The sequence below is a fragment of the Arachis stenosperma genome, chromosome 7 (assembly GCF_014773155.1).
Source record: "Arachis stenosperma cultivar V10309 chromosome 7, arast.V10309.gnm1.PFL2, whole genome shotgun sequence".
Taxonomy (NCBI): domain Eukaryota; kingdom Viridiplantae; phylum Streptophyta; class Magnoliopsida; order Fabales; family Fabaceae; genus Arachis; species Arachis stenosperma.
This window is the reverse complement of record NC_080383.1, coordinates 60,719,183-60,791,271: the sequence shown is the minus strand read 5'-3', so window position 1 is coordinate 60,791,271 and position 72,089 is coordinate 60,719,183. Positions and strand designations below refer to the sequence as shown.

The 72,089-nt window shown below is 32.6% G+C and overlaps 3 protein-coding genes across 4 annotated transcripts; 1 reads left to right on the top strand and 2 right to left on the bottom strand.

The window, feature by feature from the left end:
* Nucleotides 1-6,158: 6,158 nt before the first annotated feature.
* Nucleotides 6,159-7,400, bottom strand: LOC130939836 (NADPH-dependent codeinone reductase 1-4-like). Its single transcript, XM_057867902.1, has 4 exons — nt 7,132-7,400; nt 6,921-6,991; nt 6,453-6,562; nt 6,159-6,311 (listed from the first exon to the last, which is right to left on the bottom strand). The coding sequence occupies exons 1-4, from the start codon at nt 7,398-7,400 to the stop codon at nt 6,159-6,161; spliced, it is 603 nt and encodes a 200-aa protein (XP_057723885.1).
* Nucleotides 7,401-15,938: 8,538 nt separating this feature from the next.
* Nucleotides 15,939-19,588, top strand: LOC130939835 (uncharacterized). The gene is made up of 5 exons (XM_057867901.1): nt 15,939-15,959; nt 16,074-16,406; nt 17,623-17,724; nt 17,870-17,990; nt 19,512-19,588. Exons 1-5 carry the CDS (start codon nt 15,939-15,941, stop codon nt 19,586-19,588), a joined length of 654 nt encoding a protein of 217 aa, XP_057723884.1.
* A 1,879-nt stretch (nt 19,589-21,467) lies between these two features.
* On the bottom strand, nt 21,468-52,953 carry LOC130940841 (vicianin hydrolase-like). Of its 2 annotated transcripts, none has more exons than XM_057869104.1 (13): nt 52,677-52,953; nt 52,101-52,170; nt 51,357-51,415; nt 51,149-51,224; nt 50,986-51,057; nt 50,231-50,318; nt 49,355-49,607; nt 30,947-31,062; nt 30,268-30,485; nt 28,831-28,862; nt 22,862-22,964; nt 21,966-22,074; nt 21,468-21,704 (listed from the first exon to the last, which is right to left on the bottom strand). In XM_057869104.1, exons 1-13 carry the CDS (start codon nt 52,851-52,853, stop codon nt 21,536-21,538), a joined length of 1,542 nt encoding a protein of 513 aa, XP_057725087.1. In that variant the 5' UTR covers nt 52,854-52,953; the 3' UTR covers nt 21,468-21,535. The 2 variants fall into 2 exon arrangements, with proteins under 2 accessions (XP_057725087.1, XP_057725088.1); XM_057869105.1 differs by having other exon boundaries at nt 21,620-21,704; nt 21,949-22,074; nt 52,677-52,952.
* Between the last annotated feature and the right edge of the window lie 19,136 nt (nt 52,954-72,089).

Genomic DNA, 72,089 nt, shown 5'->3' with positions numbered 1-72,089 from the left:
TTAAGAATTTAAGATAAGTGATTAATCCTATACAACCACAACAAAATATTATGTGATGGATATCATTTACAATCACAATAAACAATTTTTGGTTAATCATTTATTATCAATATCACACGTCCATAAATATAAATAGTATCATTGACTAACACTACGAAAAAATGTTTTAGCGACAAATTTTTAGTGGCAATAACATAATTAGCCATTAATTTCTTAATTTAAGTTATGTTTTTGCAATAATTATATATTTGTCATTATTACTATATCTTATAATGATAATTGTCTTTATTGCCACTAATAAATACAAAAAAAAATATTTATAAAAAATTTTTAGTAGCCATAGAATTATGGCTAGTATTATTATCATTCAAATATATTTTAATGAAAAAATTTTAGTGGCTATAATATTATGGTCAGTATTATTCTTATTAAAATTATATTGTAATGACAATTATTATTATTATTATCACTACCTTTTTAAAAAAATATTTTTAGTGACCATAAAATTATGGCTAGTATTATTTTTATTAAAATAATTTTGTATCTAAACTAAAGAAATAAAAGAATCACATAAACAAAAGAAAGAGGTCTCAGAGAAGAGAGAGCCTAACCTCACCGCCGAAGCTCACTGCAGCGGCCGTTGCCGCCCTCGCCACCACAGTTCAGATCAAGCAACTGTGCTCTTTGACTCAGATCCTTCTATCGTTTTCTATGTTGTTTAGAGAAGAGAAAGGCTCATAACCATCGCTTTCTATCTTTCTCTCTCATTTTTTATTTAGGGCTCACGAACTCGCTCTTTGACTCAGATCCTTCTTGCAGCTCTGGTACACGAAATCGTGATACACAACTTCGTGCAGCTGACCAACAAGTGTACTGGGTCGTCCAAGTAATACCTTACGTAAGTAAGGGTCGATCCCACGGAGATTGTCGGTTTGAAGCAAGCTATGGTCATCTTGTAAATCTCAGTCAGGCGGATTCAAATGGTTATGAAGCTTTGATAATTAAAAGATAAATAAACAAAAAATAAAGATAGAGATACTTATGTAATTCATTGGTGGGAATTTTAGATAAGCGTATGGAGATGCGTTATTCCTTCTGAATCTCTACTTTCCTACTGTCTTCATTCAATCATTCATACTCCTTTCCATGGCAAGCTGTATGTTGGGGATCACCGTTGTCAATGGCTACCTCCCGTCCTCTCAGTAAAAATGGTCCTCTACGGTTTCTGTACGGCTAATCAACTGTCGGATTTCTCGTCTCGGATGAAAAATACCAGGCACAGCTACCGCATGGCTAATCAGCTATCGGTTCTCGATCGTGTTGGAATAAGATCCAATGATCCTTTTGCGCACTGTCACTGCGTCCCACAGTCGCGAGTTTAAAGCTCGTCACAGTCATCCCTTCCCAGATCCTACTCAGAATACCACAGACAAGGTTTAGACTTTCCGGATCTCAGGAATGATGCCAGTTGTTTCTAGCCTATACCACGAAGGTTCTAATCTTAGATTCAGATGCCCCATTGTCAGAGGGGAAACAATGTAAATCGTTGATTAGAGTCCCAAGAGATATGCATTCAAGCTTGTTTTCATGTAGAACGGAAGTGTTTGTCAGGCACGCGTTCATAAGTGAGAATGGTGATGAGTGTCACTTGATCATCACATTCATCATGTTCTTGTGTGCGAATGAATATCTTGGAATAAGAATAAGTTTGAATTGAATAGAAGAACAATAGTACTTTACATTAATACTCGAGGAACAGCAGAGCTCCACACCTTAATCTATGGTGTGTAGAAACTCCACCGTTGAAAATACATAAGAACAAGGTCTAGGCATGACCGAATGGCCAGCCTCCTAAAAGTCTAAGATAGCATCAAACTGATCCAAGATCTCAGATGATCAAAGATCCCCAATAGTAAAAGGTCCTATTTATACTAGACTAGTTACTAGGGTTTACAAAAATAAGTAAATGATGTAGAAATCCACTTCCGGGCCCACTTGGTCTGTGCTTGGGCTGAGCATTGAAGCTTTCATGTGTAGAGACTTTTTTTTGGAGTTAAACGCCAGCTTTTATACCAGTTTGGGCGTTTAACTCCAGCTTTTATCCTGTTTCTGGCGTTTAACGCCAGAATAGGGCAGGAAGTTGGCGTTTGCGTCATCAAAACTCGGGGAAAGTATGGACTATTATATATTGCTGAAAAGCCCAGAATGTCTACTTCCCAACGCAATTAAGAACGCGCTAATTGGGTTTTTATAGCTCTAAAAAATCCATTTCGAGTGCAAGGAAGTTAGAATCCAATAACAACTGTAGTCCTTTTTCAGCCTCTGAATCAGATTTTTGCTTAGTGGTGCACGAAATTGTGATCATCAATAATGGCTCCAAAGGCTTGGTGCTCTCAAATGTGAATCACACTTTATCACAACTCCGCACAACTAATCAGTAAGTGTACTGGGTCGTCCAAGTAATACCTTACGTGAGTAAGGGTCGATCCCACAGAGATTGTTGGTATGAAGCAAGCTATGGTCATCTTGTAAATCCCAATCAGGTGGATTTAACTGGATTAAGAGATTATTGGTTTAATTAAAGATAATAAAATAAACAGAAAATAAAGATAAAGTTACTCATATAATTCAATGGTGGGAATTTCAGATAGGTGTATGGAGGTGCTGTGTTCCTTCTGAATCTCTGCTTTCCTACTTCTTCCTTCTAGTTTTTCATCACTCCTTTCTATGGCAAGCTGTATGTAGGGCATCACCGTTGTCAATGGCTACATCCCATCCTCTCAGTGAAAATGGTCCAAATGCTCTGTCATAGCACGGCTAATCATCTGTCGGTTCTTAATCAGGTTGGAATAGAATCCAGTGATTCTTTTGCGTCTGTCACTAACGCCCAGCCTTCAGGAGTTTGAAGCTCGTCACAGTCATTCAATCCTGGAATCCTACTCCGAATACCACAGACAAGGTTTGACTTTCAGGATTCCCATGAATGCCGCCATCAATTCTAGCTTATACCACGAAGATTCTGATCAAGGAATCCAAGAGATATGCGCCCGGTCTAAGGTAGAACGGAAGTGGTTGTCAGTCACGCGCGTTCATAGGTGAGAATGATGATGAGTGTCACGGATCATCACATTCATCAAGTTGAAGTGCAACGAATATCTTAGAACAGGAATAAATCAAATTGGATAGAAAATAGTAGTAATTGCATTAAAACTTGAGGTACAGCAGAGCTCCACACCTTTAATCTATGGTGTGTAGAAACTCCACCGTTGAAAATACATAAGTGATGAAGGTTCAAGCATGGCCGAATGGCCAGCCTCCAAAACGTGATCACAGGATCAAAAATACAATCCAGGATCCAGGATGTCTAATATGATAGTAAAAAGTCCTATTTATACTAGACTAGCTACTAGGGTTTACAAGAGTAAGTAATTGATGCATAAATCCACTTCCGGGCCCCACTTGGTGTATGTTTGGGCTGAGCTTGATCTATCCACGAGGTGAGGCTTCTCTTGGAGTTGAACGCCAAGTTGTAACGTGTTTTGGGCGTTTAACTCTGGTTCGTGACGTGTTTCTGGCGTTTGACTCTAGAATGCAGCATGGAGCTGGCGTTGAGCGCCAGTTTACGTCGTTAAATCTCGAATAAAGTATGGACTATTATATATTGCTGGAAAGCTCTGGATGTATAATTTCCAACAACGTTGAGAGCGCACCATTTGGAATTCTGTAGCTCCAGAAAATCCATTTCGAGTACAGGGAGGTCAGATTCCAACAGCATGAGCAGTCCTTTGTCAGCCTTCTTTCAGAGTTTTGCTCAGGTCCCTCAATTTCAGCCAGAAAATACCTGAAATCATAGAAAAACACACAAACTCATAGTAAAGTCTAGAAATGTGAATTTAGCATAAAAACTAATGAAAACATCCCTAAAAGTAACTAGATCATACTAAAAACTACCTAAAAACAATGCCAAAAAGCGTATAAATTATCCACTCATCACTCAGGTCCCTCAATTTCTGCCAGAAAATACCTGAAATCACAGAAAAATACACAAACTCATAGTAAATTCCAGAAATGTGAATTTTGCTTAAAAACTAATAAAAATATACTAAAAAGTAGCTAGATCCTACTAAAAACTACCTAAAAACCATGCCAAAAAGCGTATAAATTATCTGCTCATCAAGCTCGATCTGCTCCTTCAGGTATTGCCGAGTCGACTCGTTCACAACTTCGATTCACTGTGCTCTCTTTTACAAATCCTTCATTTTATTCTCTTACAAGTTAGATATTCGCGTTTGCGTTACTCATTGTTTTCACTGTTTCAGATCTTGCGGTTCCAGTTCTTAACCTTTGAATTTAGTTTTCTGCTATTAATGCTAATTCTTTTTCGTGCAATTGAAGCTATATGTCATCAATTGAACTGTCCTTTGGTTTATTTTTATTTTCAATTTAAGATGTGAGATGATAAAGGAATATGCAATTTGGATGATACCTGATTAATGTGCCTTTGATGTGTGTTTTTAGGTTACGAGCTTGGTTTGAGTGTTTAAATCTATATATAAAACCATAAGATTTATTATTATTTTTCCAATTCATGTGCGTAACTAAACTTAGACAATCGTTTGAGATCAAATGAGTTTTGTGCAAGTGACTGCCTGATAGAAACAGGGGATCTGAAGTCTGAACAACTAGAAAATATTTTTTTATTATTATTTTCATCTTTTTTTAATTTAATTTATTTAATACACTCCCTGCATTTATTTGATATTACATTTTCATCCAAGTAGCTTGTGTATTAGTTGTAATGTAAGTAGATTATTAGGTAATGTGTTTAATCGGAGTCTTGTTGATTTCATCTTATTTGGATATTCCTTACTTATTTAATCTTTAATGACTAGGACAATTTCGTAGATCTACAGTAATGGATGAACTCCAGGGACATAATGCCATATTTAGGGACTACATTGAGCAACTAACAGCTATAGAATCTAGAGCTAGCCTTGTATCTCATCTGAGAGAGGCTTTACAGGAACAGTAATTTTTATTGTTGCTTTTCTTTTTAGAAGTGCTATAACCTATAATATGTCATTCTAATTTGGTTTGGTTACCAAAAATTCAAGCTGGGTCAACTCCGAAGCTAGATTCAGATTTGAAACTTATCCAGTCATCGAGTAGTTATATAGTATCTATTGTCTATATTTTGATATAGTGGTTTGCCTAAATTTTGTACAATTGTTAATCTGAAAATTAGTAAGTCTACTAAGTAGTTTGAGGTTTAATAATATCCAGTGTCCAATATTAGTTTATGGAGTATTTTTATAATTGATTTTTCAGTTACGAAGTTAAGTTTTTCTTTGACCTGATATCATACTCCTATGAAATATGGAGAACATGCTAGCTATTACTATATTGTTTTTTTTGCTAGTTGCTAAGCTCCTGATATTTTCTATGGAGTGATGAATTTAACTTCATTTTTTATTCGGTCAAAACCTCACTAGTCACTACTACATAATTGACTTTTACTAACATTTAAAAAATGTTACCAAATCATATTAAAATGTTACTTATATATATTAGTAATATTTTAACAAATGTTAAATATACCCTATGTTACTAAAGAGTTTTACTAATATTTTTCTAAAGATTTAATAACATTTAGTAAAAATGTTACGATAGATCTTCTATAGTAATATTATAAGAAATGTTACAATAGACGTTCCTTGGTAACACTTAAAGAAATGTTACAATAGATATATTTTGTAACACTTAGAAAAATGTTACCATAGATAACTTTTTATAACACTTAAAAAATGTTACAATAGATATTTTATGTAACACTTAAAAAAATGTTACTATAAGTATTTTTTGTAACACTTAAAAAATGTTACAAAAGATCTTTAGTAACATTTTTTTAGTTATATTATACTATTTTTTATTTTATATTATACATAATATAAATATACTAAAATTAATTACTACAACATGAAATATTTCATTAAATTCACAAATTCACGAAATAAAATTTTTATAACCTCTTTCATTAATCAATAATCATTGTACAAGTTTGCTTCGTAATGCAAATAAAATGAAAAAAAATAATACTTATAGCACTTAAACTCTATGAACATTCCATATAAAAAATAAGTGTTTTATTGTGAATTAGATCAAAGATACACTGAATAATGAAGGAAAAGTGAATGTGGTACATCTTCAACTTCAGCTAGCACAACTGAGGATGTTTCCAGTAGAAAGATAGGCATGTTAGATGGCAATTTGTCTAGCAAATTCTGGAGAACAGCTCTGAGTTGTTTACGAGCCTGTAGGTTTACAAAACCAATCAAACTCAGGTAGCATTGAAGCAGCCCCACAACATAAGTGAACACATGCGTATAAAATATAAATTTTGGGCAGGGAGATCATTTTCATTTAACATGCAAATAACTAAAATATGAACTTACAGTTTCCCACCAAACATCAAATTGTGGTAAATAGAGAATTGATGGTGTGGTTCTTCTAGCTTCACCAAATATGTATACCAATGCCTCCTCTGGTGTCTTAGCACTAGGATCTAACAGCAGAGATGAAAGTTCTAATGAATGTTCTTGTTAAGATATAGACAATCAAGAAAAGCATTCACTTATTAAGATATAGAGAATAACAAACCCAACCCTGCAAAGCAAATATATATTCTCCTCACTGCAAATAAATCACAGGAAGAAAAAAGTAATCATCATAAATAGATAGCAGAGCTGGAAAGACAGTTTCTCTATTATCAGTTTACTAAAGATACTGATTTGAGCAGATTTTACTAAAGATATTACACAGTTTAAGTATTTAACAACCACTTCTTAGCAAATAGCAAGACACCACAAATATCATTAATTAAGAAAATCACAAGATAAAAAAGCTAGCAGAACAAATCTTACCAGAATTGACAACAACCAGTGACGGGTAGCGCGCGGTGAGGGCGAGCAAGAGAAGAACGAGACTAAAATTGCTAAAATGGAGTGAGGGGAAGCAGAATCAAGTAGAGATCTAAGTATTCTAATCTAAGATTCTTGCATATGAATTACCACAAGTCCATAAGTTATTCATTCGTATTATTGAACTTAATTAAACTAATTAAGTAGGTCTTACTGAAGTGATTTGCATAGAGCAGGAAGTACAAGATTGGGATGGTTATCAGATAACCATAACTTGGAAGTGATAAAAAGTTCATCCCTGGAGCTTATGAGACCAAGTTTAAGGGCTTCAGCAATGGCTTCTCCCAGAGCCTGTTCGGAGCCATATATAGAAGTAGTGTCGAAGTGCCTGTAACCGAGCTTGATGGCCTCCATCACCTCCAATTTATGGACGTCACTCTCATCAGTTTCAAAGGCAGCAGTTCCAAAGCCTATGACCAGCATGCTGAAGGATGATTGCAGGACAACATTTGGGATCGCAAATTATGTTGTTGAAGACATTTGGAATATGAAGACCGGAATTAATTATATATATATATATATATACACGGTGCAAGATCTATATATGTCTCTGCTTGTATCATCATTTGACAAGTTTATTAATTAGAATTAGGAAATGCATGCTTATTTTTTACATGCTTAATTAAACAAATAAAAAGTTTCAAATAGCTAATTAAAAAGACTTGCAATCAGAAATCAGAAATAAATGCTTAAGAATTGACTCACATTAAACTTTGAAGCATGAAAAATGATGGTGGGAGGGCATATGCAATCATAAAAATTTGAAATTCAATTTAAAAAATATTTAAAACTTAAATTCAACAAAAATTTTCTATCAACGGGCTTTATATTTACTAAAATTAACAACTCACTATAATATTGGTTGAAATTAGCTGATATAGTAATGATTTTTTAATAATAATAACAATAATAAAGAAGATAATATGAAATTATACAGGGGAGGGAACTAGGGGAGTAACCAAAAGAAGCTTAAACAAATTTAGATCCTTTGAGTATATATTCTGCTCCTTCAGCGGGGTGTATTATGTCATTAAGTGCCAAGTCACACCATACATAACCACTCTTATAGTTCCTAATAAACAAAATGCAATGCTCAATTACTATATATCATTTTCCCATATTTATGTTTGTTTTGCAACAGAAGAAGCCAAGACAAAGTGGTTTTCTTTTTTAGTTTAATTAATTACCTTTTACAAGACCATGAATACTGTAAGGGCATGGCACTGCCTCTCAGCGCTATGAGCCGCTCGAACACATCTTCGTTTCACCAAGTAAAAGTAATAAATAAATCAATCAATTAATCAATTAAAATTAATTACAAAAATTCAACTATGAGAAAATTAAAACAGCATTCCAGCATTTACAACATCAAAGAGTAGCACTTTCAATGAATAAACAATAATTCAAACAGAAGCAGAAGCATTAAATTTTTACCTATCAAATTCCGTGTTTGAACTTTTTACCTATCAAATTCCATTAGTAACTGGAAAGACTAGATATCTCAACTTAATAACTGTAATTACTTGGCACATAATCATTTTCTAAACCAAAAAAGGTTAAGCCAAATGCAAAGAATGAAAGGACAAAGTCTTTTCAAAATGCATGCCTCTTAGACCTTGGACTATTGGAGTGCATTTTTCATTTATATTGCTTGACTTATTATTAGCTGTTCCTCGAGAGTAGTAAGAAACTAAGAATACAAAGTATGGTTTTGATGTGCAGTTGAAATTTTGAATATCCTTGCTGTATTTTTAGTTTAAACTTTAAAGGAATATTCTATGTATCTGTCGTCGACGGAACTAACACATACTTCTCTACTATTATATTAGAATGGGTGTGAAGCTTATTCTACATAGACTTCATATCTAATTGAAGGAAAAAGATATTTCAAAATCAAGAGATTAGTAAAATGATAAAACAAAAGTCAGTCATTGAATTTGTAATTTTTATTATATGTAATTCCTACTACCTTGAAGACCTTAATGCCCACTTTTTTAATATATCAATCTTCTTAGTTTAAAAGAGCTTGTTACCGAATTCTATCTTGTTTAATAAGACAATAAGACATTGTTAGATGTATTGTTGGATATATGTATCATCCTCACCTTTTAGAACTAAGACTTAGCTGTTATAAAAACATGACACTTTAATGCAACAAGAAAGATCTCCAATTTATGGTGAAATTATAATGAAAAAAGGAAGAGTCTACCAAAGTACCAACTAAGGAAGAAAAAAGTTATTTAATAAATAATTCTTCAAATTGGCAGTTAAAAAGAATCAACCTCTCCCAGACAAGAGTACAAGACAGTTCTCCAACTTCATGTTAAAGATTAAAAATAAGGCCTTGAAATTCAACTAAAGAAAATGGGTGTATTTAAAAATTACTATAATATGGTCACATTTTGCCATATGAGAATGGTGATTCTGTTATAACGGCAGAAGGTTTGACTTATTAGTTTTTTCTGCAAACCAATACATTGAAAGAAAGATGTACTTATCAGAAGCATTAAATTTTTACCCATTCAAAAAGAAATTCAAGGAAATTTGAGTAGACTCCCTTGACAAGTTCTCCATTTTCATTTGTATACACAAGACGTTTCACACATAGAGAAACCTGGGTGAGTGAATGAAAGCATCATATCAGATATATCATATTGCAGAGCAATTAAAGTATGAACGGAACGAAAGGGTATAACCCAAATTATGTATAGGTCTCCAAAATAGGACTCACAATTTTTGATGAGTCTCCAAGATCACTAAGAGCACTGCTAGCAATAGAATACAATCCGATCTTGTGAGGCTTTCCATTCTTGTCAATGCCATCTGGAATCACGCCAATTGATTGTCCTTCTCTGTAAGGAAGCTCTCCTGAAATAATTAATTACAATTAGTTACAATCACTGAACCAACAATAGACAAATAAAAAAGCACAAAAAGTTAACACTCTAGTTTATGAACTCCATCAACGATTTTGTCTTGATCATCTTAAAGTAAAATTCATCTTCGTTTTTACTTGCTGCTTTTTCTCTAAGCCTCTGCAAAATAAGTTAATTTTTAGATACAGAAGACTCAACAATTCAACTTATTAATTTACAACAGCAACTTCATGCAAGGAAATAACATGAGCTTGTGAATTAGTAGTTCAAACTTACTTTATTTTGAACTTTTGGCTTTTATTTTTGTTCTGCATGCTTGAGCAAAAAAAATTAGATAAAAAGAAAACTCATGAAAAGAATCTCAAAAACATTGGGTTATTAACCTTCAATTCATAACGCCATCTCCATATTTTATGAACTTCATCATCCGGTATTAGATTGCCAACATCGTTGAATTGTCGATCCTTCGAATCGAAATATTTCCTCGCCCTATCGCAATCAATTTTAAGGTTCCTACCTCCTCAAATTAAACATCTCCTTTGATTTGACCTGCTAGATCACGAGTCAACAAATTTATTAAGATCAATTAGCTATTCAACTCTCACGGAGCTAATTGGATTAAAACTTCTACATATTTGAAGAGTAAATTAGTTCATTTTTACTAAACTCAGACTCTTCCAATTTGAAGAAATTTGAAGAATCAGCTACAATTATGAAAATCAAACCCTAGGAATTTGAAGAGAATCACTTATGATTTCAAATCTTACCTTACTAGAATGAGATTGAGTCTGCAATTGAATCATGCATGAGATTGACGAGGCAGAGTGAGTGATCGAGAGGAGGCAAAACCAAAAATTGAGGAGGCAAAACAAGATCAAGAGATTCAGAGAACTGAGAGATTGAGGAGGCAAGCGAGATTGAGAAATTTAGAGCATTGAGAGTGAGCGTGGATTCGATTTCAGAGCAGTAAAAATTTTTTATTTATGAAATTAGGAATAGATAACAGTTTTTGTAAACTTTTTATAAAAATTAAACTCATTTACTAACATTTTATTAAAAATGTTACTTAATATTTAATTTTATTATAATTACTAATATTTTAATAAATGTTAAAAGATAAATGTTACTAAAGGTGTGAAATGTAGTAGTGAATGTTAAAGCAGAATTTGTTCCATTTCCATTTTACTTGTGAACTTAAATTTGGTTTTATAATGTTTATTTTCTGTTTCTGAAAGATAGATTTAGCGGAAAATAAGGCTTTCTTCTTGTGTGAGGTTCATGTCACGTTGTTTAGTGATCATTTAACCAAATTTTGATTCCATATGGCTGCCACATGAAATAGTATGAATTAATTTCCCTCCAAATTTTTGCAAATATTGTTGATCCCAAGTTGTACACTATTAACTATCACTATTTTTATTATTTTTATTGTTCACCTAAACCATACACTCGTGTCTCTTTTACCTCACAGAAAAAATATACCTTTTTATTCTAATATTTTATAATGAAATATTAATTAATTCTTAGCTCACAAAGTTGACATTAGATATAAATGCCACACATACATGAGGTAAACATTGAAAAAAAAGTATATACTGTATTGATGGCTTTATTTATTAATTAATAAAATATTAATTAATTCTTATTTTATTATTTTCATCAAATTAATCCAATAGTGACTTATGAGAGAGGTAGTATATACTGTGTCAATGGCTTTATTTTTTATTTACTTAAGTATAAAAAATTCACCAAGCAAATTTTTATTTAATCATGTCTTAACTTGTTTGATTTAATTATTTGAAGATTGAAGAGTAAAAGAAAAAAAATGAGAAAAAATCCCCAGCTTAATTAAAAAGAAAAACCAGAAATTGTACCTATAGCTTATGCCAAAGTTGAGTAGTCACAATTCATATTTTTGCCAATTTCGAAGTCAGTGATAATTAGCTAACTTTTTTATTTACTTATGTTAGAGATTGTTTACCTTATTTCCTAGTCTTTGATGTTTGATACTTATATGTTTTTAATTTATTCGTTTTAATTAGGATATAAAATATCTATAGAAGGATCATGGACAATTCTAGAAATAGAATATGGATGCAATGTGATAGAATTAGTGAAGAGTATCTAGAGGGATTAAAAAAGTTTTTAGGTCATGCCTTTCATCAAAGTAATGGAGAATCAATTGCTTCTCCTTGTAAGAAATGTGTGTTACACTATTTAGTGGATCGGACAATAGCTTATGATCACCTTGTGGATAATGATATTATGCCATCATATGACACTTGATTTTGTCATAGAAATTATTAAAATCACCTACTCCTATTGGAGAAACTAATTGTATAGAAGAAACTTTTAGGGGTGATAATATGGTAGGAATCATAGAGGTGTTTATAATGACTTTACCCAGAGCATAGATAATGACCCTTCAGAAAGTGGGGATGAGGAGCCAAACTTTGGAGCCAAACATGCGTCAGGAAATGAATCTCATCCAAAAGTGAAAATGTTTGACGAGTTACTAAAAGATGCAGATGAAGAATTATATCCTGAATTCAAGAAATTCAGCAAGCTTTCTTTTCTATTGCAACTTTACCATCTAAAGCAATTATTCAAATGGAGCAACGAGTCTTTTAATACGTTGCTAGGATTATTAAAGGAAGTATTACCCGATGGTGAGAAGTTACCTAGTTCTTATTATAATACTAAAAATATGGTTAAGGGATTGCGCTTGAAGTATGAAATGATCCATGCTTATCCCAACGATTGTATGTTTTTTAGGAATGAATTGGCTAATAAGAACATCAACGAATGCTCAGTTTGTGGAGCTTCTAGGTGGAAAAACAATAAGGAAAAAATTCCTGCTAAGGTTCTAAGGTATTTTTTCCTTAAGCCAAGGTTGCATAGACTATTTATGTCTTCAAGAACTTCTAAATTGATGAGATGGCATCATGACGAATGCAATAAATATGGGACTTTGCGATATCCTGCAGATTCTGAAGCATGGAAAACTTTTGACAATTCTCATGAAAAATTTTCTAAAGATCCTCGCAATGTTCGTTTAGGATTAGCTGCTGATAGATTTAATCCATATAGTAAAATGCAAAGTAAACATAGCACATGGCTAGTGATTTTAATGCCATATAACCTTCCACCATGGCTGTCTATGAAGCAAGAGTTTTTTATTTTGTCGTTACTCATTTCCAGACCAACAACGCCTGGAAATAATATTAATGTTTTCTTGCAACCTTTGGAAGAAGAGTTAAAGAAATTATGGGATGATGGGGGTGAAAACCTATGATGCCTTTGATAAGAAGACATTTAATATGAAAGCAACACTCATGTGGACAATACATGCTTTTCCAGCATATGGTAACTTATCTAGTTGGTGCACTTATGGTGAATTTGCTTGCCCTTCTTGCAATATAAACACTAATTTTATAAGGCTCACAAAAAGTCAAAAGTATTGCTACATGGGTCATCAACGCTTCTTGAAGTTTAATCATAAATATCGAAATGATGCAAAGTCTTTTGATGGGACTAAAGAATCAAGAGTTGTGCCTGGTCCAATATCAGGGTCATCAGTTTTGAATCAAACTAGAGGCATAAATTTTTTCCTTGGTAAGCTTGGTAAAAATGCTAGTGGGGTGAGACATTTCTCCCTCCTTCTTATTTCTCAATGTCTTCTGCTGAAAAGAAGTTGTTTTATGAAGTACTAAAAAATGTTAAGCTTCCACATGGCTATGCATCTAATGTCTCTTGTTGCATTCGAAAACAGAAAATATTAGGACTAAAATCTCATGATTGCCATGTTATAATGCAAGAACTTCTTCCACTTACTTTACGAGGAATAGTAGATAAAAAGATGAGCTTTGTTTTGATCGAATTGTGCACATTCTTTCGAGGGATATGCAGTAAAAATCTTGAAATGAAAAAATTAACACTACTTGAGGAGAAGATTGCCTTAATATTGTGTGACACGGAAAAGCTCTTCCTCCCATCATTTTTTACAATTATGTTTCATTTGGTTATTCATTTAGCAATTGAAGTTAAAATTGCAAGTCCGGTCCAATATCGCTAGATGTATCCAATAGAAAGGTGCGGATAATTATATATATTAGATTTAAATTGTAGGTTCAGTCCATTTTCATATATAGTAGAATAATATTAACTTATGTTATAGGTATTTATGTACTTTAAAATCATATGTTTGAAATCAAGCATATCCAGAAAGTTCTATAGCAGAGGGATATATTTTAAATGAGTGTTTGTCATTTTGCTCACTATATATAGAAGGTGGGGATTCAAGATCTTATTGGTCAACAAAAAATAAAATAGAGATTGAGCATGAGGCTGATCAAGAAGGATGCATTTTTCCTTCTATTGGGAAGCCATTTGACAAAGAAGAAGCATTTCTAATGGATGATAAAACATGGTTGCAAACCCATCGATATGTGCTCTTCAATTGTGCTTCTAAAATGGTTAAAGATTATAGAAAGTAAGTGATCATCTAGCTCTCTTTATTGTTTACCATATATAACATTATTAGTGACATATGTATGGGTCACATGTACAGTAAACATATTAGTGAGATCAAGAGAACACATTGCAAGCGTCGCCTTTTTCCACATCAACTTGATCGCTTGCATTTTAATTCATTTCATGAATGGTTCAAGGATGAAGTAAGTGAAGGATTTAATTATTATTTTTTGGTTAATATCAGGTTACTTTCTCAAAAGTTTATAGCTTCTATATTATTTTCTGATTATATTAACAAGTTGGATATCACATTTGGCACGCAAAGTGATATAAGAACCCTTTCACGAGGTCCAAATTACATTGCAAGACGATTCAAAGGTTTTGATTTGAACAATGGGTATTAAAACCTAAAAACACTTAACACACATATCACAGCATCGAATAGTAATAAGAGAGGATTAAAAATAGTGAATTAAAGGTCAAAGAAGCATGTTTTCAATCATAACACAAAATCGGGAAGGAAAATGTAAAACATGCGAATTCAATGAATAAGTGTGAGATTAGTGGATAAAATCTACTCAATTAAGCACAAGATGTACCACGAAATAGTGGTGCATCAGGTATCGATTTCAAATAAAGAAGCATGAAGAGTCCAAGGCAACACAAAATTCTGGTGTCATAGTTGTCTCAAAGGTGATTAGCTATGCAAGTGCAAGTGACAATGCTCCCAAGTCGGGAAATATCAATTATTATGGAAGATTGACTGATATTATGGAGTTAAATTACTTTGAAGAATTTAAAGTTGTCTTGTTTAAATGTGACTGGATTGACATAACCCAAGGTAGAGTAGTTAAGAAAGATGAATTGGGTTTTACACTAGTGAACTTTTCACGCTTAATACATATCAGTGATCAAGAGAGTGATGAACCTTTTGTATTTGAAAACCAAGCTCAACAAGTGATATTTGTGAAAGATCCTCATAATCATGAATGGTTTATCCATAGGCTAATTAGTCCTCGAAACATATATAATATGGGAGAAAAGAAAATCATGCAGTTTTAGCAATTAAGGCAAAATGATAACGATGACTTAACTTTGTTAGAGGAAATTCGTCACTTTGAGAATGAGAATAATGATTGGATTAGAAGTGGGGTTAATGATATAATAATTGATCATGGACATTCACCAAATCAAACTGATGACAATTCTGAGTAAGTTAGGTAATATTTTGAGAACTCTTATATTTTGCATTCTCATTTTCTGCATTTTTCTTATTTTTATTTATTAATTATATATATTTTTTATTTAGAGAGGTGTATCAGGTGACTTGCATTTTTCTACACATGCTCGTTTGGGGGAGGTGTTGGAGCATGCATGGAGAAGCAGATGCAGCCCTTACTTTGATATATAGCTCTTACTTTGATGTTTTGAATTTTGACCTTTGAGTTTAAAGGATCTTTTATGTCTTAATGTTGACCTAGAAAATTTATATGTTATTTTACCTTTTTCTTTTCTCCATCATGAAATGACATTCATGTTAGTAAGAATCTGGTTTTTCTGATAAAGCTAGTATAATATAATTTGATTCACTTTACCTTTGTCCTGCTATTACATGGAAGCTTTGAAAACTCAGGTTAGAATCCTTCAGTTCTGTTTGTTAATAATTTTTTACTTTTTCGTAATCTATTTTTTGTTTTGTTTTGTTAAATGTAAAGGTTTTATACTTTAATTTTTATTGACTTTGTAGGATATGGTTGCATCAAAGAAGAACTATAAAAAATCATATATTAAAGGAAACAGTTTGGAAAATAATTTCGAGTCAAATAAAAAGGAAAAACATAAGAAGAGAAAGAGAAGGCATGAAATTAATGGGGAAGCTACAAGAAATTCGAAAGAAGAGGGCTTCACCAGTAGAAAAAAGAAGAGAAAGAGATTGCAAGAAATCAGTGCTTCAATAGCAAGCAAAAGACACAAACTTATTGAGGATAATGATCTTGAGAGTGCCGTCTCAAGTACAGATTTAAGAGTTTCTAAAAAGAGTCGTGTCAAATTTGTTGAAGAGGAAAATTATGCTGATGAAGTACTGCCTTTTATGGAGCAACTATTGAATGATGAGGATTTGTCTCAATCTCCCAATATTTTTAATAGTATAAATTCTGAGCAAGATGAAGAATTAGGTGATATTATTATTGCTTTAAATATGATATTATATTTTTATATTCCTTTTCACTGAATAATTGTATTTTTTTAGGTCATCCAGAGGCAAAGAGGGTTAGAGGACCTACATTATTGAAAAAATTTTTGGAACATGCCTCATGAAAAGACAATTGATGTGCAATTTAATAACCGCAACCAAGCTATAAGAAAAGAAGACAGAAAATTTGTTAGTTTTCTTGGTATTCTAGCTAGAACTCCTTCAATAATGCCTTTAAACATAAATGACTGGAGATGTTATGATAAAGAGGAGAAAAATAAGTTGCTGAAAATTGTGAAGGTAATAATTTATTATTTTTAATAGATTCTAATTTAATTTAATTTGATTCATTAAGAAATTGCTTGAACATTTTGTAGAAGAAGTTTTCTATCCCAATACGTGGTGATGAATTTGTAAAAGATCAATTGAAAAGAAATAAAAAGATTATAAATGTGACTTAAAGGGTATATATTTGGGACAGTACAAAACCAAAGATGTTTTATTGAAGAAATGACCGGAACGAATCCCAAGAGATCAATGGATTGGTCTTGTCTCATATTGGTTCTCTGATAAAGCAAAGGTACTTTGAAAGCCTTAACTAACATATAAATATAAGATAAATATTATTAATGAATCTGATAAGGGTTGTCTTCATTTGTTTTATTAGCATTTCTTTATTTTTTAATTCTAATTCTGCCATAACTACAGCATATTACTCAGTCCAAAGTAGATTCTATGAACATGCATGGAGAAATAGAACTTACTATTTTACTAAAACTGTATAGATATAGAAAATAGAAAAATAGAGAAATAATGGCATATGTGTGTAACAATGTATTTTACTAATCCATAATGTGTTATGATAGAAACGTACCCAAATAAATAGGATTATTAGGGCAAAGCAAAAAATGCCTCACACGGAAGGATGAACTGATACTTATGCGTAATTTTTATTTCAGATATTTTATAAAATAATGCATTATTTTTTTTCTGGAACCATTAGCAACGCAACACAGTATATATAATATGTGAACACTGAAAATTTTTCTTTTTTGAACATTTGTACATTTACACTTCTCTTTTGACTTTGTCATTTTGTTAGGCCAAGGATGAAATCGAACCTTCACGAGTAGAGATTTTTCTCAAAATTCATAAAAGGCGTAAGGATGGTAGACCATTGGATAAGAAGTCTGCAAAAGCAGCGGTAAAATTTATGAATTTGTATCTTCTTCTTGTTGTGATTGAAAAGTATAAAGGAATTAAATCATGCATTTAGTTCTAAAATAGGAACATACATGTATCCTCCTTTTTAGCTTCACTCAATTGTAACATTTAGTTTTTCTATATAGGAACTAATTGAAGAGAAGTTGAACAATGGTGAGCTATCTAATGAAGAATCTATTAATGGTGTTGCTTGGGAAGGAGATGTTTACTCTCAAGTATTGAAAAGTGATAGAAGTGGTTACGTACGTAATTTAGGACTTGGTCCAACACTTTTTTTTATTGTGGGGTAATAAATCATCTTATGGTAAATTTGCTTCAGATGCTTTAGCTAATGAGATTGCTCAAAAATTACAACAAAAAATAAAGGTGCCAAAGGAGAAACATGAAGAAGAAATAAAGTTGATGAAAGAAAATCAAAATAAAATATTTGCTGAATTATCTTTTACGAGACAAGTTTTGTGTAAGTTTGTTTCAACAGGTTCATCTATGACTCAAGATTTCAATGAGAATTCTTTTATGCAGGTAATTTTTGAAATTTGAAATTTTTTCTTGTGAATTGTTTTTTTTATTTGACATCATTGCATTTATTAGGTTTCTGATGCTAATAGTGGTCATGAGTTAGCACCATCCAGCACTTAAAATCAGGTTCGATGCTAATAGTTATTTTCTTGAAGGATTATATCTTTATCTATTATTGTTTAGATCCAGCACTAATTAACTAATACCGTATATAATATTATACCAACTGCTCATTAAGATCACTTTTCTTTTTTTGTTTGCTTTCCTTTAATGTTTGTTTATGAATCATTATACAAAATTTCTCCATCCATAAAATTCTTTTGCTACGTGTATATGTATAAATTCTGAACATGCCTATACAGGAAAGTGGTGTTTGAATTGAATTTGAAGTGGTATCTATTGAGGGTATAAATTACGGTATAGGGACAGTTGTCATTTGTTCGTTTTTAGGTGGTTTTATTGAAATTGCAAACATGGTTCTGGGTAATGTGCTGATAGTGAATGTGAGCATGTGAAATTGTAAATTGTGACTTGCAACAATGAGCATGAGAGGAATGGTGGCCAACTTTTATGGTGTTCGATGTTATAAACTTAGATATTGTAAAAGTGAATGGAATTGTATAGGATTTGAATTGCAATTTGATAAATAGCAAGATTTAAATGGAGTGTAGCTAGTGAAGTTTTTGAAATATGAACGCGGTAAATGAAAAATTATGTTTCAGATATACTGTTTCAGTATTTTGGCAACACATAAAAAAGAGATCAATGATTTTTGTTCTTATTCCCTTTAGATTATTGAAACAACGATTTATGACTTGATTCAAAATATAAGCAAAATAATTAAACACTTTGTAAAGTAATAAATTGAATCTCAAACACCTCTTTTTTTTTTCATTTTTCCAAAACTTCTAAGTGAACCAATTGTTTCCTTCATTAACTGGCTAACATGTTGGTGCATATCTATTCATTTTGTTGTTTAATAGACATTAGAATTTATGAATTTTGTGGCATTTGGTATAAGGAAATGGATAAAAAGTCAAGTGGTATATCTAACTATTAGTTTACTTCACCCAGATATAACTCAACCATTGCTTTTGAGTGTGCACCCTCTGCCTATTTCTTTTGACATTGTATGATTCTTGTTTTTCAAATTTAATTTATATTTGGATGGTGTTTATAGTTTTATGAATTTTAAAATAAGCATTGGAACATTAACTGAACTTATATTTCAATCTGTTATATATGCAGATGGTGTTATAGGAATTGGTATTATTGTAACTGCTATAGGACTCATAGTTGGTTGCCTTGCTGCAGTATTGGCCTAAAAGAATTGAGTATATTTTGGCTTTTTTTTTTTTTTTTTGCAAAACGTATTCAAAGTCAATGAAATGACAAAAAATCTCTATTATGTATTGACAAATACTGCTTTTAATATTTTAGTTTGTCAAAAGGAGCATTTTAATAGAAAGCTTATTTCAAATTTTTTCGGTCAAAATCTAAAGACAAATTATCATCATTATTATTATTATAGAAAAAAAATATAGGTTGTTAGTTCTAATAAAGTGAGTATAATTAAAAAAAGTCTTTAAGATCTTAGCGGCAATAGTAATGGCGGCTAAAAGTGAATAATTTTATAATTTTAGAATTTTTTTAGCGACAATAGTAATGACAACTAAAAGTGAATAATTTTGCAATTTTAGAATTACTTTAGTGGCCATATAAATTGCCAAGAAAATGGCCGCTAAAAGTTATATATTTTTTGCGGTCATTAAAACAGTCTTTATCAACAAATGTTATAATTGCCACTAAAATCTTTTAACGACGAAGCATAAAACGGCTAATGTCAAATTGTCGGTAAATATATTAGCGGCTATTTTTATTACCGCTAAAAAATAAATGGTCGCTAAAAGTGATTATTTTTATAGTGTAAATATTATTTCTCATCTTATAAATGTTAATTAAATTCACTGTGAAAAAAATTAAATTAATATTATATCCTTAAAACATGAATTGTGTTTGATAAAAAATTCAATAAAAGTAAAATTTTTTTAACTCTATTAAAAGACATTAAATTTTTAAAATTAACTTTACTATCGTGAGCTTTAATCTCTTAAAATCCTAACTTTTCCTAACAATATCTAAAAAATAAAACTCATCTTTGAGCCTGTCTTCAATAACAAAAACTCACACGATATGACTTCATCTATGAACTCTATTATTTTTATCTTATCTTATGTAGACGACATCATCATCATTCAGTGATCCATCCAGTTCAAATCAAATTCAATCCTCAGTCCTATGATTTCTTCTTTAAAAATTTGAAGACCCAAAATTGTATCGTTATATATGTTGTTGGCACACTGCAGTATTTGATGATAACAAGGCCTAATTTATCCTTTATAATTAGCAAAGTGTGACAGTTTATGCACTGGAAAACTATAAAATGTATCCTTCAATTTTTAAAGAGAACTAAGGAGCATGGTTTAATCTGTGTCTAGATTGTGTGTTTATTTTCGAGGTCTTGCAGAAAGTATAGTGAGAATTTGTTACAACAAGTTGTAACTTAGCATTCTGATATCTAGAGATAGTTATAGTCTGATTTAGGTAGTTATGGATATTAAGACTTAAGTAGTGGCTGATGATATGCAAGTGTACGTATATAGTAGATTAGTTCACAAAAATCAATACACTATTCTTTGCTTCTCTGTTTCTCTTTCTCAACAACACAGTTTCTTGTAACCTAAAATTATTTCTCATCTCCTCAGGAACTCCATTATGTATAACCCTAAGCTAAGTCTTTATTTTTTTGAAATAAGCAAATTATATATATCTTTCTATTTTATGATGGGATTGTTTGGATGTCATTAAATTAATAAAAAAAGATTTTTTTAATGAAAAATATTTTTTTTACGTATTTGATAAATTTATAGTAATAAAAATAAAAGTATTAAAAAAATATTTTTTTTAAAAATTATGACTTATATTTTTTTAAAAGATTTTTTTAAAATATAATTTTTACATAATAAATAAACAAAAAAAATATTTTTATATAAAAAGATAATTGATAAATAAAAAGATATTTTTGTATAAAATATCTAAATATAAAATTATTTTTATTTTTTTATAAATCTTTTTATAAAATAACTCAAAAAAATATTTTATTAAAAATTTACCCATACAAACCTATATAAAGCAAGTAATATACAAGTACAACAAAAAGTTAATTATTAGAACTTGGAAATTCAAATGGTTTAAGAAAAGAAATTAGGTCATCACTTGACCAAGAACATCTTCAGCCAATAAGCAGAATATTTGAGATATCTTCGCAAATTGTTCCTGAAATCCACATAAATGAGGCCAAATCGAAAAGTGTACCCAGCATCCCATTCAAAATCGTCAAGAAATGACCATGCATAATAGCCTTTCACGTTAACCCCATCTCTGCGTACAAATTAGAGTGAAAAAAATAGTTAATGCAAAAATCTTCAATGGTTAAACTATATATATATATATATATATATATATATATATATATATATATATTGAACAAAGTAACAATATTAATAATAATTTTTTTTAAGTATTTTAATAAATACAATGGAAAGAAAACATTATCAACTTTTTATCTTTTTAATATAAAATATACATTTTTATTTTATTTAATTTAAAACAAATTAAAACCCACTTTGTTTTGATTCTCACTTTATTGCCTGAAGAAGAGATTTGAGATGACCATCATGGTATCTAATCCTGATACTATCTTTCAAGGCCTCTTTGATTGGCTTTGAAGCATTATTTGCTTCAGCTACACCTGTAAAATAATTTTGATACCAAAATAATATTAATATTGTTAATAATTATAATTTTTGAAAAATAAGAATTGAATGGCTTGAACCTAAGTTCGGGAACAAGTGAGTTAGGTTCGTTTGTAGTTGTTTATTTATTTATTTTTTCTTTTGAAAAAAAAAACACAAAAACATGGACAGATAAAAAGACTATTCCAAAAATAGTGCATGAATAGCCTCGTTAAAATATGGTGAGTTCTATGGTGTCTTTTTTATGGTGTTTAAATTGTCTAACTTGCTTTTAAAAATAAAAAATAAAATGTTTAAAACAAAAAGTAAAATATTTAAAATTTATTAAATATTATCTATTTGCTTTTTGTGGTAAGTTAGACACAATCTCAAAAGTATCATAACATTTACCTTAAAATATTCTTTAGCAACCACCTAGCAAGAAATGTATTGAAAAAAAAAACTAAAAATGAAGTTAGGAATGAGCATCCTTAGCCTGCAATGAAGGACTAAATTCATATAGGTATTTTAATTTAAAACACAATATTTGTCTACAGTGAAGAATTGTTTAATGTTTATATAAATTTTAACATATCAATCCTTTGACTGCCCTTAATGATACAAATTATACACAATAAACTAAACTTATTTCATGAGTGGACAGAAGCATTGAGAGTTGTGAAAATTAAGTTTTATCATATATTAAATATGTAGTTATGGAGGTCTAAGTTGTCTATAATAAAATTCTAGATAAATTATATTTAATTGCCAAGACAAATTTAAAACTGAATAATAAAAATGTACCATTTTCAGTAATGTAAATCGTTGGATTCTTATAGTTGTCCTTTATGTGTAACAAAAGATGGTGAAGTCCCTTTGGATAAATGAATAGCCAGTTCAAAGCGGTCTGCACAATCATAAAAATTTTGGTAATGTTATTTAGAAACTTTATCTAGCAACAACTAACTTTTTCTGGTTTTGTTTTCTTTGGTAACAACTTTTTTTTTCTAACTCTTGATAATCATTTTGAAAATAATAGTAAAAAGAAACATAAAAAATGGAAGAAAGTGTGAGCAAAAGAATTGTTACATGATAAAGGCTCCATAGTGCAGCAGTGATATCAGATAAAAAGGATTAGCTAGTAAAACTGAAGTTAGTTAGGTTGTTAGTGTGTTATGCAATTAGTAATCGATGCAGCAAATCAACTATAAAGATTAGTTAAAAATTGTATATAAATCTAGTGATATAGCTAGTTGAGGGTTAGTTTCCTTTAGATTAATTTTATATGAAATGAAATTAGATTCTTTCTTCTCTCCCTTTCTTTTCTCTCTCATAGTTAATCCTTCTTCTTGTTCCTTAATTTTATCTTGTTTCGTTCTCCTTTTTTCTCTTCTCTTCACATTTGAACTCACTTCACAGAGTTGATGAGAATTGCTCTGTTTCATCCATGGCAGTTTTAACATGGTGCAGTGAGTGTGGACTGAAGTAGAGACTTCGATCACGAGATCAAGTGTGGAAAGTCCTGATATGAAGAATCGTATAACTATAGAAGGATCTTGAGTAAGGAAGCTCGAGATCTGACGGTAGAATTTGACAATTCTCATAAATTGAAGTTTTTTTTTGAGAAATTAAAAAATTGAAGTTTTTTCTTTTGTTCGACATTCACCAGAAATGGCAGAACAAGTGCCGCAGAGCATTGACATTCAAGTTCTTGCAAACCTGTTGGATCAGGTTAATCAACTACAATCAGCTACAAGCCGAGTGAATGTGAATCCGATCATGGATCCAGTGAGTCCTTATTTTCTGCATCTTGGAGAAAGTCCAGAAATGCCTTTAGTTTCAATAATTCTTGGTGCGAACAATTATCATGCATGAGAGAGAGCTATGTGGAGAGCGTTAAAGTCAAAGAACAAATTAAAGTTTGTTGATTGTTTCATTACTAAGCCAACACAAAAAGACTTTTTATTTGAGGGATGGGATAGGTTCAACACCTATATTGTGTCTTGGTTGAACCTTTCTTTGAGTCCAGAGATAGCGTAAAGTGTCATCTGGATGAACAATGCCGCTAACAATTGAAATGCGCTGAAACACAGATATTATCAGGGTGACTTGTTTCGAATTGTGAAATTTCAAGAAGAGTTGTTTGCAACCAAACATGGTGATTTGAGTATCACTCCATATTTCAACAAATTAAAGGGGCTTTGGGAGGAATTAAACAATTTTTCTCCTGTACCAGCTCGTAAGTCTTGTGTTGAAGAGTGTGACTGTGGTCTTGATATTGTAAAAAAACACAAAGAAGACATGTGTGTGGTTAGGATGCTAAGAGGCCTCAATAATCAATATGTTGTTGTGAGATCACAAGTAATGCTCGTGAAGCCACTTCCCCACGTTGATGCTGCGTTTTCATTACTTTTGCAGCAAGAACGACAAAATGTGGAATCACTTGAATGTAGAACCTTGATGGCCAACTCAGATACAAAGTTAAATTTTTCCATGAACCCCCAAGCAAGCTCAAACATGAGACGGGGAAGAGGCTTCAGAGGTAGAGGCAGTAGAACTACTTATGGAAGAGGCGGCCGATCTCAAAGTTACAAGTAGTGCATTTTCTGTGGAAAGAGTGGCCACACTGAGGACACATGTTACAGAAAATAAGGTTTTCCACCCCATTTGAGAGCTGAAAATGGAGGAAGCATAATCAACAACATAATTGCTGATGAGCATGATGAAAAAGTCAGCAATGCACCTCAGGAAGTTCAACATGACTCCAAAATCTCATTTTTTGCAGATTAAAAGTTGGCATTATTGGCACTTCTAGAGAAGCAAAAACCACAACAACAAGGTTATAATCAAATCACTACAGTACCATCTAGCCAATGTATTGCATTCATCATGTCATTAGTTACTTTTAGTCATTGCTCTTTGGTCATTAGCTCAGGAGCCATTGGCCATGTCTCATATTCAATTAGTACATTTAAAAGCCTGTACCACATTAAACTTGTGCATATAAACCTACCTAATGGAACACAAACTGTCACAGATATAGCTGATACCATATATTTTACTGCCCAACTTCAATTAGTACATGCATTGTTTGTCCCAAAATTTAAGTTCAATTTGATATCAATATCGAAGTTGACTAACGATATGAAATACAAATTCATTTTTTTATGATTCCAATTGTAAGATACAGAATCCAATTTCCAAAATGAGGATTAGAGTAGTTGAACAAAGAAGGGGGATTATATGCATTTGAGAATTTAAGACCAGTCACAACAATAAATGTCATATTAGTATTGTCATATATGGTCTTACCTTACAATTCTGATAAAGATGTTTCAGAAGCAATTTGGTATATTAAACTAGGCCACATACTATCTTAAAGAATACATGTGATGCAGAAATCATATAGTTTTTTGAAAAATAAAGGTTACATTGGACCCTATGACTCCTGTCAGTATGCTAAACAGAAATGACTTTCTTTTTCTTCTAGCATGTTTAAGTCTGTGAATTTGTTTGAGTTAATACACATGGATATATGGGGATAATTGGAACAGTTTCTATTAGAGAACACAAATATTTCTTGACTGTATAATTGATAACAAAAGTTAAGATACTTGGATTTTTTTTCATAAAATCAAAGGCTGAGACAGCTTCTCTTATGTAAAATTTTATAAATCTTGCTTAAACACAATTCAATGTTTCTATGAAAAAGATCAGAACTGATAATGGCCTTGAATTCAAGTTAAACTCTTTCTATAATTCCAAAGGCATAGTGCATCAAACAACGTGTATTGAGACTCTTCAATCAAATGAAATTGTAGAAAGGAAGCATCAATACATTTTAGAAATAACTAGAGCATTAATGTTTCAAGCAAACATGCCAAAGGGTTTCTGGACATATGCACCAGCACAAGCTATTCATATTTTTAATCACATACCTAGAATTCTATTACAAAATGTTTCTCCATATGAAATTTTAAAAGGAAAATTACCTGAGATTGACTATATCAGGGTGTTTGGTTGCTTGGCATATGCTGCAGCCTTGACTGCTCATGGAAAGAAACTTGACAAAAGGGCCAAAAATATGTATATCTTGGACATAAACCAGGGACAAAGGTCTATTTTCTATTTGATCTATCAACTAGGGATATTTTTCTCTCTAAAAATGTTGTTTTCTATGAAAATATTATGCCTTTTGCATCAGATGCATTCTCTGATCCTGGTCAAGCACAAAAGCACACACCAACTAATATGCCTACTATATTCACAGATCCATTTGACATCACTTACAATACATCTTTAAAGAATCCATTGCATAACACTGTCACATGTTTACCTGCATCACAAATAAATGTTTTAGATACCATATTGCATAATCATGCATCCCATCCTGATTACATTGCTTCTGATTCAAGTGAGTTTCTAGAGCAATTAGCTCTAATTATTACTCATGATCATGTTCTCTTAGATGTATTTCTCAGAGGCTCATAATTTGAAGCCTCAGAAGTAATTCATCAAGATCACACTAGTCTTAGAAGATCAAATAGGACAAGAAGGCCTCCAACATACCTGAAGGATTTTCATTGTTTGATGTCTTTTGCAACAAATTCAGCTACTCCCAATTCTTTTTTATAGTATCCTGCTTCACAAGTAATTATCTCACTAAAGACAGACCCATTAGTTAAACCCATGCATGGAGAACCTAGGAATTATGATGATGCTATTACAGATGCTAATTGGAAGTCAACCATTGATAATGAATTTCTTGACTAAAGAATAATAAGACCTGGACTTTGACTAAACTCTCTGATAGTAAAAAAGCAGTGAATTGTAAATTGGTCTTCAAACTCAAACTTAACCCGGATGGCTCCATAGGGAGGTACAAGGGGCGGCTTGTGCCCAGGGTTTCTCTCAAACTCGTGGAGTGGACTATAAGGACACTTCAGTCCAGTGATAAAAATGAATACATTTAGACTTGTGATGGCTATTTCGGCTATAAAGCAGTGGCATTTACACCAATTGAATGTGAATATAGCATTCCTTCATGATGATTTAAATGAAATAGTCTTCATGAATCCTATACCAGGATTACAACTTTCAGAACTAGGCTTGATTTGCAGATTGGACCACTCTCTCTATGGATTGAATCAAGTGAGTAGACAGTAGAACACTAAGCTTGCAACATCCCTCACCAGTCTGGGCTATGTACAATCCAAACATGATTATAGCATGTTTACCAATATTAATTCAAAACATATTACTATAATTTTGGTGTATGTTGATGACCTTGTGCTAGCAGGTGATGATCTTAAGAAAATCAACCATATCAAACAGTACCTTCATAGCCTCTTCAAGATCAAAGATCTTGGTGAACTCACCTATTTTCTTGGCATGGAGATTTCCAGAGGCCAAAGGGAAATTACCATTTGCCAACAAAAATAATGCATTGATCTTTTTATGGATTATGGCATGCTGGATGCCAAATCAGTTTCGACGCCTATGGACTACACCACACATTTATCGAAGAGCTCATGCACTGCCCTTGAATCAACTTCAGAGTATCGAATACTTATAGGGCGACTGCTCTACCTTACCAACACTCGACTAGAGCTCTGCTATGCAGTGACAAAACTCAGTTAATTCCTTGATTGTGTGACAAACAAACACTTTGAGGCAGCTTTTGGGATCCTCAAGTATCTCAGGAGTGCACCAGTCATGGGTTTATTCTTCTCAGCTAATAGATTTACTCCCATCAGGATCCTCTAATAGTGATTGGAGGACATGTTCTAATTCACGAAGATCGATTACAAGGTATTATTTTTATCTAGATACTTCAATCATTTCCTGAAAAAGCAAGAAACATGATACAATTGCTACATCATCGTGTGAAGTAGAATATAGGGCCCTTGTAGCAACAACCAAGGCGGCACAATGGCTAAGTTTCATACTAGAAGAGTTGAAGGTAGACCAGAGGAGACTGATAACAATCTATGGAGATAGTCAGTTAGCTCTGCACATAGCCGCTAATCCCATCTTTCATGAATGGACAAATCACATAAAGATTAATTACCATGTTGTGTAGAATAAATGGCAAAAGGGAGTGACGAAATTGCTCCCAATTTCCATCACTGAACAAACAGCTGATATCTTGACAAAAGTCCTTGTCCCCAATCCATTTTGAGCTTGTCACGCCAAACTTAGATTAATCAAGGTATCCAATTCAAGTTTGAGAGGGGGTGTTACATGATAAAGACTTCATAGTGCGACAGTTATATCAGATAAAAAAGATTAGTTAGTAAACTGAAGTTAGTTTGGTTATTAGTATGCTATGCAACTGGTAACCGGTGCAGCAAGTCAATTATAAAGTTTAGTTAAAAATTATATATATATATATATATATATATATATATAGTTGAGGATTAGATTCTTCTAAATCAATTTTGTATGAAATGAAATCAGATTTTTTTTCTCCTTTTTTTTTCTCTTTCATAGTTGATCCTTCTTCTTATTCTTTATTTTTCTCTTGCTTCATCCCCTTTTTTTTCTTTTCTCTTCATATTTGAACTCACATTACAGAGTTGATGAGAGTTATTCTATTTCATCCCTTAATTTTCAAATATTGTTCAACAATAAATTTTTTTGGTTATGAATTATTTCGTAGTTATTAGAAAAAGCTAATATAATCAAATTTGATAGTAGCTTTTCTTTTTCAAAAAGATTATAAATAAATAAATAATAGCGCATAATAAAATATGAAAAAAAAATGATCATACTGGAGTTCCAACAGCTTCGCCACGCCTCACCGCTGTAAGGGAAAAAAAAAATCTGCTTTAGTTGATAGTTCACATCTCAAAATGCAATCCAATAAAGTAATTAATGCAATTTATGTTGTTTGAAATAGGCCAAAGGAGGTCTTGTAATTAGTGGCGGAGCTTCAGAAAATTTTTTGGGAGATCAAACAGGTTTTTTAACACAAAATGTATAATAATAGTAAAATTAAACTAAAATTTGGTTAAAAATATTTAGTGACCTTTTTTATCCAATAAATATATTAATTTCTTTTTAATTCTTTAACAAAAAACTTTTCTTTTTTAGAAAATTTATAAGCATGAACATATTTATGAATCAAATTCATCATATTATTAACATATTACAAGCTAAGATAAATTTTAAAAGACAATATTAATGTAAAAAATTAATTTTAAAGATATGAAATATATAGAGGTTTTTTTATATTTAAATTAAATAAATTTAATATTTATCAAAATATATAATTCGTAAAATATTTACTAATTTAAAAACAGTTACACATCTTAGGTAGTGAGACAAAACGATTATAAAAAACACAACCTGAACTCACTATCTAGAATAAGTAATCGTGTTTAAAAAAAACAAAGATTGCATCCGAAATGCATACAAATTGCACATTTGTTCATAAATCGGATACGCAGTTTTCTAGATTCGTATTATAGTATTTGTATTATTGTACTTGTATGATTACTTAGTAACGTATCTAGGGTACTAATTACTCGATATATGAACAAATGTGTAATTTATATGTATTTCGGGTGCAACTGATTTATTTGTTTTTAAATATTGTTATTTATCTTGGGTACTGAGTCACTAGATTGTGTTTTTTATGATCTTTGTGTTTTTGTACTCGAGATATGTAATCCTATTTAAATTAGTAAATACCCTACAGATTACACATTTCGATAAATATTAAATTTTATATTTCGATAAATATTAAATTTATTTAATTTAAATATGAAAAAGGCAAGATATCTCAATATTATTTCATGTTTTTTTTTAAATAATTTACATTACTAAATTGCACAACAAATATTCTAAAAAAAAGAAAAGAATGATTTTTTACTTTCTTTGAAAAAATTATGAAAAAAGTAAGAAAAGAAGAGGAGAATATAAAACTCTACTATTTGAGCATTGGAAATAAAATTTGAACCCCACAATCCCCTAAAAAAATAATTTTATTAAGATAGCCAAATCAACCATAAAAGGTTTTATATTATCATATGTATAATTACTAGTTTGTAAATATTTTGGGGCTATAAGTTTCCATTGTCAATACTAAGATTCTCTTCTACCTGTGATAATTAGATATTTTTTTTTTGTTTTAAATAAGTAAAAGACACTTTGAAAATAAAAAAGTAAAAAGAAACATATGGTAGTGTTTTGCCACATTTACTTACTAGAGAGAACAGTATGCATATCGGTTAAGAAACTCTGGTTGACAGTATTTGTCGACAATGCATTTTCTGCAAAATTGGTGGTGTAATAATTAACACCAAGAAAATCAAATGAGCCCTTTACATATTCTGATTCATGTTTCTTGAACTTGGGGAGTCTGCTGCCCACTAAAGATCTCATACTCTCTGGATAGTCACCATATGTAATTGGATGAGCAAACCTGAATTTTTTTTAATTAATACTTTTCAAATAATGTTCAATTACAATTGTTTTGAGTTATAAAAACAAGGTTAAAAGTTAAGTAAACTACATAGGCTTCCAAAGTAATATATCAAGGGAATTAATTATTTACTTGTTGAGATTTTCTCTATCTTTTTTATTTTATTTTGAGTAAATTTTAAAATAACGAATGCTGATAAATTTAACTATGAATAAACTAAACTAATTTTATATTTATAAAATATGATTTATATGTGATAAAAATATTCAAATATTAATTTTGTTTATAGACAAATTTATTAATATTCTAAATTTTTATGAGAAAAACTGATAATTTTTCATCTTCCATAGATATAAAATTAATGTTTGTTATCCATGAATCAATTTGTTAATATTCTAAATTTTTATGAATAAAAATAATAATTTATTCTTTTATTTTAATATAAGTAATATAATTAATACCATCCAAACCAAAAGTCCAGAGCCCGTTTAGCAGCTTTCCGATCAGCAGCACTATTTGATTTTGGTTCCATCCAATGAGTCACTAAGGTGATTCCAATTTGTCCTTCTTGATAAGCCTGTTTATATAAGTATATATAACCATTCATCAGTTAAATTTCTTAAAGTATACAACAATTAATAACAAACAAGTAAATATATAGAACATGGCTTTTCGTTTAATTAAAAAATGCTTTAATTAAAAGATTTTTTAAATTTATATAACTCAATCTGATATAGGATAAAAGTCATAATTCAGTTTATCTGTTTTAATATTGTCATAAAATTACTTCTTTTAAAAATTTATATTTATACAAAAAATATATAAATAATTATATTTTTAATATGTCACTTTAAAAAAATTCAGTTTGTTTAAATTTTTATCTAAATATTTTTCTTTATTAATTTTACCATTTCTTTTGGTTCTAACTAACTTTGAAAGGAAAAACTATCTAACTCCTGCTATAACGGTCACTTTTTGATTCTTGATTTCTTATTTAACACTACCCTTTGTCACAATTAGTTGTATCATTACAAATGGAAGAGTAATTACTGAAATCAATCACCAAAAATTTTAAAAGCAGATATTTTAGTTTTTAAAAAAATTAATACATAAATTATAATTTTTAAGATTTTATTTCAATAGGTAAATTAGTTCTCAATTCATTTTTCGATAGAATAATTATCCAGATCAATCTCTAAAATTTTTAAAAACAAATATTTTAGTCTCTAAAAAAATTAATACACAGATCAATCTCTAATGCTTTTTTCTGTCAGACATAACAGTTTCCCGTTCATTTTATTTTTACTATCTGTCGACCTTTATTATTATTAACTTAGTTTTGTACATGTGGACAATGACACTAGCATATTAATACACTCTTTTCGTTCGAAGCAAGTAAAGCAAATAATGATACTTTAAAATTTAAATTAAAATATTTTCTTTTAATACAAACATGTTTTTAAAATAGAATATTTTTTATTATATTAAATACAAAAATATCAAATAATTTCAACCTTAAACTTCTTATAGAATAATCTCTAATAATTTTATTAAATATTATTATTATTGAATGAATATATATACATATATACAAACATACAATATATATATATATATATATATATATATATATATATATATATATATATAAGAATCTAATTTAATGAATAAATTTATTATTATTTTTGTCTAAAAATACAAAAAATTATGGTACAGTATTATTCTGTAATTAATAATAAAAATAATAATTTTATTTTTTTGAGACAGAGGATTGTTATGCCTGACGAAAAAAATATTGGAGATTGATCTGTATCTTAATTTTTTTGGGGGACTAAAATGTCTGCTTTTAAAATTTTTTGAGACTGATTTGGGTAATTACTCTGTCAGAAAATGAATTAGGGACTGATTTGTCTGCCGGAGTAAAATCTTGGGGATTGATCTGTGTATTAAATCTTGTCGGGGACTAAAATGTCCATCTTTAAAATCCTTAGGGACTGATTTGGGTAATTACTCTAAATAGAATAAACTTTCAAAATGATACCCAATAATTTATATCACTGACAAAAAGAACTCCGAAAAATGCTAACGATAAATAAGGTTACGAAAGATTTAAAAACGCGACAAAAGAAACTATATATTAAATATATATTAAAAAAGGATTTTAGAGATCGTATTTTGATACAAATTTTTGTAATTATTATTAGAAAAATAAGATCTTTTCATTCTTAAAATTTGTTAATTTTATGTTGATGAGTTTGAAAAACTCAGATTTATTTTGATGATGAACAAACATTATTGAAATGATTGATTGCAAAATTATTAATTATGATTTTCATATAACGTGTTGATTAATAATTTTGCTATGCTGGTGTTTAATATTGGGCCGAAAATGAAATTCTGGTGCAAGCCCAATATGCTTATAAACTTTCAGCCTTGATGTTAAAATGATCATAATGGCTGAAATAATGTGTTGTTAATTGGGCCAGCAATTGTGATACAAGCCCAAATTAAAAGTCTTGATACAAGACCAAAATTTGCTTGATCCGAAATCAAAAGAAAATGGGCACAATGCACTTCTTTAACTAAAACTCATTTCTTTAAACATGTTACAAGCTTCCAACGGAATCCACTTTTAGTGGAATTCAAATTTTCACTAAAGTAAATTGAATACATGCATGGAAACTATGAGAAAGAAAGTGTGAATGACATGATTGATTGCATTGAAGATGCATGCTACTCAGTATAGAGGAAAAGCAACTCATTACATGTAATTTATTCTATTTCATTTAATTGCTTTCCTTTCAAACTCCATCTTCTCTCTCATTTCTTTCTTTCCTTCGGTCAATATCCAGGAAGCCATGGAAGCTACTTTAAGCTACCAAAAGGAAAGAAAAGCACGTCTCAAGACCATCATGATGATGGCAAGAAAATATAACAAAATAAAAGTATGTTGTGGCTGAGATTGTCACCAAAAATAATAAGATTTGGTGAGGTAATCTCGAGCTCTTCATACCTAGGGGTGGAAAAAGGCCAGGCGGCCTGCCAGGGGCCTGCAGCCTGGCCTGTGTTTGGCCTGACCTGGCCTGACCTGTTATAAAATAGGTACCGACCCAAGCTCTTTTAAAAGCCTTAATACATTAATAGGCTAGGCTCAGGCTTACTAATTAGCCTTATAGGCTTGTCAGGCCTGCCTGGGCCTGTTAAAATATAATTAAATATATAAATAATTATTTATTATTAATAAAATTATGAGATATTTTAAATTTATTATATTTTATTATAAATATTTTTGTATATTTTAAATATGTTAAAAGTTTAAAATTTTTTATAAATATTAAATATATGACATATTACATATAACTATTTTTATTAAAAAATAATTTTTTAAATAATATTTTTATTTTTGTAAAAAAAAATTATCAGGCCTTTTAACAGGCTTCAGGCCAAGCCAGGCTGAATAACAGGTCAGGCTTAGTACTTTATAAAGAGCCTATAACAGGCTGCAGGTCAGACTCAGGCCAATCAACTGTATGACAGGCCAGACCTGTTAAGAGTAAAGCCTGACCTGGCCTGGCCTGTTTCCACCCCTGTTCATACCTAAAAAGAAAGAAGGAGATTCGGCCAGCAAGAAGGAGATCCTTGGAGGCATGGCTTATCTCTGATTCTGCTCAACCACCACAGGAAGTAGCTAGAGTGGCGAAGTGATAGAAGAGGCGGAGATTGGAGCAGATGAAGTCATCATCATCATGAAGCATCAAGGGTCAGAAATCCATCTTGGAGAGCAAGCCAAGGATGGAGAGCTCGGATTGATGAAGAGTGATGACCAAGGAAGAACTAGAGGTATTTGCATGTTGGATTTTGCATGAGTTATCTCTTCTCTCTCTGTGGCCGAACCACTTCTGTTTTGAAGGAAAAGAAGTTAAGCTTGGTTTTGGTTTCAACTGTGAAGGCTTCTCCTCTCTATAAAAGGAATGAACAGTCACGATTTGATTCAAGGAGTTAGAAGTAAGCAGTGAGAGTGCAAGGCAAACGATTCTCATAGCTACCTGAGCTTACAGATTTTCTTCTCCTTCAATTTATTCTGTTTTGTATTTTTCTATTTAATTTTGTCATGTCTTGAGTCTCATGAAAAAAGGCAAACAGTGAGGTTTGTATGAAAAAGCCATAGAGCAGAAAAAGACAGAGAGTGCAAAATTAAAAGAAAAAGCCATAGATGTCTTAGAGTTCCTTTGTACGTCTATGTTGTGTTTCATAATTCTGTGGGAATTCCCTTGTAAGTTGGGTTAGCACTTTACAATTTGTAACCAGGATGATTATAGTAAAATTCCATCATAGTTGTGATGGAGACTGGATGTAGGCTGCATTGCACTTAGCAGCTGAACTAGGATATATCTGGGTGTAATCTTCTTTCTCTATTACTCCATTTCTATTTCTACTGCACAGGAGCTAAAACCAAAAATATCTCGTACCAAGTGACGAGACAAAAAATAAAAAGTCTCGTGGCTAGGGACGAGACAAAAACAGAAAAGTCTCCTCAAAGACCAGAAAGCATAATCAAGCAAAAAAGGGGCTAAGATTCAACCCCCCTTCTCTTAGCCACTGAAACCATCAATTGGTATCAGAGCTTGGTCTCAAAGAGATCAAGCTTTGCAGCTTGGAGAAAATATCCTCATTGCAGAAAGCAGTGGCTCAAATCTGGTGTCTTACAACCTTACAGAAGGACAGTCAAGCAATAGACCGCCTCTTTTCAATGGGAAAAACTATACCTATTGGAAGGAGAGAATGAAGATCTTTGTGCAAGCAGTAGACTACAGACTATGGAAGATTATCCTGGAGAGTCCTCAATTTCCAATCAACACAAGTGCGGAAGGAGTAGTCACTCTTAAACCGAAAGCAAGATGGACCGAAGAAGATAGAAAGAAAGTAGAGCTAAATGCCAAGGCTGTAAATTTACTCAACTGTGCTATCAGCTTCGAGGAGTACCGACGGGTATCACGATGCACAACGGCAAAGAAAATCTGGGACAAGTTGCAAATCACTCATGAAGGAACTACCATTGTAAAGAAGACTCAGATAGACATGTTAAACAGGGAGTATAAAATGTTTGCAATGAAGGAAGGAGAATCCATTGATGAACTGTTCAAACGGTTCAACACCATCATTGTTGGCTTGGATGCTATGGGAATAACACATTCTGATTCTGTGCTTGTGAGAAGAGTGCTGAGATGTCTCACTAAAGAGTGGGAAACAAAAGTTTTAATTATCTCTGAGAGCAGCAACCTTGATTCCATGACATTTGATGATTTGAAAGGAAACCTTCTTGCTTTTGAAAACACTTATTTAAAAAAAGAAAGGAATTGCTTTTTCTTCTGTAACTAACCCCCTGGATGATGAATCCAGTGATAACTCCTCTGAAAATGAATTTGTGTTGTTTGCCAAAAAATTCAGAAAAATGGTGAAGTTCAAAGGCAAAGGCAGCAGCTCAAGGAAAATGAAGAAAGACCTTAGCAAAGTAACTTGTTACAACTGCAAGGAAATGGGACACTTTAAATCTGACTGTCCCAAGTTAAAGAAGGAAGAGAAGCAAAAAAGGGGGAAAAAGAAGGGTCTGATGGCATCATAGAGAGACTTGGAAAATGACTCAGACAGTAATGAAGAATCTGAGACCAAGTCACAGCCTTGTCTCATGGCAAATTATATAGATCAGGTATTCTTTCAAAACTCTTACACTGAAGACCTTCATCTTATGATAGATCACCTCTCTAAAAAAATAAGATGCTTTCTTCTTGATAATCAAGATCTTGAACAACAAATTACCATCCTTAAAACTGAAAATGATTTTCTCAAAGAAAAGCTAAGGGATGCCGAAACTGCTTGTGATATTGTGGAAGAAAATAAGCAGTTGAAAGCTCAACTTAGAAGTTGTGAAAGTGATCATTCGGTAGTTGCATATGTAAACTATTTTAAGAAAAATGAAGAGTTGCTGAAAAAGGTTAAAAGTCTTGAAAATGACTTAACCAAATTTACTCAAAGTTCTGAAAATTTAAATCAAATATTGGCTAGTCAAAAACCACTCTTTGATAAAGCTGGTTTGGGGTTTTATAAATCTGATAAGAAATCTTCCTTTAAAGATAGAGCTTCTTCATCTAATGACACAAGGTTTCAAGATCCCACCTACTTTAACAAAACAGCAACTCCAAGGTTTTGTAGGTTATGTAACCGAAGCGGTCATTTTCCCGTTCAGTATTTCTTTGGTGAAAGAATGATTGGTGATAAAGTTTACAAAGTTGTTTTTGATTACAATGATTTGGGACATAGGAGATGGTTTAACGTGAAAGAATCCAAGAAAATTTGGATACCTAAGGTAACTTGAGCTTATTTTGTAGGTATGCCTAACATCCAAGAGGAAGGAAAATATGTGGTACATGGACAGCGGATGTTCTAGGCATATGACCGGAAAGACAACCTTCTTCATAAAGCTTGATGAATATGATGGAGGACTTGTTACTTTCGGTGATGATGGTAAAGGAAAGATAGTGGCCGTTGGAAAAGTTGGTAAAAGCTTCTCATCTTGTATAAATGATGTTCTTCTTGTAAATGATTTGAAACATAATTTACTTAGTGTAATTCAATTGTGTGATTTAGGATTTGAAGTTATTTTTAGAAAGTTTGTGTGTTTGGTTGTTTGTGAAAAAATTGGGGATATTCTTTTTTATGCTAAAAGATGCAACAATGTGTATGGATTAACTCTTGAGGACTTGAAAGAACAAAATGTAACATGTTTTACATCTTTTGAATCTGAAAAATGGCTATGGCATAGAAAGTTGGGTCATGCTAGCATGTACCAAATTTCTAAACTAATAAAGAAAAATCTGGTTAGAGGAATTCCTAAAATCAAATTTGATAAGGATCTTACTTGTGATGCTTGTCAATTAGGCAAACAAGTTAAATCCTCTTTTAAACCAAAAGATGGAATTTCAACCAAAAGGCCATTGGAAATGTTACATATTGATCTTTTTGGTCCAACAAGAACTCAAAGTTTAGGAGGTAAACACTATGGTTTAGTGGTGGTAGATGATTACTCTAGATTTGGTTGGGTACTTTTTCTTGCTCACAAAAATGATGCTTTTCATGCTTTCTCAACCCTTTGCAAGAAAATTCAAAATGAAAAAGATTTAAAAGTGGCCCACCTAAGAAGTGATCACGGAAAAGAATTTAAAAACCAAGACTTTTGAAAAATTCTGTGTTGACTTTGGAATTACTCATAATTTTTCATGCCCTATAACACCCCAACAAAATGGGGTTGTTGAAAGAAGGAATAGAAGCCTTCAAGAAATGACTAGGGCTATGTTATGTGAGAATGAGGTTCCTAAATTTCTATGGGCTAAAGCTGTAAATACAGCATGCTATATTTTGAATAGGACAATAATTAGAAAAAGGGTTAAAAAGAACTCCTTATGAGCTATGGAAAGGAACCCCTCTAAATCTTAAGTACTTTCATGTTTTTGGATGCAAATATTTTGTGCTTAACAACAAAGAAAATCTTGGTAAGTTTGATCCAAAATCTTATAAAGGAATGTTTGTTGGATACTCTACCACTAGCAAGGCCTATAGGATTTATCTCAAAGAACATAGAACCATAGAGGAATCCATACATGTCACTTTTTGTGATTCTAACTTAATTCCCAGTACCGTGATAGATAATGATTCAGATTGTGAAGAAACTAGAACAAGTAAAGAAAATCCCAAGTCTGCCCAAATTGAAGAATCTGCCAGTCCAGATTTGTCTCGTCAGATTGGAGGAGACATTTCCATTTTGTCTCCTGAGCCAGCACGAGAAACTGAAACAGTGAAACCAACAGAAACTCATTAAAGCTCAACACCACAAAGGAAGCCTAGAGAATGGAAGTCTATGAGGGGTTATCCTCATGACTTCATCATTGGTGATCCCTCCCAAGGAGTGACAACAAGATCCTCAACCAAAAGACAATTTGAACCAAGCTTGATGTGTTTTCAAACACGTCAAGGGCTCTATGAGTGGTTAATCATGCCGTTTGACTTAACTAATGTGCCTGCCACATTCCAAAGTCTCATGACCAATGTCTTTCAATCGTATTTAAGGAAGTTACTTTTGGTCTTCATTGATGATATACTTATATATAGCCCCTCTTGGCATGAGCATCTTAGTCAGTTGGAAAAGGTATTAAAAGCTGCTGTAACAAGAGAGTCTATTTGCTAAACTCTCCTAGTGTCTTTTCAGGGTGGTGACGATAGATTATTTGGGCCACATGATTTTCCAAAAATGGTATGCATATGGAGTCGAACAAAGTGTGTGTTGTGATGGAGTGGCCACAACCTTCTAATCTAGGAAGCTCTGGGATTTTCTTAACATCACCGGTTAGGCACTTTATTAAAGGGTATGTGTCATTAGCATTTTCCTTGACGAATTTGTTGAAGAAAGATGCTTTTGCTTCGAACGATTAGGTCGCATCAAGCTTTGACCTTAAACTTGCCAATGAATCTCGACCAATTTTGGCCTTGCCTAACTTTGACTTACCATTCCAGTTAGAGATCGATGCTTCTAGTATGGGTATAGGGGTCGTGCTGTCCCAAGGCAACCAACCTATAGCTTTTTTTTCCTCCCAAAAATTTTTCTTCATTGATGTAGAGCCAGTAAAATTATATTCACAAATTCTATGATATTACCAAGGCCGTGGCCAAATTTAGACACTACTTAGTTGGTAAGAAGTTTATTATTCAAAAATTTCATAAGAGTCTCAAGTCTTTATCAGAGAAAGATTTGCATAATCGAGAACAATATTGTTGGTTGCATAAGCTTTTGGGCTATGATTTTGATATACAGTATGAAACAAATCTTGAGAATGTTCCGGGTGATGCACTTTCTTGTTGCTATTTGGCTACTTCATCTAGCCCAATATCAGATTGGTTGGACACATTGAAGAATGACATTGAGCTGGATGAGAACCTAAAGGCCATTCGTGTACAATGTAGCAATAATATGTTGGAGGATCCAAATTATAGCTGTAAGAATGGTATTTCGCTGTGGCGTAATTGAGTTGTCATTCCAACCAAGAGTAGCCTTATCAAGTTAATTTTATAGGAGTATCATGATAGTGATGTTGGCGGTCATGTTGCGCTTACTAAAATAGTGGAGCGAATATGTTCTTCCTTTTATTGGCCAAATATGCAACGGAATATTCGCCTTCATGCCCTTTCTTATTCCATTTGTCGAAAGGCAAAAGTGGAGACTAAGCTACCCGTTGAATTGTTATACCCATTACCAATTTTGTCTCAGGTGTAAGATGATATTTGCATGGATATTTTATCATGGTGGTGATAGATCGGTTGACCAAATTTTCCCACTTCATCCCCTTAAACATGACTTTGATAGCAAAATGGTTGGCGAAGCTTTTGTAAAAAATGTTGTGAAGCTTCATGAATTTCCACAGTCAATTGTCTCTGACAGTGATAAGGTGTTTGTATGTAAATTCTGGCAACAATTATTCAAACTCCCAGGAATAAGGTTGATGATGAGCTCCACATATCACCCTCAATCGGATAGTCAAAGTAAAACCTTGAACAAGTCTCTCGAAATGTATTTGAGATGTTATTATTTTGAGCATCTAAAGAAATGGTTAGAAATGCTTTCATAGGATGAATTTTGGTACAACACGTCATTTCATATCAGCATTTGGATGACTCCATTCAAGACTTTGTATGGAAGAGAACCACCTACTGTGGTTCGTTTTGAATTTTTCCCTATTGATGAGCCATCATTGCAAAAGATGCTATTATAGAGGGATAAGCTCTTAGAAACCTTAAAACAGAACCTCACTCGAGCTCAACAATTTATGAAAGCTTTCACTAATAGATATCACTGACAAGTTGAATTGTATGAGGATGACCTGATTTTGGTGAAATTACAACCTTATTGGTAGCATTCGATTACTTTAAGTATTAAACCACTCTTCCACCTTAGCCAATGACAATAATAAAGACGTCTCACGGTCCACAAATTCAGCCTAATAGAATACACAAATTCAATTATAATTTTAGTCTTTATTATCTTATCTTATCTTATCTTTATCTTATCTTTATCATTATCTTATCTTTATCCTTATCTTATCTTTATTTGCTTTTATCTTTCATAGGCCAATGCTCTCTATATACTTAGTTTTACCTTCATAGTTTTACGATTTTCAATCAATCAACAATCAATAAAATTTTTTCATCTTTTCTTTTCTTTCATTATTCTTTCACAATTTTATTATCTTTGCGTACTCTTTATGTACTCTTTCCGTTTTATTATGGTATCAGAGCTCCTCTTGAGCTTTGCTGACATCCATGGATAAACCAACCAATTCAGATCTTAAACCCCTTCAACCTCCCCTCCCACTATAAATAATAATCTCCCTACTCTGTCCTAGGTCAAGAAAAAAGGGCACACCAGCAAACTTCATCCGGAGCCTCCTTTTGACCTTTCGTCAGCCCAACACTTTTCTTTCATGGCACTTCCTTCCAATAAAGAATCTCGTCCTTCAAACCAACTTGGGCTTTTGTCAAGTCTAACTACTCATTATCTTTGTTCTTTCAATATTTTTTCTATTGTTAACAATTTTTCAAATTGAGATTCATTCTTGAACACTTGGATCATTGATTCTGGTGCCACAGATCACATTGTATCAAATTTGTCTTGGTTTATTTCTTACACACAAATTTCTCCTATTATTGTTCATTTACCAAATAGTTCTTTTTTATGTTCTTTATTTACCTCCTTTCAACTTTAATATTATCTCCATCTCAAAAATTACTTCAGCACGCATATGTGAACTCACTTTTTCATCTTCTTCTTGCACTCTACAGAGCAACAATTTAGGGACTGTTGAATTGGGCAGAATGAGAGAGGGAGTATATATTTTTGAACCTAATTTCGGTAAAAATCGATCCACTACACATTCCATAAATTCCATCCAATCTCCACCCATTACACCTTTAAATATATGGCATTTTCATTTAGGACACCTTTCTAGACAAAGATTTAATCATTTACATAAACAATTTCCTTTTATCTCTATGCATCATGATCAGGCTTGTGACATTTGTCATCTTTCTAAGCAAAAGAAACTTTCATTTTCTTAAAGTTTTAACAAAGCCAATGCAAGTTTTGATTTATTATATTTTGATATTTGGGGTCCGTTTCGACAAAATTCTATTCATAATCATAAATATTTTTTACTATTGTTGATGATTTTAGCCGCTTTACTGGGTTATTTTATTAAAATCAAAAGGAGAAGTGCAAAATCATGTAAAAAATTTTATTACTTTAGTTGAAACACAATTCAACTCTAAAGTCAAAACTATTCGTTCCGATAATAGACCAGAATTTATTTTACATGATTTTTATGCTTCAAAAAGCATTATTCATCAGCGTAGTTATGTTGAAACTCCTCAATAAAATGGAAGGGTAGAACGCAAACATAAAGATATTTTGAATATAGCTCGTGCTCTTATATTTCAATCTAATTTACCACCATCTTTTTGGTCTTATGCTATTAAACATGCTGTTTATTTACTTAATAGAGTTCTATCATCCGCAATTAATTTTAAAACACCATTTGAGATTTTATTCAATCATCCACCAAATTATCATGACCTTAAAATTTTTGGATGCTTATGTTTTGTTTCTATCCTAATGGCAAACAGATCAAAATTTGATCCAAGAGCCAAAAAGGCTATGTTTATTAGCTTTCAACATGGTTTTAAAGGATATATTGTTTATGTTTTAGAAGATGAAAGAATTGAGATTTCTAGAAACGTGATTTTTTATGAAATGATCTTGCTTTTAGTCATAGAAAATGTCCAATTCCATACACTCAGCCCAACATTGCCAAACACGCCTTCTCAAAAATAAGATTCAGTTAGTCTTCCACTTGAACCCTCACCCATACACATTGACCCAACTCCATCTAATTCTTTATTTTCTCCAACAACCTCTTTCTTCTTCCTCATTGTCGTTTCCTAACCAAGTTGAACCCATGACACCGAATCTCTCTCAAGGCACACACCCTTCTCTCCTTCTGTACTAGACACTAGTCCACCATCACCTTCTCATCCTCCGTCACCTTCTTCACCACATGAGCAACCACATCCTCATTATTTCGACTGGCCTCACCGACCTCCAGCATATCTCTCTGATTACTTGTGCAATTTCTCTCTCATCTCTACAAATCAATCTTCCTCAAAGTGCAAGTATCATTTATCTTCAGCCATGTCTTTTTCTTCTCTTTCATCCTCATATAAAAAGTTTCTTTTATCTCTACATTCTGACGTTGAGACAAAGTCTTTTAAGGACACCAATCAAGACTCTAATTGGCGTAGTGCTATGAAAGATGAGTTGGATGCTCTTGAGCTGAACAAAACTTGGCGTCTTGTTGATTGCCCTGCAGCGGTTAAGCCAGTTGGCTGTAAATGGGTCTATCGCATCAAACGCAAGCCTGATGGTTTAGTTGATCGATATAAAGCACGCCTTGTGGCTAAAGGGTTCACTCAAACTGAAGGTGTTGATTTCTTGGAAACTTTCTCCCCTGTTGTCAAGCCTGCCACCATCATGGGCCCATACATCAGTTGGATGTCAATAATACTTTCTTACATGGGCTCTTTCTGAGGATGTTTATATGACTCTGCCACTCAGATCTACATCTCCTCAACTGAATCAATGCTGTAAGCTACTAAAATCACTGTATGGTTTACGACAATCTAGTCGTATGTAGTATGACAAACTTTCTCAACTTTTTCTATCTCATGGATATCAGCAGACCTCATCTGATTATAGTTTATTTGTTAAATTCATTGGTGCTCAAATTTTTATCATTCTAGTCTATGTTGACGATATTATTTTCACTGGTAATTCCATTTCTGAACTTGCTGCCACTAAGTCTATTTTGCACCAACACTTTCGAATTAAAAATTTGGGCCCATTAAAATATTTTTTGGGTATTGATGTTGCTCAATTAGTGAAGAAAATTTGCTTATCTCAGAGAAAATATTGTCTTGATCTTTTGGAGGATTCTGGTTTATTAAGTGCTAAACCTGTCTCTGTTCCAATGGATAGTACCACTAGACTATATCAAGACAAAAGTCCCCTGCTATCTGACTCTTTTGTATATCGCCGTTTGGTTGGCCATCTTATCTATCTCACCACTACTCGACTGGACATCATGTATGCCACTCAACAATTAAGTCAATTTATAGTATCTCCTACCAAATCTCATCTTCAAACTGGCAAGCATGTGTTACGATATCTGAAAACTAGTCCCGGCAAAAGACTTTTTTTTCAAGAGAATCAGAAATTCAGCTTCTCAACTTCAGTGACTCTGATTGGTTCGGATGTCTTGACACTCGGCGATCGTTAACAGGTTATTGTTTCTTCTTATGCATTTCTATGGTCTCTTGGAAGACCAAGAAACAAACCACAGTTGCCCGCTCATCCACGGAAGCAGAATATTGTGCACTTACTAACACAACTTGTGAACTTCAATGGATACTAAATGTGTTACAGTTTTTACGCATCTCTCCTATCCGTCCACCAGTTTTATATTGTGATAATTAGAGTGCTCTTCATATTGCTGCTAACCTGGTTTTTTATGAATAGACCAAATATTTAGACGTTGATTGTCACTTGGTTCGACAAAAAGCTCAAGTTGGAGTGATGAAACTTCTCCCAATTCCCTCTTTTGGGCAACTAGCTGACATCTTCACCAAGCCTTGTCCTCTCAACCCTTCCATCTTAATCTGAATAAGCTTGGTGTTCTTGACATCTTTCGTCCTCCAGCTTGCGGGGGGCGTATTAAACCACTCTTCTACCTTAGCCCATGACAACAATAAAGACATCTCACGGCCCACAAATTTAGCCCAACATAATACACAATTCAATTATAATTTTAGTCTTTATTATTTTATCTTATCTTATCGTTATCTTATCTTTATCCTTATCTTATCTTTATTTGCTTTTATCTTTCATAGGCCAATGCTCTATATATACTTAGTTTTACCTTCATAGTTTACAATTTTCAATCAATCAACAATCAATAAAATTTCTTCATCTTTTCTTTTCTTTCATTATTCTCTCACAATTTTATTATCTTTGCGTACTCTTTATATTTCCGTTTTATTATTAAGGAAGAACCAAAAGCTTAGCATGCATTATTTTGGTCCATTTAGGATAAAGCAGAAAATCAGTCCAGTAGCTTACAAACTGGAGTTGTTTGCGAATGCCAAAATTCATTATGCATTCCATATTTCTACTTTAAAAAAGTATAGGGCGACAACATCACTCGTTACTTAGCATTGTCACTGTGTACTACTACAATGAGACCAATTTCACACCCTCATAAGGTGCTGAATCAGCATTCAATTACTCAAGATGGCAAAGAAGTTAAGGAGATCTTAGTATTACAGGGAGGGGGAGAAAGAAAGCCAATGCAGTTAAATCTACTTGGGAGTTGGCTGAATAGTCTAGCGGTATATTATCACTCTTCAACATTAAAAATAAAGTTGTTCTTAATGGGAGGGTGATGTTACGTGCATGAATGAGGTGATAATTCCCAAATTGGGCTATGCACAGCCAAAGCCAAGTAAGGACGTGTCCGCAATAATTAATTTAAAGGAGTTGGTTATAAAGGATGGACATGTCACATATAACAACGGATCCAATTGATTATTGACCAAGAAGAAGCTTAAGAAGAGAACTACTAATAGGCGATTAGGATGCTATGATTGGTAGCACATACAGTGGTACAATTTCTCTCTAATAAATTTTGTTTCCCTTCCCTAATTTTTATCTATTAATTTTCTTTCTCATTCTTTGTTTTTGTTTCTTCTTTCTGATCAGGTCCTTCAAGCACTAATAAGACCAAATGACTGATACTTAATTTTTCTTCTGATTAATTTTTTTTACTATATTCTTTTCTTATTTTTTATTAATTTTTACTATTTCTGCTACTACACTATTGTTATCTTGGATTAATTTTCTATGATATTATATCACTTTCTATTATATACATCAATATATATAATATTTAACTTTTTACCCTCATACATTTCTATATATTTTTTTTTATTAAACTTCAACCATAATTATATTAAAAAGTTTTTGACGAAAAATTATTTAACTGAATTATAATTTAAAATCGACAGTCACCACCAACATTTTTGTTACAATATAAGAAAAGTTTTATGTCAAGATTTTAATAGTAAAAATTTAATTTATTGATATTGAAGTTCTCATTTTTTACATGTACTTTGGTTATTTAAGCTTATTTTCTCACATACCACATAAAAATATTCTAATTTTATTTTTGTTATTTTTAAGGAGTATTCTTTGAGTAATTTAGCTAGCTAAGCTAATGTTTTAAATAAGATGAATTCTACCAATTTTTTCTAATTTTAAAGGATAACATACCCTTTGTTACATGTCATAATATTAGTGGTTGAATTAAATTGGTTTGTCATAATTAAATTTAACTTTTTATTTAATCTAAGTTTTGATAACCCAATTAACTAACTATGGTATAATTCTTTTTACAATTTATAAAAATCATTAAAAAGTTTATTTTGTAATTTATTTTTTCTCAAACCACATATTTATTAATCATTCTCAACAAAAAAATTCTCAAAAGATAAAATAAAACAAATATAAAAAAATTATTTATTAATCATTTTGTAATTTTTTTTCTCAAATCACATATTCATTAATCATTTTCAATAAAAAATCTCCAAAAATATAAATAAATAAAAAATTCAAAAGACATAAAAAAAAATTCTCGTAATATTATCACTTGATAATTCAATCTTACTTTCTTCATATTATTCAAAAAAATTCATTTTTCGTATGATGACAATTTAGAAAAAAAAAGTGATTAATTAAACTCCGAATTGTTGAGAGTAGGAGAAGAAAAGAAAAAGAGAAAAAAAATATTCACTAAATTTAAAATTCAAATTTAATTGAAAGAAATTAAGGGGATTTATTTTAAAAAAATGTTATTATCTCAAAAATTTCTATAATTTTACGTATTTGTATATATTTTAATTTATTTATTCAGTAAGTTCATTCAACATGCATAATTTTAATTGAACTGTAGCTAAAAATAAATTTTATTATAATAATTTTTTTTAATAAGTATCAAATATATTATATACGAAGAGATTTTTTTAGAAAATAAGGAAGTAAGAGAGAATTATTAAGATATAATGTTTTGGACATTTTTAATGTCTCAAACTTTTTTTCTATTTGTTTTTTTATCTTTTGAGATTTTTTGTTGAAAATAATTAATAGATATGTGGTTTGAGAAAAATTAAATTACAAAATAAGATTTTTTTAATAATTTTATAAATTACAAAAAGAATTATATTATTGTTAATTAGTTGAATTATCAAAATTTAAATCAAATAAAAAGTTAAATTTAACTATAATTAATTAATCTAATTCAATCACTAATATTGTGATATATAATAAAAAATAAATTATTTTTTAAAATTGGATGAGTTTTGTAGAATTTACCCTTAAATAATAGTACAACTTTCTGTTCCTAGGAAAAAATTTTAATGATAAGATTTTAGTAGAGGTCAGCTTTTAACAATTCTTAAACAAGTCCTTGTCCTCTCTTCCTCGTGATTCCTTTCGTTAATAATTTATTTAATCTGCACTCAATACATTATTTTTAGTAGTTAGCAAGTCATGAATCACTATTTTATCAGAAAGTCTAAAGAGTCAATATTTTTATTAAAATTTGATTAATATTTAATTAATAAAAGAAAAATAAATAATTATATATCATTAAATATAATCTTATATCATTAAAAATATTAATAATAACTAATTAATAATTATAAATCATAAAACCCGTTCAGCCCCACACTCATTTTTTATAATCAACGGGCAAACCCCCATAATTCATAAAGTATTACGAACCTAACAATAAATTGACTTAGTATTTTATTTTGGTTCACAATCATGTACACTAGAGTGCCACTATAAGTTTCCTAAAAACAATTATGTTTTAAAATATAACTGTCCACTTCTAATATCAAGATATATTAATTTTTCAACAAAACTATTAATTTTAATGTGTGTTGTTTTCTCCTTTAGGAGTAGTTTTGATTACTCGCTCTCATACACATTAAAATATTATTATTAATGTTACCATTCCTTTCTTTACAAAAATAACTATTCTAAATAAAATTTCACATATAGAAAGTAAAATCTGATTTCGATAATGTTTAATCTTATATAAATAAACACATATATTATTATATCTATCATTATAATTAAATTAAATTAAAATTAAAGTTCCTATCATAATATTAATTAGAAACATATAATACTGATTGAATTCCACTTTCTCAAAATTTATATAACATACACTCTTAGAAAATAATAATATATACTTTAACTTAACAAAAATTAAACAAGATATAATATGGGATACACAAATACACTAATTTTAATGTTTGTAAGACATGGAAATATAAAATATATTAAAATATAAATTAATATTTAGAATTTTTAATGTCTTTTATTAAATAAAGTATCTAAATTAATTTTTTATTTTAATAAATAATAGTATATATTATTTTAAAACTTATTTTAAAAGTATAAATTAAAAATAAAATTAGAGATGCCGAGATGTAATTTTATTTAGACATATCTAAACATAGAAGACATGTGTGACGTGACAGACGACCGAATGTTAAACAAATATGATATCTAAAATTAATTAATTCAGCAAATTGTGTGTTTCATAGATTTTAATTAGAGAAAGTACTGGAACCAATATTAATTGTGTACAATAAATTAAAAAAAAGTAAAATTAAAATTAAAAATTAGATCATTAATTAATTATTTAATTTTAAATTAAAAAATTTAAAAATTAAGATTAGTATTTAAATCCATTCACACTATATACGGTCATTTCTAATCCAAAATTTACTGTCGTCTTCTCCAGTTCTCACCTCGCGTTACTAAATTTTTCGTAGGCCATACTGAGACTACCGCATCCTCCCACTGTCCGATGCGCCTTGCCCTCTGACGCTCAACTTAACGTTGCTGTTGCTATTTTCGTGCCTCTCTTTCAAACCGGCTTCGCTTTCTCCCATTCCTTCAAACCTCTTCTCAACGATGATACCACCATGCTCTTCTTCTAGCCAAGCATGGTTAGCTTCTTTCATGATTTGAACCCTATGCTTCACAACAGTGTTGCTTTTGTCATGACTAGTCCTTCAAAATTATGTCACCACAATAATAGTTTCGTCTGTTTATTTATCTTCTTCTTCTATTTTAATGGTCAATTTAGGACATTTTAGTAGGTATGCGGATGGTTATTTTATATTTATGTAGATGATTATTTTGATTGAATTGAGTTTAGTTATATAATTAAAATATGTTAGATGTTCAATTTATTCGATATGCAGATGATTATTTTTATCCTTAAGTGGATGGTTATTTTTATTAAGGGTGAGTGGCGTGTGGCAAGCTAAGTAGCCACGGTGAAATGGAATGATTATTGATGAAAGTGGAGTTGCCGCCAGTTGAAAAAGAAGAGAGTGTTGGAGGATTTTAGATGGTTATTTTTTTCAAATAACTAACTGAATTTTTTAAAAATTTGAAATTTGAAATTGGTGAATTTAAAATTTGACGTGAAAAAACTGAATAGAAATTTTTTAATTTATTATTTTGTGGGTAATTTTTATTTTTAATTCATATTGAACCAAATAAACAGTTCATTATACATATTGTACAAATACTCTATTTGCTCTCTAGCGAGACTCAATTAATTAATTTTAAGGCGTACCTGATAATTGGTCTTGTACAAAGAGACAGCTGCTGCATGAGAAAGGATCAAGTGGTGTGCAACGATGTAAGGTTCAGTGGCTGAGTTTCCAGCACTGCAATTTCCAACGTAGTTAGAGCATCTTCCTGGTGCAAATGTTCCACCATTGTAGCCATTCACACTGAATGACAATGGTTCGTTCAATGTCACCCAATGCTTCACTCGGTCACCAAATGTCTTGAAGCAGAATTCAGCGTAGTTTCCGAAATCCACCCTGATTAATAATATTATTCATTGTCAGGTTAAAGTTAATGCCTGTGCAATACAAAAATCTCTATTTAGTATTTAACACATCTTTTTTATATATTTTTTACATTAAGCATATAAATATGTGTATTTTTCGTATTTAAAGGATCGTGTATTTAAGTATAAACGTGAGCATCTGAATTTTAACGTGTTAATAAAAAAATTATATATTTTAAAAAACAAAACTCTGTGTATTTGAAAGTGTGCAATTTTTTTAAAAAAACAGCATATTTTTGTGTATATTTATGTTTAAAATGTTTATGTATTTATTATTACATTTATATGTTGAATTTTATTGGTAGATACTGAATACTTTTTCATCGTATATGTAGTATTACTCAAATTAAATTAAAACAAGTATAAAAAAATAATTTTTAGTTAGTTAATATTAGTTTATTTTTTTAGTTCTAAAAATTTTTATTTTTTAAAAATTTAAAATTTAAAATTTAGAAATTAAAAACTAAAAATTTATATTTTAGAATCTAAAATATAAAATAAATAAAAAAATTTAAAAAAAAGTAAAAAATATTCATTAAAAAAATTGACTTCCTCTCATTACTCATATTTGGCCATTTGATTGAATTAGCTTACACTATTTGAGAACCAAGAAATCCTCCGTACTCATCTTCAAGAGCTTGTGGTAGGTCCCAATGAAAGAGAGTAACAAATGGAATTAAGCCTGCCCCAAAGAAGAATTAGCATAAGAGAACTGATTGATGAACTGTAATGATATAACATTTTTTTTAAATATTTAAAGAATTTTCTATAATGAATTAAATAAAAGTTAGATAATTTTAAATTGTAATGATAATGCGTTCTTTCCTTTGGAATATCATTTAAAAACAAAACATTCATAAAAAACTAATTATGTATAGATAGATTTATCCTTAAAAAGATAATTTTATTTGGTATCTCCAAGAAAAAATAATTTAGAGGTTAAATATATTCAAAAGGTTGATTTTTTTTTTTGAAATTTCTGTATGTAGATTTATATGCAAACTAAATCTTTGAGTATCATACATTTTTTTAAGCCGATAAAGTATTGTTTTAGTTCATTTAGTTTAGATTAAATTTTAATTTCGTTTCTAATATTTAAAGTGTCTTATTTTTACCTCAAATACTTTATTTTGTCTTATTTAAATCTTTTGGTTAAATTTTTCAAAACACAAAACTACCATTCTTGTGTATCTCACCCTTACATATAGTTACATGGCTGTTTTCATACTAATCACCATTAGCATTATCATATAATAAAAAATAAACGCGTGTATCTGTTAGGTCTAGCTAAAATGATTAATTATGTCTAATGATGGAAGAATTAATTAGTGAAGTAGTCAGAGGATGACCATTTGAGAGGATCTCATCAATGAGATCATTGTAGAATTTAACTCCCAAGGCATTGACTTTTCCTTTGCCCTCTGCAAGAAATCACTTTCCCCATTATGTCACATGAAAGGAATGCCAACAATAATATTAATAGTTTAATTTCCACTTATTGGATAATCTTACCTGGAAATATTCTTGGCCATGAGATGGAGAACCTTATGGAATCCAAGCCAATTTCTTTAGCAAATTTAATGTCACTCTGTTAAATTAAGTAACTGGCTTAGTCCTTTAATTAACTCAATGGATATTTAATTTTTCCTTAAGAGAATTATATATCAATTATTATATGGTGTTTGATAACCAAGTTAGTGAAATTTGTTAGTAAGTATACCTTGTAACGATGATAAAAATCGTCAGCTACATCACCATTGCTATGATCCGCAATCTTTTCTGCACATATAAAAAGGAGGAAGAAAAAAGAAAAGAAAGAAAGAAACACTGAAATTAAGATATCTACCTCACATAAATGTAATTACACATACATCTATATATATGATTGATGTTAATTTAAAGGATGGTTTGTAACTGTAATGATTGCAGTTGTAATAATAGTGTTGCAACAATTACTATACTGCAATGTATTGGGTCATGTTTGTAGTGTAATGCTAGTTTATATAATCTAAATCACATTAGAACACATCAACGGGCCACAACAAATATGTGAGAAAATATAACAGACCACAAGTCCACAACCATTGCAATAGACACAGTTTTTTTTTTCTTTTTTTTTCTTTTTGCTTTTGTCATGATATCTCCTAGCAGTGTGACATCTATTGCAGACTGGAATTCCATTTATAGATGTATGGCTAGCCTATAAATTACTATATGGATAAGACAGAATTTGAACTCCCATATTTTCTTAAGTAAACAATAAACTAATTAATCACTACCAATCCAAGTATATTATTAGACACAAAGTTGAGTTGTAATTAAAATAAATAATAAATAAATTGAACCGCAATGGCCACTATATCCATTATTATTATCACAATATGATTTAAAACCCTTTACAATATTATTGGTTCTAGTTTAAATGAATCAACTGATGAGAGATCAGAGACTTAGAAAGAACAACCTGGATTTTGTTTCGTGAATGTATCCCATATGCTTGCTCCCCTTCCATCCATATTTGCTGCTCCTTCTGACTGAATAATTAATATAACATACACAATTGGATAATGTGTTGTCGCAACAATTAATGAATGCTAAATAAGATAAGTTATCACTGGTTTTGGCTAATTTTCTTTGATTACTAAACATTTTCTGATATATATATATATATATATATATATATGATTTGAAATTCTGATAGCAGCTTATAGTGTTCATAAGTCTAGTTCTTTCTACTAAATCCAGCTAAAAATTAAAAAAATAAAAAATAAAAATGTAAATCTTTAGCTTATTAAGAGCTATTGTTTTTAACCTAGCGGTAATTATTGATGCGGTTACAATTTTTACTGTTATTCATCTGTATAGGCATCAATGAATCACAACATATAGTGATATTGTAATTGCAATTTACAGTAGTTTCTTAAGACAATTTGAAACCATTGATATACGATGTGGTCAGTAAATTAAAAATTAGAAGAAAAATAAAGGAGCTTTAAGTAATTTAAGTGTTTGATATAAATGTGATGGATGATATTGGAACCTGATAAGCAGCAGAACCTGCACCAAATACAAAATCAACAGGGAAAAGACTTCTATTGAAAGATGCGGTGTAGTGACTTGGTGGTGCAGTTGGAGAAGGTACACTTTGAGAGCCATTAGCTAAAAGAAGCGTAGCTACGGAGAGGAGGGAAATGAAGTAAGAACATTTAACTCTCATGATTATTTTGCTTTTGTGTGATATCTAAAACTTTGATTTCATGCCTACATATTTAAAAGCTCGAGGTTGGAAGTATGTGTTACCAACAACAATACCCATAGCCATAGGCTCACTACAAGGAATCATAGTACGCATAACAATAATTATTTTAACTTAAGGGTAAACTTTTTTTTATCTTTATTGTTTTTAAAAATTTTTTAAATGATCTCAAACGTTTAATATAATTTGATTTTATCCATAAAATTTAAAATAAATTTTAATTTTGTCTATATCATTTAAATATATTAAATTACTAATGATCACTGTCCCAAAACACAAAAGTCCGGCCCAATAAAGATAAAAGACCCACCTAAGAAGGTGGTCTTTACCGCATATCCGGTCGGGTACGATAAAAAGGGGCATCCTATACTTATCTAAGTAAGTAACTGCCTTTTCGAATCTCTCCAACTAATTCTATCTTCCCCAAAAGATAGATCCTAACAAACTCCCAAGTAGGTATAATTTACGTTCTAATATACTAAAAGCCTGCCTATAGCCTTTATTGTGCTCAACTACCCAAGAAACCTTTATTGTTAAATGTGGAGGATTAATTGAGGAGCACAATGAGAAGGAGAATATGGAGCTTCAAGGTGAAGAAGATGAGTTGAAGCAAAAATTACGAGAAGAGGAGGAAGTTTAGATAATTGAGCCAGAAGGAGTGGTTGAAGAACTAGGAGAGGTTGATCAAGAATTAGACTCAATCATTGATGAGTTCTTGTCCTCACTAACAAATCACCTCGATGATCCCATTGAACCTTCTTCCATTGATCTTGAAAGAAATGTCAAGGAGGGTGCGCAACCTCCGAAGCATATGGTGAATGATGAAGAATTGGAAGAAGTTGAGCAAGTAACAAATCTTCCTCTTGATGAGGATGATTCCACACCAACACATGTTCCTTTTGTATTTGAGGAGTCTCCTTCTATTAAAATTGAGGTTGATGTTGAGATAAGTTCCACATTACTTCCAAGTTGTGACATGAAGGATGGAGAAGAGCTAGAAGAGGTTGGTGAGAAAATGATTGAATGTGAAGAACCTTGTCAAGATGTGAACATGGAAGATACTTGTTAAGAGGTGGAGGTAGTCAAAGAAGAGCACAAGGGAGTGGAGCTCACTATGGTAACATCTTTTCATTTTTTCTTTTTGTACATATTGGTAAAATAAGTTTAATTTCATGTGTAGTTTTGTTTGTTTAGTTTATTTAGTAGTCTAGTATGTTAAATAAGGTTTTATGGTACTTTGGTAGCTCTTTGGAGGTTAGGTACGTGTGATCCCAAGAATTTCAACCCTTCACGCTTATGCCAAGCCCACGCGTACGCGTGGCCCCCAAAATTTTCAGGTCCAGTAAAAAAACCAGACGGTTACGCGTATAATGTGCTGAAATTGTGCCTCTAGCACAATTCTCACCCACGCGTACGCATGGCTCACGCGTATGCATCACCTATCTCTCTCTTCACCCACACGTGACACCTGCCCTGTTTCATCCACCTTCTTTTCTCCTCTTCTTTCCATTTCTTTTCTTCTTCTCTCTTCTCTTTTTTCTTTCCACCCTTCAACCATCATCCAGCACTGCCATTCACCATCTACCATTATATTCTTTAGTTTGTTAGTTGTTAGTAATTAGTTAGTTAGTTAGTTAGTTAGTTAGCTTAATTTTTGTTTTAGTTAGTAAGTGTTGGACTATTAATTTTATTTGCTATTCATTGCTGCCTATTATTAACTTGATGCTATTTTAGCATAACTATCTTTGATATTCGTTGTTGGATTTCTTTATTGAGGTCACAAGTTGTTACTTGGTTTTGAATTTTTCATGCTTAACATTTTTGAATACCAAGTACATGTGACAATGCCTTCAAGATTTCTAAATCTTTTGAATTGCATGTTTTGGCCACCATGTGATTTGAAATTACTATCTATTGTTAGAAAATTGTGTATTACCAATGCATTTTTTTGTTAAGAGATGCTTGTTTATGATTGATTTTTATTTACATCACCTATTTCATGCATTGAGATTTTGGAATTGTGAAATTGGGTCGAAAGCTTATCTAGTGACATATTTTTGAGCTTTGTAAAGCTTTATGGACCAAGTTCGCTATGTGATTGATTTTAATTTCTATCTTCTTTTTTCTAAGTTCTATATAGCACCCATGTGTTCCACCTCTATGTCACTTAGGTGTTGCAACAACTTCAATATGTGTCATTGTTTGATGTGTGAGCTCTACATTTCATTGGGTTCACTAAGTTTACTTACACATCAATCAATATCTATTCATTATCCAATTCACAATTGCTTGATTTTTGCTTGAATGCTTTTATGCTTCTTCATTCCTTGTTTGGTTGTCTTAACCTACAAGTTTTCTTTGAAGTATTTCAAGCACACTAGAATGAGTGAAGTGCATGCTTCTTTTGTGTAATTGTGACATAGCTCTCAATGCTAGTGTGTATGTTCTAAACCGAATGCAACTTAGAACTCACACTAATTAACTCACTTCATTCTAGTGGTTCTTACCTCATTCCAATAATTTATGCTCCCTTGCTTTTGCATTTTCTCATCTTACTGTGTTATTTTCTATTTTTCATGGGTGAGTCATCATAAGCAGGCACGGAAGCAGAAGAAAGAACACGCAATAACCGGTTGATCCACCAGCTGAAGGTGGAAATCCGAAAAGTCGCCGTACCCCCGTTACTCATCTCTAAATGCACCGAGGATGGTGCAAACTTTTAAGTGTGGAGAGGTCGTCCGACCGATCGGCCGTTTTTTGGGTGACAATTTCTAATCCCAACACTTTCGTATTTCAATTTTTTTAGGTCTTTTATGATTTTTAGTTGCATTTTCTTAGTTTGTATATATATAATAAGATTAGTCAAAATAATAAAATTTTTCAAGAAATTTATCTATAGGGCACCCCAATTGATTGAGAATTTTTTTTTAGAACTTGCTTGAATTATATATTGTGGAACATGTTTTTGAGCTAAGAACACATAAGCATGTGAGTTTTGAGCCTAATTTTGTGGTTACATCATATGACCATTTTTTTTCTTCTTGTGTGCGATTATTCTCTTTCTATGATTGTAATCTTTGATTTGTTTAATTCTTTATGTCCGTTATTCCATGTATACATGCATTTATGTGATTGAGGCCATCATTTCATTTAGCTCACTTACTCAAATAGCCTACCTTTCATCAACCATTGTTAGCCAACTTTGAGCCTATGCTAAACCCCTTTTGTTCTTAATTTTAGCACATCACAAGTCTTAAAGTGAAAAATAATAAATGTCCTTAATTTGGATCTTTGATTAGCTTAGGCTAGTGAGAGTGTTTATCATTTAATTGTGGGAGAGTTGCGAACATTTGGTAGAGATAAAGGTGTGTTTTTATATTTTTATTAAAGATTTTGGAAATTGGGTACATACTCATGCATTGAATGTTTAAACCATATGCATTGACATTCTTGTATATATTTTAGTTGAAAAAAAAAAGAAAAAATAGAAAAAAAAGTAATAAAAAGGGGACAAAATGCCCCAAAGTGAAGTTCAATAATAATCAATGCATATGGAATATGAATTGAAGAGAATGCACGAGTATGTGAAAAGTGAGAATTATGGGTAGTTAGGTGTTGTATTAGACTTGTATAGGTTGTTATATAGGTTAGGTGGAAAACTTAAGTTAATCAAAGATTCAAATTTCAAGCTCACTTAACCAAATACAATCCTACCTTGACCCTTGGCCCATTACAACCCATGGATAAGTCCTCATGATAAATGTATACATGCATGGAATAATTTTTGATTTTTAGATGAAAAACAAATCTTGGAAAGCATGATTAGAGGAGAATTGAGTGAATCAACCCTATACACTTGAGCCACTAGAGCGGATGCACATCCGCTGAGGGTTCGATTGCTCAATTACATGTTTTCACCTAGAATCATCTTCTTTCTTGTAAGTTGTTAAAATATTTTCAATAACTCAATTCAATTATGGATTTGATTTGGTTGTTAATACCTTTAGCCCTTGTGTTTATATATGTATTCTTGGGAATTAATTTATTTTGACTAAGTAGTTACATTCATTTAGATAGGTTGCATTTAGATAGTTTGTTTTCATCGAATAAATGTTGATACTCTTTGTCTCTTTCTTGGGTTTAGCATGAGGACATGCTTAGTTTAAGTGTGGAAAGGTTTGATAAACTCTAATTTTGTGGTTTATCTTGTGCTTAATTTAGGGTATTTTATCAACTTCTCTTACATTTATTCAATGAAATAGTATGCTTTTGTAATTCTCCCTCATTTTTTGTTTAAGAGTGAAAACATGCTTTTTAGACCTTAAAATAGCTAAATCTAATTCACGTTAATTTCATTTGATGCCTTGATATGTTGGTTGAGTAATTTTAGATTCTTAAGCCAAGTATTAGATAGAAGAAGTGAAGAGAAAAGCATGCAAAGTGGAGAATTAATGAAGAAATGAGCATTTGGAGAATTTAAGGCCACGCACGCACGTCTTCCACGCGTACGTATGAGAAGGGAATTTGTCAGCCACGCGCACGCGTCACCCACGCGTACGCATGAGGAGGAAATTTGTCAGTGACGCACACGCGTCGTCCACGCGCACGCTTGACGCTGATCACGTGACCTCATTAAAGGCAATACGCTGGGGCCAATTTCTGAGCTTTCCACGCCCAAATCCAACTCATTCCTAAAGCTATTTGATGTAGAATTCAAGATTGGACAAAGGGGGGGGGGAGCAATTAGATTAGGTTAGGAATCATGCTTTAGGTAGTTTCTAGAGAGAGAGGCTCTCTCTTCTCTCTAGAATTAGGGTAGAATTAGGTTAATCTTTCTTAGATCTAGGTTTAATTTCTTGTTTTCATCTACTTTTCTTTACAATTTCTTGTTCCTACATCTTTATTCTCTTAGTTTACATTGTTAATTTTCCTTCTATGTCACTTTTATGTTTATGAGCTCTCTTTTTACTTTGATTTTTCATTTAATGCAATTTATGTTTTCATGGTATTAATGTTTAATTGAGCTATTGTTGTTATTTCCTTGCAATTGGTAGTTGTAGATTTATTATTCTTGCACTTTTACCATACTTTTCTTTTATGCCTTCCAAGTGTTTGACAAAATGTTTGGCTTAGGTTTAAAGTAGATTTTTTAGCATTCTTGACTTAGAAAGAGAGATTAGGCAATCTTGAGTCATTAAGACCCAACTTAGGTTGGTGATCTAGAGTTGTTAGTTAATATTATTTCCATTGACTCTAATCTCTTGCTAATTTAATTGGTGAGTTGATTAGGACTTTTGGATTGAGATTAACTAGTCTTATTTGACTTTCTCTCAAGTGAAGATAACATTATACCTTCTTCCTATGTTGGAGATGACTAAATAGGATTAGCTCTTGATAATTATTGTAATATGATTAATGACTATGATAGAAAGCCTAGATTCTCAATCCTTGCCATGAATGTCTCTCTTTATTACTTGCTTTCTTTAGTTATTTGATTTACTTTTGTTGCCTATTTAATTTCTTGTTGTATCAACCCAACCCCCCGTGAAACTCATAATAAATAATTGAGCACTCGATTGTAATTTCTAGGGAGAACGACCCGGGACTAATACTCCGGTTACTTTTATTGGGTTGGACTTGTGACAACCAAAATTAAACTTCGATTTGAACATTACTTGTCGGTTTGGAACTATAGTTGCAACAAAGTTATTTCTCTTTTACCGAGAAGAAATTTCTAATCGACGGTTTTGCTCATATCACTCAGTCACTAGCTAAAAAAGTTATCCAAACTGGCTTCTTCTAGCCGACCTTACAAAGGAAAGCGGCCGAGTTTGTCAAGAAGTGCCTGCCTTGCTAGAAATATGCCAACTTCCACGTTGTGCCACCTAAATATCTTATCAACGTCACCTCACCATGGCCATTTGCAAAATGGGGCCTCGATCAGCTCGAACCATTTCCACCAGTTCCAGGATAAGTCAAATACCTCATTGTAGGGATTAACTACTTTACTAAATTGATCGAAGCAGAGCCCTTAGTAACCATTACCACCCAGAGAAGTCAAAAAATCTTGTACAAGAACATTGTCACAAGGTTTAGAGTTCCCCACTCCATCACCACAGACAATGGAACTTAATTCACTGACTCAAATTTTGGAACCTGGTGGCCAACTTAAAGATAAAACATCAATTCACATCGATAGAGCACCCCCAGGCTAATGGACAGGCTGAAGTTGTGAATAAAATTATACTGGCCGGGTTAAACTGCTGACTACAGGATGCGAAAGGGGCTTGGGCTGACCAGCTCCCTCAAGTCTTATGGGCATATCGGACCACCCCCATTCTACAACGGGGGAGTCACCCTTCTAACTTGCTTATGGAATGGAGGCCATGATCTTGATAAAAGTAGCTGAAGAATCTCCTAGAGTTATATTCTACAATGAAAGAGCTAACGTCCATGCACATAAAAAAGAGCTTGATCTTCTTTCCAAAGTCCGAGAAAGAACTCGGATTAAGGAGGAAGCCCTAAAATAAAGGATGGCTCTAAGATATAATCAAAAGATGATCAAAAGAAACTTCACGATCAACGATCTCATCCTGATCCAAAATTACATTGGAGTAAAGAAATCAGGAGAAGGAAAGCTGGCTGCCAATTGGAAAAGACCTTACAAAATAATTGAGGTCTTAGCACTACAAGAAAAACACCTATTCAAGTACACTTGAAAAGTGTAGCCAAAAATGAAAAAAATGATGCCTTAGGCTAAGGCTACGCTTTTTGGGCTTTGGAGACGCTTTAGTAGGGGATGCCTATTCGGCCGTTGCCTATTCTCAAAGGCTACACTTTTCTGCACCAAGGGCTATGCTTTTGGCGTTTGGGAATAGGGTGCGCCTTTCAAGTGATGCTGTCCAGGACCAAAGGCTACGCTTTTTAGCTTCCACTTTTACCTGAATAGGGTACGATTTCAACGCTACTGCATCACTTGTAAAGCGTAGCCACATTTTATACCATAGATACTCTATATAAGTGTAGCCTTAGGTCCCTCATTTTTTTTAATTTTCTGCATATACATATATATATATATATATATATATATATATATATATATATATTCTAATAATTTTTTTCTATAACCTAATATTTAGTAATATGATTATATATATAATCTTGCATTTTAAATTAAATTAGTCAAATATTATAAAATAAAAATAAGTACACAATAATACTATATAATATTCTTCAAATAATAAAAATTATCCTTAAATAAATATATTTATAATGAACCAAAAGTATTAGAATGATCATAATTTTGAATATTCATACATCTCACATTAAAATAAAGAAAAAAATAAGTAAAATTAAATTAGCTTCTATAATTGCTCTTTATATAATTGTAAACAATTAGTAACAAAAATTTTTGTGAACAGAAATATACTAGTCCAGGAACTTAGGTCCTATATCAATTAGTTCTTCCTTTGTCTTTCTAGTATTAGCCTTCCACCAGTATACTCATTGCTATTTATCTGAAAACAATAAAAAGACACTTAGCATAAACTAGAGTTGGCAGAAATTGGTAAAATTCTTGTTGGTAACATAGCGAAATTGATTCTATTTATATGATGAATTAGACAAAATAATATATAAACAAAAGAAAGAAAAATCAATGAATGCAATAAGATAAAATAAAATATTAGAGGATTATCAAAATTTATTATTAATTATCATTAATATTTAAAATATAAAATAAAATAAATTGTTAAATTATTAGACTAAAAAATTAAATTAATAACTAAATAATAAATTCGGATGATGTTAATATTTCTCATATATATAATGGTGAGTGGTGAAGATGAGTGAGTGCAGAGTCTTCCTGGAGGTGAGTGGTGACGCCGTCAGCGGTGAGTGGTGATGGCGGACCCTTTCTCTGATTTTGGGTGATGAGTGGCGCGAAGAAGAAGGGAAAAGCTAACAAGGGTGAGGGTGTTACGTTTCATTTGATTTGGCTAAGTGTTTGTGCTGTATCATTTGCTGTAAAGGGAAAAAAATTTTACTAAGTGTTGGACATTTGACCTGAGATACATTAGGCAACATTTTTAAAGCACACCTGAAACTTGACAAATAGGTTACTCTTTAAAAGCGCACTCTTCGGTGTAAAAAGTGAATTCATAGCTTTTAAGATAAGGCTACGCTTTATAAGTGATATTTATAATATCTAAGGAGATACTTTTTAAGTGATGCCACAAATGTGTTTCCTATTCTCCTACAAAAAGGAAACACGGAGAAAAGCGTAGCCTATTCTAGGAATAGGCTACGCTTTTCAAATGTAGCCTAAAAAAATATGGCTAAATGGGTGCTTTTCTTGTAGTGTAAGCAAAGGTTACTACAAAGTGTCTAACCTCCAATGGCGGGAGCTCCTAGGGTCTTAGCACGCATGTAACTTGAGAAAGTATTATAGCTAAATAGCAAACCTTGTGCATTAGTGTTCTCTTTTTTCTGGATTTAGGATTTTTTAATGAGGCACCAATACAAGGGCTAAGGGTACTCAAGCCCCTAGTGCATAGATTAATGTAAAGGAATTTCTTGACCATTAATAAAATTCCTATTTCTTTCTTCAAAAAGTTTCCTATCTAGAACGCATTAATTTAAGCTCGATAAACCGCGAAAATTATTGCCCGACTTAAAATGGTCGGTAAGATGAAGCCACGAGGTACAAGTTAATGTAAGAAGTTATACAAACAACTCGTGAAAAGCGATCTCAATAAGGTCGGATAAAAACAAGCTGTAAAAGTAACTTACCGGCTACTCGAAGTCAGAGCTATAAAAGGAAACTCAGTACTTATCAAGGAATTATTAAAGATCCAAAATCAGGAAAACTATATTCAAATTCAAAAAACCTAGCTTCATTTCAAAAGCAGAAGGGTTCTTTGAAATATAAAAGGATAACTTGAATACTACTTTATAAAAGTTGTGGAAGCAACTAAAAATTGTAAAGTGTTCAAGAAACTACTAACTATTACAAAAAAAAGTTCAGTGTCATAAGGATCCACAAGTCGGGACCTTCCAAACATCTAAACAAAATAAAGAGAATTTAATATTTCTCGCCGAGAAGCGGGTTGAGATCCTTGCCCGTAGCGGCATCTTTTCATTTGACAGGAAGGGTCGGAGGATGCATGGAAACTAGCACGGCTAGGATAGCAGCAGAAGGTGAAGATGAGGTCTCCACATTAACGACTTTGGGTTGGACCTCGGATGGTGTAGAAACTTGACCAACCTGGGGAGCAGAAGCCTTCGGGTAGAGAGAAGGCCCTTCATCCTCATCAGGGCCCAACCCGATCTTCCTATCATTAAATATGTTATCTTGACTAAGAAGGGAAAGGTCTAAGTTGGGAGCCAGGACTTAGACTTTAGCCTTTAAATTTTCAAACATCTCGTCCATTCTCCCAACCACGTTTTCCTGAAGGGAGACATGTTCCGCCCGGGCTACTTTCAACTCCTCTCTGAGATCAATAAGCTCCCCATAGGTCTGAGTGTAACTCTCCTCGGCCCTCTTCTTCACCCCCTTCGCCATCAACGCGGAAGCTTCAGCCTTCACTGCTCGAGAATGAGCTTTCTCCAAATCATACTTCAGCTTGGCATTTTCCTCCTCCAATTCCACCTTCAAGCCACTTACCCTCTCCACCTCAGCTCAGTCAGAATCAAGGAAGGCTTGAGTAGCTCGGACAGGAGTCTTCTTAAGCTCCTTAGCCAGAGCAGTGCTCATCTCCACCATACGGATACAATTACGAGCCATATGGTAGAGGTGATTCTGGATAGCGACGTCATCTATAGCTATTTGGCTATGGTAAAAGATGTTCTTTTCACTCCAATCAAACCTGTCAAAATCTTTATCGTTAATATCTGACCTCCCAATAGTTTTTTATTTTTTGGGAGGAGGCCCTGATGGTAACGGGGAAGATGGGGCACCCGAGCTCTTTGAAGGCGGGTTGGAATATATCAACCAAACGGAAGGGGTTGGGATGATCTTTTTTGGGTTGTAGGGCCAGGATCCAACTTCTTAGGGGAAGGTTGGGAGGAAGCACCTCCGGCCTCGTTATCCTGAAGGCACCGAGCCACAATCGTTTTCTGGGTTTGACGCAAGTATTTCATCGATGAAGTTTTAGAAGCCATGGTCTTTGCAAAAGACAAGAGGCATATTAGGGCAACAAATAAAATTTGAGAAATCATAAAGGCTAGAGGTCGAAAGACTGCCAAGCTCGGACTGAAGTTGACCGATGTCACCTAAGAACCTTTTTTGTATATAAGTGAGGAGCTCGGCCCCAACACTCTTGCAACGCGTCCACAAAACACTTCTCAACTTCTTCTAGCTTATTTATAGAATATTTAGTTATCACAGGCTTGGTGGACGAAATTGTGATCACATCAATGTAGTATTCTTTGTTGTTGTATGGAATCATTATTATGGCACCTATGTGTGGACACAACTCCGTTCAACTAACCAGCAAGTGTACTGGGTCGTCCAAGTAATACCTTACGTGAGTAAGGGTCGATCCCACAGAGATTGTTGGTATGAAGCAAGCTATGGTCACCTTGTAAATCTCAGTTAGGCAGATTAAATGGTTATGGGTTTCGAAAATTAATAATAAATAGAAAATAAAAAGGGATAGAAATACTTATGTAAATTAATAGTGTGAATTTCAGATAGGCGTGTGGAGATGCTAGAATCCTTTCGAATCTCTACTTTCTTATTGCCTTCATCCAATCCTTCTTACTCATTTCCATGGAAAACTGTATGTAGGGCATCACCATCATCAATGGCTACTTTTAATCCTCTCGGGAAAATGGTCCTATGCGCTGTCACTGCACGGCTAATCGTCTGGAGGCATCACCCTTGTTGATAGCTACATCCCATCCTCTCAGTGAAAATGGTCCAAATGCTCTGTCACAGCACGGCTAATCATCTGTCGGTTCTCAATCAAGTTGGAGTAGAATCCATTGATTCTTTTGCATCTGTCACTAACGCCTAGCCTTCAGGAGTTTGAAGCTCGTCACAGTCATTCAATACTGGAATCCTACTCGGAATACCACAGACAAAGTTAGACTTTCCGGATTCCCGGGATCCTACTCGGAATACTACAGACAAGGTTAGACTTTCTGGATCCCCATGAATGCCGCCATCTATCTAGCTTATACCACGAAGATTCTGTTGGGGAATCTAAGAGATATGCGCCCGGCCTAAGGTAGAACGGAAGTGGTTGTCAGTCACGCGCGTTCATAGGTGAGAATGATGATGAGTGTCACGGATCATAACATTCATCAAAGTGTTGTGCAACGTATATCTTGGAATAAGAATAAAAGATAATTGAATAGAAAGTAATAATAATTGTATTGAAACTTGAGGTACAGCAGAGCTCCACACCCTCAATCTATGGTGTGCAGAAACTCCACCGTTGAAAATACATAAGTGAAAGGTTTAGGCATGGCCGAATGGCCAGCCCCCTAAATGATCAAAAGACCAAATGATCAAAGACTAAACAATCTAAAGATTAAACTGTCAAAAGATGTCTAATACAATAGTAAATTATCCTATTTATACTAGACTAGCTACTAGGGTTTACATGAGTAAGTAATTAATGCATAAATCCACTTCCAGGGCCCACTTGGTGTATGCTTGGGCTGAGCTTGATCTATCCACGAGCTGAGGCTTTTCTTGAAGTTGAACTCCAAGTTATAATGTGTTTTGGGCGTTCAACTCCGGATCATGACGTGTTTCTGGCGTTTAACTCCAGACAGCAGCATGTACTTGGCGTTCAACGCCAATTTACGTCGTCAATTTCCGAATAAAGTATGGACTATTATATATTACTGGAAAGCTCTAGATGTCTAATTTCCGACGCCGTTGAGAGCGCGCAATTTGGAGATTTGTAGCTCCAGAAAATCTATTTTAAGTGCAGGGAGGTCAGATTCCAACAGCATTAGCAGTCCTTTTGTCAGCCTTTTTCAGAGTTTTGCTCAAGTCCCTCAATTTCAGCCAGAAATTACCTGAAATCACAGAAAAACACACAAACTCATAGTAAAGTCCAGAAATGTGAATTTAACATAAAAACTAATGAAAATATCCCTAAAAGTAGCTTGAACTTACTAAAAACTACCTAAAAATAATGCCAAAATGCATATAAATTATCCGCTCATCACAACACCAAACTTAAATTGTTGCTTGTCCCCAAGCAACTGAAAATCAATTAGGATGAAAAGAAGAGAATATACTGTGAATTCCAAAATATCAATGAATATTAATTCTAATTATATGAGCGGGACTTGTAGCTTTTTGCTTCTGAACAGTTTTGGCATCTCACTTTTTCCTTTGAAGTTCTGAATGATTGGCTTCTCTAGGAACTTAGAATTTTGGATAGTGTTATTGATTCTCCTAGTTAAGCATGTTGATTCTTGAACACAGCTACTTATGAGTCTTGGCCGTGGCCCTAAGCATTTTGTTTTCCAGTATTACCACCGGATACATAAATGCCACAGACACATAACTGGGTGAACCTTTTCAGATTGTGATTTAGCTTTGCTAGAGTCCCCAGTTAGTGGTGTCCAGAGCTCTTAAGCACACTCTTTTGCTTTGGATCACGACTTTAACCACTCAGTCTCAAGCTTTTCACTTGGACCTTCATGACACAAGCACATGGTTAGGGACAGCTTGATTTAGCCACTTAGGCCTGGATTTTATTTCCTTGGGCCCTCCTATCCATTGATGCTCAAAGCCTTGGATCCTTTTTACCCTTGCCTTTTGGTTTTAAGGGCTATTGGCTTTTTCTACTTGCTTTTTCTCTTTTTTTTCTTTTTTTTTCGCAAGCTTCTTCTTTTTCACTGCTTTTTCTTGCTTCAAGAATCAGTTTCATGATTTTTCAGATCATCAATAACATTTCTCTTTGCTCGTCATTCTTTCAAGAGCCAACAGTTTTAACATTCATAAACAACAAGATCAAAAGTATGCACTGTTCAAGCATTCATTCAGAAAACAAAGAGTATTGTCACCACATCAATATAATTAAATTAATTTCAAGGATAAATTCGAAATTCATGTATTTCTTGTTCTTTTGAATTAAAACATTTTTCATTTCAGAGAGGTGAAGGATTAATAAAATTATTCATAACTTTAAGACATAGTTACTAACTACTAATGATCATGAAGTAGAGACACAAAACATAGATAAATACAACATAAAAACCGAAAAGCAGAAAGAAATAAGAACAAGGAATGAATCCACCTTAGTGGCGTCTTCTTCTTGAAGGACCAACAATGTCCTTAAGCTCTTCTATGTCCCTTCCTTGCCTTTGTTGCTCCTCCCTCATTGCTCTTTGATCTTCTCTTATTTCATGGAGAATGATTGAGTGCTCATGATGTTCCACCCTTAATTGTTCAACATTGTGGCTCAAATCTTCTAAGGAAGTGTTGAGTTGTTCCCAATAGTTGTTGGGAGGAAAGTGCATCCATTGAGGCATCTCAGGGACTTCTTGATGATGAGCTTCCTCATGCATCTCTTGAGAACCGTGAAGGGTCTCTCTTGCTTGCTCCATCCTCTTCTTGGTGATGGGCTTATTGATGAGCGGATAATTTATACGCTTTTTGGCATTGTTTTTAGGTAGTTTTTAGTAAGTTTAAGCTACTTTTAGGGATGTTTTCATTAGTTTTTAAGTTAAATTCACATTTTTAGACTTTACTATGAGTTTGTGTGTTTTTCTGTGATTTCAGGTAATTCATGGCTGAAATTGAGGGACTTGAGCAAAACTCTGAAAAAGGTTGACAAAAGGACTGCTGATGCTGTTGGAATCTGACCTCCCTGCACTCGAAATGGATTTTCTGGAGCTACTGAACTTCAAATGGCGCGCTCTCAACGGCGTTGGAAAGTAGACATCCAGGGCTTTCCAGCAATATATAATAGTCCATACTTTATTCGGAAATTGACGACGTAACTTGGCGTTGAACGCCAAGTACATGCTGCTGTCTGGAGTTAAACGCCAGAAAAACGTCATGATCCGGAGTTGAACGCCCAAAACACGTCATAACTCGGAGTTCAACTCCAAGAGAAGCCTCAGCTCGTGGATTGATCAAGCTCAGCCCAAGCATACACCAAGTGGGCCCCGAAAGTGGATTTATGCATCAATTACTTACTCATGTAAACCCTAGGAGCTAGTTTATTATAAATAGAACATTTAACTATTGTATTAGACATCTTTTGACAGTTTAATCTCTTGACTGTTTAGCCTTTGATTATTCGGTCTCTTGATCACTCAGGGGGCGGGCCATTCGGCCATGCCTGAACCTTTCACTTATGTATTTTCAACGGTGGAGTTTCTGCACACCATAGATTAAGGGTGTGGAGCTCTGCTGTACCTCAAGTTTCAATACAATTATTATTTCTTTTTATTCAATTCTCTCTTATTCTTATTCCAAGATATTCATTCGCACCCAAGAACATGATGAATGTGATGATTATGTGACGCTCATCATCATTCTCACCTATGAACGCGCGTGATTGACAACCACCTCCGTTCTACATGCAACTGAGCTTGAATGTGTATCTCTTAGATTCCTCAACAGAACCTTCGTGGTATAAGCTAGATAGATGGCGGCATTCATGAGGATCCGGAAAGTCTAACCTTGTCTGTGGTATTCCGAGTAGGATCCTGGGAATCCGGAAAGTCTAACCTTGTCTGTGGTATTCCGAGTAGGATTCCGGTAATGAATGACTGTGACGTGCTTCAGACTCGCAAGTGCTGGGCATTAGTGACAGACGCAAAAGAATCAAGGGATTCTATTCCAGCAGGAGCGGGAACCAACCAGTGATTAGCCGTGCTGTGACAGAGCGCGTGAGCGTAGTTTTCACTGCGAGGATGGGATGTAGCCTTCGGCCAGTGTGATGCCTCCAGACGATTAGCCATAAGAGTGACAGCGCAGAGGACCATTTTCCAGAGAGGATACAAAGTAGCCATCGTCGAACGGTGAACCCCTATACATAGCTTGCCATGGAAAGGAGTAAGAAGGATTGAAGGAAGAGCGAGTGGTGAAGTAGAGTTTCAAGAGGAACACAGCATCTCCATACACCTATCTGAAATTCCCACTATTGATTTACATAAGTATTTCTATCCCTTTTTATTAATTATATTTGATTTTCTAAATTCCATAATTTTAATCTGCCTAACTGAGATTTACAAGGTGACCATAGCTTGCTTCATACCAACAATCTCTGTGGGATCGACCCTTACTCACGTAAGGTTTATTACTTGGACGACCCAGTACACTTGCTGGTTAGTTGAACGGAGTTGTGAATTCAACCGGCGCCATAACAATCATTTCATACAAATACAAAGAATATGGATCACAATTTTGTCTACCAAGTTTTTGGCGCCGTTGCCGGGGATTGTTCGAGTATGGACAACTGACGGTTCATCTTGTTGCTCAGATTAGATAATTTTCTTTTCAAAAATCTTTTTCAAAATTTTTCTTTTATTTTTCGTTTTTCTAAACTTTATTTTCAAAAAAAAAAGAAAATAAATAAAAATCCAAAAAAAATTAGAAAATCATAAAAATCAAAAATATTTTGTGTTTCTTGTTTGAATCTTGAGTCAATTTTTAAGTTTGGTGTCAATTGCATGCTTTTAAAAATTTTTCTTGCATTTTTCGAAAATTCCATGCATTCATAGTGTTCTTCATGATCTTCAAGTTGTTCTTGATAAGTCTTCTTGTTTGATCTTGATGTTTTCTTGTTTTGTGTCTTTTCTTGTTTTTCATGTGCATCTTTGCATTCATATTTTCCAAGCATTAAAAATTTCTAAGTTTGGTGTCTTGCATGTTTTCTTTGCATCAAAAATTTTTCAAAATTATGTTCTTGATGTTCATCATGATCTTCAAAGTGTTCTTGGTGTTCATCTTGACATTCATAGCATTCTTGCATGCATTCATTGTTTTGATCTAAAAATTTCATGCATTGAGTATTTTTGTTGTTTTTCTCTCTCATAATTAAAAATTCAAAAATAAAAAAAATATCTTTTCCTTATTTTCCTCCAAATTTTCGAAATTTTGGGTTGACTTGGTCAAAATTTTTAAAATTAGTTGTTTCTTACAAGTCAAGTCAAAATTTCAATTTTAAAAATCTTATCTTTTCAAAATCCTTTTCAAAAATCATATCTTTTCCACTTTTTTTTCTTATTTTCAAAAATTTAAAAATTATTTTTTTAAAATCTTTTTCTTATCTTTATATCTAATTTTCGAAAATTAGATAACAATTAATGTGATTGGTTCAAAATTTTGAAGTTTGTTACTTTCTTGATAAGAAAGGTTCAATCTTTAAATTCTAGAATCTTATCTTGTAGTTTCTTGTTAGTTAAGTCATTTTAAAAATTAAATCTTTTTCAAAATATCTTTTTCTTAAAAATCTTATCTTTTTATCTTATCTTTTTCAAAATTTTATCTTTTTCAAAAATTTGATTTCAAAAAAATATCTTATCTATCTCCTTATCTTCTTATCTTTTTAAAATTTAATTTCAATATCTTTTTCAATCAACTAACTAACTTTTGTTTGTTTCTTATCTTTTTCAAAACCACCTAACTATTTTTCCCTCTCTAATTTTCGAAAATATCTTACCCATGTTTCAAAAATTCTTTTTTTAATTAATTAATTGTTTCAAATTTTAATTTTAATTTTAATTTTATCTTTAATTTTCGAAAATTACTAACCCCTTTTTCAAAATTAATTTCGAAATCTCCCTTATCTTTTCTTCTTCTATTTAATTATTTAATTACTAACACTTCTCTCCACCTCTCTTCATCCATAAATCCGAATCCATCCTTCTTCATTCTTCTACCCCCTTCTTCTTCTACTAACATAAAGGAATCTCTATAATGTGACATAGAGGATTCCTCTTTCTTTTCTTGTTTTCTTCTCTTTCATATGAGCAGGAACAGGGATAAAGGCACTCTTGTTGAAATTGATCCAGAACCTGAAAGGACTTTGAAGAGAAAATTAAGAGAAGCTAAATTACAACAATCCAGAAATAACCTTTCAGAAATTTTCGAACAAGAGAAGGAGATGGCAGCCGAAAATAATAATAATGCAAGGAGAATGCTTGGTGACTTCACAAAGCCAACGTCCAAGTTTGATGGAAGAAGCATCTCCATTCCTGCCATTGGAGCCAATAATTTTGAGCTTAAGCCTCAACTAGTTGCTTTAATGCAACAAAACTGCAAGTTTTATGGACTTCCATCTGAAGATCCTTATCAGTTTTTAACTGAGTTCTTGCAGATCTATGAGACTGTAAAGACGAATAGAGTTGATCCTGAAGTCTACAGAACTCATGCTTTTCCCTTTTGCTGTAAGAGACAGAGCTAGAATATGGTTGGATTCACAATATAAGGATAGCCTGGACTCCTGGGATAAGCTGGTCACTGCCTTCTTGGATAAATTCTTTCCTCCTCAAAAGCTGAGCAAGCTGAGAGTGGATGTTCAAACCTTCAAACAAAAAGATGGTGAATCCCTCTATGAAGCTTGGGAAAGATACAAGCAGCTGACCAAAAGATGTCCATCTGACATGTTTTCAGAATGGACCATATTAGATATACTCTATTATGGTCTCTCTGAATTTTCGAAAATGTCATTGGACCATTCTGCAGGTGGATCTATTCACCTGAAGAAAACGCCTGAAGAGGCTCAAGAACTCATTGACATGGTTGCAAATAACCAGTTCATGTACACTTCTGAGAGGAATTCCGTGAACAATGGGATACCTCAGAAGAAAGGAGTTTTTGAAATTGATACTCTAAATGCCATATTGGCTCAGAACAAAGTGTTGACTCAACAGGTCAACATAATCTCTCAAAATCTGAATGGATGGCAACATGCATCCAACAGTACTAGAGAGGCAGCTTCTGAAGAAGCTTATGATCCTGAGAACCCTGCCATGGCAGAGGTTAATTACATGGGTGAACCTTATGGAAACACCTATAACCCATCATGGAGAAATCATCCAAATTTCTCATGGAAGGATCAACAAAAGCCTCAACAAGGCTTTAACAATGGTGGACGTAATAGGCTGGGCAATAGCAAGCCATATCCATCATCTTCTCAGCAACAGACAGAGAATTCTGAACAAAACACTTCTAATTTAGCCAATGTAGTCTCTGATCTGTCAAAGGTCACTTTCAGTTTCATGAGTGAAACAAGATCCTCCGTTAGAAATCTGGAGGCACAAGTGGGCCAGCTGAGTAAGAAAGTCATTGAAACTCCTCCCAGTATTCTCCCAAGCAATACAGAAGAAAATCCAAAAGGAGAGTGCAAAGCCATTGACATAGTCAATATGGCCGAATGCACAAGGGAGGAGAAGGACGAGAATCCTAGTGAGGAAGACCTCCTGGGACGTCCCTCACGCAAGAAGGAGCTTCCTATTAAGGATCCAAAGGAATCTGAGGCTCATATAGAGACCATAGAGATTCCATTAAATCTCCTTCTGCCATTCATGAGCTCTAAAGACTATTCTTCCTCTGAAGAGGATGAAGATGTGACTGGAGAGTAAGTTGCTCAATATTTAGGAGCTATCATGAAGCTGAATGCCAAGTTATTTGGTAATGAGACTTGGGAAAGTGAACCTCCCTTGCTCATTAATGAACTGGATACTTGGATTCAGAAAATTCTACCTCAAAAGAAACAAGATCCTGGCAAGTTCTTAATACCTTGTACCATAGGCACCATGATCTTTGAAAAAGCTCTGTGTGATCTGGGGTCAGGGATAAATCTTATGCCACTCTCTGTAATGGAGAAGCTGGGGATCATTGAGGTACAACCTGCCTTGTTCTCATTACAACTGGCAGACAAGTCATTGAGACAAGCCTATGGAATAGTAGAGGACTTGTTAGTAAAGGTTGAAGGCCTTTACATCCCTGCTGATTTTATAATCTTAGACACTAGGAAGGAAGAGGATGATTGCATCATCCTTGGAAGACCTTTCCTGGTCACAGCAGGAGCTGTGATAGATGTCAACAGAGGTGAATTAGTCCTTCAATTGAATGGGGACTACCTTATATTTAAGGCACATGGTAACCCCTCTGTGACAGAAGAAAGTAAGCATGAAGAGCTTCTCTCAGTTCAGAGTCAAGAAGATCCCCCACAGTCAAACTCTAAGTTTGGTGTTGGGAGGCCATAACCA

Bases quoted from the DNA above. Each gene is read 5' to 3' on its own strand.
- LOC130939835 (XM_057867901.1), top strand. From the start codon at position 15,939: ATGGAAGCTTTGAAAACTCAG. The intron at 15,960-16,073 runs GTTAGAATCCTT...TTGACTTTGTAG, and splicing joins TGGAAGCTTTGAAAACTCAG to GATATGGTTGCATCAAAGAA. The intron at 17,725-17,869 runs GTAAAATTTATG...TTTTCTATATAG, and splicing joins AGAAGTCTGCAAAAGCAGCG to GAACTAATTGAAGAGAAGTT.
- LOC130939836 (XM_057867902.1), bottom strand. From the start codon at position 7,400: ATGCTGGTCATAGGCTTTGGAACTGCTGCCTTTGAAACTGATGAGAGT. The intron at 6,992-7,131 runs GTAAGACCTACT...ACTCCATTTTAG, and splicing joins GCTCTATGCAAATCACTTCA to CAATTTTAGTCTCGTTCTTC. The intron at 6,312-6,452 runs GTAAGTTCATAT...GTAAACCTACAG, and splicing joins TTGATGTTTGGTGGGAAACT to GCTCGTAAACAACTCAGAGC.
- LOC130940841 (XM_057869104.1), bottom strand. From the start codon at position 52,853: ATGAGAGTTAAATGTTCTTACTTCATTTCCCTCCTCTCCGTAGCTACG. The intron at 51,416-52,100 runs GTTGTTCTTTCT...TTATATGTGCAG, and splicing joins ATTCACGAAACAAAATCCAG to AAAAGATTGCGGATCATAGC. The intron at 30,486-30,946 runs GTATTAATTATA...AAAAAAATTCAG, and splicing joins CTGGACTTTTGGTTTGGATG to GTTTGCTCATCCAATTACAT.